The sequence below is a fragment of the Globicephala melas genome, chromosome 18 (assembly GCF_963455315.2).
Source record: "Globicephala melas chromosome 18, mGloMel1.2, whole genome shotgun sequence".
Lineage (NCBI taxonomy): Eukaryota > Metazoa > Chordata > Mammalia > Artiodactyla > Delphinidae > Globicephala > Globicephala melas.
The window spans coordinates 18,973,482-19,037,113 of NC_083331.1; the positions used below are offsets into that span (position 1 = coordinate 18,973,482).

The window sequence follows — 63,632 nt, forward strand, 5'->3', positions numbered from 1 at the left end:
GTGTGAGGGCCCTAAGGCAGGAGTGTCCTGGTGTGCTTGTGGACCACAATGGCTAGAGCAGAATGAACAAAGGGAAGTGAAGACAAAAAAGCCAGAGAAGTAATGCCAAGTCAGATGACGTTGGGCCTCAGAGCTAACAGTGTTTGGTTTTCACTCTGAGTGGGATGGCGAGCTGCTGCAGAGTTGTGGGTTATTTTGGCGCAGCACGTGGGATCTTAGTTCCCGGACCAGGGATCAAACCCGCGCCCCCTAGTGGAAGCGTGGAGTCTTAACCACTGGACCGCCAGGGAAGTCCCAGCTGCAGAGCTTTGAGCAGAGGAAAAACATGACCTAACTTGAGTTTTAAGAGGATCACTCTGACCGCCATGCTGAGAATGGTCTGCAGACATCGGGGGAGAAGCTGGGAGAACGGTGACAAGGCAATTTCAGGAAACACCGGTGAGAGATGATGGAGATGTGGACCTGCAGTTAGAAGTGGAAAGGTGAGGAGTGGAAAAGTTCTGGGCACGTTCTGGAGGCAGAACCACCTTGATTTCCTGATGGATCGGCTGCGGCGTATGAGAAACAAGGAGCAGAGTCGAGGATAACCCCAAGTTTTTTGCCTGGACAACGGAAATGAAGAAATTGCCATCAACTGAGTCGAGGGAGGCTGCAGGTGCTTTGGGTGGGACGGTGAGGGGCGTAGAACAGGAGCTCTGCTTTGCTTATGTCTTTCAGACACCCAGGTAGAGGTATCTAGGGGGAGCTGCAGTACAAGTCTGAGTTCAGAGGACAGGTCTGGGCAGGAAATAAAAGTTTGGGAGTCGGTTTACGGGTAGCATTTAAAGCCACTGGACTGAATGAGGTGATCAGAAGTGAGTGCCGAAAAAAAAAAAAAAAAAAGAAGTGAGTGCCGATAGAGATGAGGGCCTAGCAGTGGCCCGAAAACACTCTTGTGTGTAGAGGTCAGGAGGAACCGGGAGGAAGCAGCCGGAGTGATGGAGAAGAGAGACCAGGGAGGAAGCAGAAGAATGAAGAGGGTCTGGCATCTTAGAAATCAAGTGAAGAAAGCGTTATCGAGGAGAAGGGGTGATGGACTGTGTCCAGGGCTGCTGAGAGATCAAACACAGAGAGCACTGACCGTTAACATTAGGCAGCACGGAGGTCTCCGGTGACCTTGACGAGCTGAGTTTCGGTGGGGAAGTAAGGGTGAAAAGCTAACTGAAATTGACACAAGGAAGGAATGGACTTGGTAACAAAATAGTGTGAACTCTTTGCTGCACAGGGGAGCAAAGAAGGAAAGCAGTTGCTGGAGTGGGAAGCGGGGTCAAGAGAAGAATCTTTAAATAGGAAAAATAGCAGCAGGTATGATGAGCAGGATGAGTAGGGGGTGGAAAATACCACAAACTGGGTTTTGCTTAAACAGTAGAATATTTTCTCACAGTTATGGAAGCTGGAAGTCCAAGATTAAGGTGTCAGCAAGGTTGGTTTCTCCTGCAGCCTTCCCTTGGCTTGCAGACGGCCGCCTTCCCGCTGGGTCCTCACACCATCTTTCCTCTGTGCCTGCACATCCCTGGTCTCTCAGTATGTCCAAATTTCCTCTTCCTATAAGGACACCAGTCAGCTCACCCTAACAGCTTCACTTTAACTTAATTACCTCTTTAAAGGCCCTACCTTCAAATACAGTGGCATTCTGAGGTACCGGGGGATAAGGCTTTGACATATGAATCTTGAGAGCAAATAGTTTGGAGCCCATAACGACACCCTCCATCTATACAGTGCATCATAGATGATCATCTCAACACACCACTTTATTTGTACATGTTTGCTTTGACTTTCTGCCCCTGGAACACATAAGTTACACAAACTTTCCCTTTGGGTAGTTTCAGGTAGAAGGTGTTGTTTTTCTAAGACCTAGGGTTGGTATCATCCTTACTCTCCAATGCTTGCAAACTTTTTCAATCCACAGTAAAAAATATATTCTGTGTTTGACCTAGTATCCACATACATAAATATACAACCGAAAAAAGTGTCCACAAAGTAGTGATATGCACTTTGATGAAATGTTCTGTTCTATTCTGTTTTTTTAAAAACCTCTACAGAGATATCTGTTAGGTATCTCAAACAAATGATAATTCCTAGTTACATGTAAATAATAGTGTAGTAATGTAAGCACTGACTATCGATTTAACAAAAACTTGGATTTTATAGTAGAAGGACCAATTAAAGATGTTGAGAGTGGTTGCCACTAGGGTGAGGGATGTGACAGGATGTGGGAGTTGGGGAGGTGGTGACTGAAAACTCTGTTTTTGTGAGCTTTTCAGGGCTGTTTGACTTTTTAATCATGCATTATATAAAAAAGTATATACATTGATAAAAATAAAAAATGCTTTTAAAAAGACATGTAATGTATGCAGCCACCTCTGTTGACTCAGGGGCAGCCTGATTAGTTTCTTGTTCTCACTCAAACGTCCACCAAAGGTTGTAGCTGCTTTTTGCTCAAATCTCTGAACTGTGTGTTTGACGGTGCTTGTGTTTTAGACAAGAGGTGCCCAACCCATTTTCTGTACCTGAAGGCAACTCTTGCTGTAAAAAGAGGCAGGACAACCAGAGGCTAAGAGCACAGACGTTGGAGCCGGTCCCTGGGTTCAGATCCCAGCTGTGCCACTGACCAGCTGTGTGGCCTGGGGCGAGCCTCTCCACTTCTCCGCCTCCAGCTTCATTATCTGTAGCATGGAGATAATTACAGTGCTCACCTCTGGGAGCTTGCTTTGTTTTTTTAATTTATTTTTTATTTTATTTTATTTTTGTCGGCGTTGGGTCTTTTTTGCTGTGCGCGGGCTTTCTCTGACTGTGGTGAGTGGGGGCTACTCTTCGTTGCGGTGCATGGCTTCTCATTGCAGTGGCTTTTCTTGTTGCGGAGCACGGGCTCTAGGCGTGGGGGTTTCAGTAGTTGTGGCACACAGGCTCAGCAGTTGTGGCTCACGGGCTCTAGGGCGCAGGCTCAGAAGCTGTGGCGCACGGGCTTAGTTGCTCTGCAGCACGTGTGATCTTCCCAGACCAGGGCTTGAACACGTGTCCCCTGCATTGGCAGGCCGGTTCTTAACCACTGCACCACCAGGGAAGCCCCATCTCTAGGAGTTTTATGAAAAGTAAAGGAGTTCATTTTTTAAACATACTTAGAACAGCACCTTGAGGTTGCAGACATAAATATTCACAAGAAGGTGGTACTTACCCTTTTCGATTCTATAGATTGAGAAAATCTTTTGCACTCAAAGTTACCATGAATTCAGTTATCATAACAATACAAATATATAAAGTATTCATATTTAATTACAGTTGGCCCTTGAACAACACAGATTTGAACTGCGGGGGCCCACTTACACGTGGAAGTCTTCCAACAAATATAGAAACTGCATTTTCATTTTACAGATCTTTAAATTAACTAAGTGTGGGGAAAAGCTTGTGTTTGATTACAGATCACAATATATAGAATCAAAAGAACTAGGGTTTGAGTCCTGATTCTGTCCAATCTTGTTTCAGCTTTCTGCCTTGGGTGAGTCATTTAACCATTTCTTTGTTTTTGAGGCAAAGATAGCAGTACTCCGATCGGCACCCTTAACTCTCACGTTGTTCAAGGCTCAGCTGTATAATATATTATAAAATAACTCATATTTTGTTTATCACGCTTAGGTCTGCACAGTTTGCAAAAGAGTGTATCAGTAGGAAGTGCCGTTACTTATCAGTCTATAGAGACTGTTCAGTGTGCATGTGAATTTGCACAAATCTGAGGGGTATGGAGTTCACAACACACATATACTGTCCACATATTAACCCTCATTATCTGTAAAGTAGGACTTATAATTGGTCATTTTTAACTAATTAGAACCCTCCCAGAACTTTTATGTGGAAGCTACACTAATATGACCTCTCTCGCCCCACCGGAATCCTGACCCAAGACAAACCTGTAAGAGTTGAGTAAACAAAACCCACACAGGCTGCAGGAGTTTAGCCCATTGGAAACTTAACATAAGAAATTATTGACTAGAGCTACTGGGAGGCATGCTTAGAATGCAATTGTAATTAAGAAAGCTTAAATCTAATTTAGTCCATTGCCTGAGAATTGACTGTATTAAAAGAAGGGGTTAGCCCAGAGCAGAAGTGGAGGGTGGTTGTAAAATAAAAGGTGTCCACGAGTCTCTTGCACTGTCTAGGGAAGGAGGCACGCTGACTTATGAACACAAATATGCCAATCTCTTTAACGCACATATCGCTACACTATGGAGGTGCAAATCCATATGATTGCATCAATTAAGTTTTTATTTATGTTCATTTGTTCTGCCAAGTTTATCAAGCGACATTCTGGTGATAATTTATGGCTTCCTGTGTGGGTTTGTCTATGAGTATAATTGTGCTCATCGTAAGAGAATAAAGTGGCATTCTGGATTATTATTATTATTCAGCAGTTACCATGAATGAATTTATTTAGCATGAGTCCCAAGGAAATCCTCAGCTCTGGGTGTCCAGCAGGAGTCAGGTTTGGCACGTTCAGAAGGACAGAGCAGAGGACAGGACTGGAACGAGGGGACCACAGGTACTCCTGCCTCACTCCCAGCTGTTGTCTGTAGGTGACAACTTTCCAGCTCACCTTCTGTGACAGCAACTTGGGCCAGATACAGAGCTCCCACTGCCAGTGCTGTTTAACTTCGGGTTTTCCTAGTAAGGAAGGTCTCCTACTGCATTATTCTCCCCCAGAAAAGTGGGCTAAGGTACATTTTTGGTTGATTTGGAATGTGTGCTACATCAATTATTTAAACTATTTTCAACAACCATTTTCATACTATATTGATGGATTCAGTTCGCTGGTCATCTTGAGCAATGAACAAAACAGTTTGTTGGGGGATGTATGATTATAAAGATGGAGTACGAAATTGTGGAAGCAAGCCAAGTGTCCCTGACAGATGAATGGCTAAGCAAGGAGGGAGGGAAGAATGGGAAATTGTTGATGAACGGATACAGAGTTTCAGTTTTGCAAGATGAAAAGAGCTATGGGGAAGGAGGTGGTGATGGTAGCGCACAGTATGAAAGTACTTCATGCCTCTGAACTGTACACTTAAACACGGTTAACATGGTACATTTTATGCTAAGTGTATTTTACCACAATAAGAAAATAAGATGGATTTCGGTTCCTGTCCCAAAGTGCTTACTGCCTCCCTGAGAGCCCAAGCAGGAGGGTAGGAACAGTGTTATGGGAATGCAGACTAAAGAGAGGTTAATATGAGGAGACCCCGGCCTATTTTACGAAGAAACGACACAAGAGGCAGGCCATTATGTAATTCCCTCAAATGCTTGAAATCCGTTGAGCAGAAGCTTCCCATTCCAGCTGAATAACCTAAGGCTTAGGAGACCCTGACCGCGATGGAACCCCTCCCTGTTCTCGGTTTGGCTCTCGCTCCAAGGGTTAGACCCGAGAAGCCCTCGCTGCCCAGCAGATGGCGCTGGAGCCCGCAGGGCACCTCCAGGAGCACAGGGGGCGCTCCCGCCCGCCTCTCGTCCCCCGCCTCGGTGACCCTTCCTTCCGCTTGCCGAGCCTGCCTCTCCACGCCTGCGCGTAGCTGCGCGGACGCTGGGCCGTTGCGGAGAATGGCGGCGTCTTCTAGTGGCGAGAAGGAGAAGGAGCGGCCGGGCGGCGGCTCGGGAGCTGCAGGCGGTAACAGCACGCGTGAGAGGCTGCTGTCTGCGCTGGAGGATCTGGAGGTCTTGTCGAGGTGAGGCCGTCGGCCTGAGGGCCTGGCTGGGGCTGGGCAGGGAGGTCTGACTCGGGACCACCGGCCTGTCTTGGGCTTGGTGGGGAGGGCCACGCTCGGGGCTGCGGCGCACGCTCCCAAGGACAGTGCACGAGGGTCGGGACGTGGGCCTGCAACCCTCAGGGGCTCGGACGGCATATTCCCCCTTTAGAGAACATTTTAATACTGACAGTGACTCTGGAACCCCTGACTATCACAATCGTAGCGAACCTTAGAGGTCGCTGGGTGTGAGTCCCTTCGTCCACCGACATTCGACAGACATGTCAGGAACTCCCCTGGGTGCTGCGCGCTGGGAGAGGTCTTGCGGGGAAGGCTGGATGTCGACGAGAAGGAGCCCAGTGTCAAGGGGGAGAGACTTACATGTCAACAGTGACTGTGGCGCGGAGCTTGTTTTGATAGGTAGTTAGGGCAGCCTTCCTGGAGAAAGGACTGTATGGGGCGAATGAGTCCCGCAGACCTATTAGGCGGCATGTGCCTGGAACAGCATGTGCAAAGGCCTGGAACAGGAGCACGCACGACTTGGTGCTGGAATTACCAGTTTGGGGTGGCTGGAGTGCAGTGTGTGTGGCAGACGTAGGAGATGAAATTGGATGTCCTCCTCCTTATTCTGCCATTTTTCATGGTAATCTGTCAGATTGAAGCGTTCCTTAGCTCCAATGCATTCACTTGGATGTTAAAATTGTTCTGGTTCTTACTCCTAAAATGTTCCCATCCCCACTGTTATAATTAATTCTTAATGCAGCTTCCCAACAGTTTCACTTGCCTTAATGCTTCTGCATTTTATCCTTCTATATTACCTGAGAGCAGAGCTATCTTTTTAAAAAAGCTTCTGGTATTACTTTTCTGCTTTAGAATATTTGGTAGCTTCCCATTGCCCAGTGAAGTAAAGTTCAAACTCTTTAGCTTATCGTGCAGTAAAGCCATTCTCCACCCCTGTTAATCCATCTTGTTGTCCTTACTTACTGCCGCATCCCTCTGCCCTCCCATACCCTTTATTCCAGCCTCGGTGAATGCTCCCCATTCTCAAGCTGGCTAGCTTCCTCATCTTCAGTACCGTTTTTACTCCACCTCCAACTTGATGAATCATTCATTTACCCTCCAGAATCCAGTTCAAGTGTCACCTTTTCTGTAGTCAACATTCTTTGACGTTTTTGAATAAGTCATATATAGGCATACCTTGTTTTATTCCACTTTATTGCACTTTGCAGATTTTTTTTTTTTTACAGATTGAAGCTTTGTGGCAACCCTGTGTCAAGCAAGTCTGTTGGTGCCATTTTTCCAACAGCATTATTTTTAAATTAATACTGTTTTATTTTATTTTTTAAACTTTCTTTTTTTAAATTTATTTTATTATTCTTTTTTTAATTTTTATTTTATATTGGAGTAAAGTTGGTTTACAATGTTGTCTTAGTTTCAGGTGTACAGCAAAGTGATGCAGTTATACATATACATCTGTAACCAAGTCCAGGCTCCTACTGCTAACCACATGACAGGCTAATAAATCAAGAGATGAGGTGTTGGGGCAGGGAATAGAGACGTTATTCAGAAAGCCAGCAAACCGGGAGGATGCTGGACTCATGCCCCGAAGAACCATCTTGCCTGAGTTAGAATTCAGGCTTCTTTTATACTAAAAGGGGAGGGGCTAAAGTCAAAAATTTAGGTCAGCCTCCTGCGGGGATGTGTTCATTTCTTCCTCCCTGCAGTCTTTCACAGGTGGGCCTGGTCAAGATGTTTCGCATGAGCTCAGCAAAGGTGTTTTAGCTTAATGCTCATTACCCGGAGGCAGGACTCCCAGAGATGGGCCATCATGTATAATTTAAGCTTATAGGCAACGTCTCTTTAGTAATTAACTTGTAATAGAATACAAAGGTTCTTCCCTATTACAGATTTTTCTTTTTCAGATTCTTTTCCCATATAGGTTATTACATACAGAGCTCCCTGTGCTATACAGTAGGTCTTTGTTGATGATCTATTATATATAGTGGTGTGTATATGTTGATCCCAACATCCTAATTTATCCCTCCCCCCCACCTGTCCCCTTTGGTAACCCTAAGTTTGTTTTCTAAATCTGTGAGTCTGTTTTGTAAATAAGTTCATTTATATCGTTCTTTTAGATTCCACGTATAAGTGATATCATATGATATTTGTCTTTCTCTGTCTGACTGACTTCACTTAGAATGATAATCTCTAGGTCCATCCATGTTGCCGCAAATGGCATTATTTCATTCTTTTTTATGGCTGAGTAATATTTTATTGTATATATGTATCACATCTTCTTTATCCGTTCGTCTTTTAATGGACATTTAGGTTGCTTCCATGTCTTGGCTATTGTAAATAGTACTGCGATGAACATTGGGGTGCATGTATCTTTTTGAATTACGGTTTCCTCTGGATATGTGCCCAGGAGTGGGATTGTTGGATCATATGATAGGTCTATTTTTAGTTTTTTAAGAAACCTCCATACTTTTCTCCATAGTGGCTGTACCAATTTACATTCCCACCAGCAGTGTAGGAGGGTTCCCTTTTCTCCACACCCTCTCCAGCATTTATTGTTTGTAGACTTTTTGATGATGGCATTCTAACTGGTGTGAGGTGATACCTCATTGTAGTTTTGATTTGCATTTCTCTAATAATCAGCGATGTTGAGCATTTTTTCATATGACTGTTGGCCATCTGTATATGTTCTTTGCAGAAATGTCTATTTAGGTTTTCTGCCCATTTTTGGATTGGGTTGTTTTTTTGATATTGAGCTGCATGAGCTGTTTGTATATTTTGGAGATTAATCCCTTGTTGGTCGCATTGTTTGCAAATATTTTCTCCCATTCTGTGGGTTCTTTTCGTTTTGTTTAAGGTTTCCCTTGCTGTGCAAAAGCTTTCAAGTTTGATTAGGTCCCATTTGTTTATTTTTGTTTTTATTTTCATTACTATAGGAGGTGGATCAGAAAAGATCTTGCTGCTATTTATGTTAGAAAGTCTTCTGCCTATGTTTTCCTCTAAGAGTTGTATAGTATCTGGTCTTACATTTAGGTCTTTAATCCATTTTGAGGTTATTTTTGTGTGTGGTGTTAGAGAGTGTTCCAATTTCATTCATTTACATGTGGCTGTCCAGCTTTTCCAGCACCACTTATTGAAGAGACTATCTTTTCTCCATTGTATATTCTTGCCTACTTTGTTGTAATTAACTGACCATAGGTGCATGGGGTTATTTCTGGGCTTTCTATCCTGTTCCACTGATCTGTAAATGTGTCTTTGTGCCAGTACCATACTGTTTTGATTACTGTAGCTTTATAGTATAGTCTGAAGTCAGGGAGTCTGATTCCTCTGGCTCTTTTTCTTTCGCAACATTGCTTTGGCTGTTTGGAGTCTTTTGTGTTTCCATACAAATTTTAAGATTTTTTTCTTCTAAAGATCTGCAAAAAATGCCATTGGCAATTTGATAGGGATTGCATTGAATCTGTAGATTGCCTTGAGTAGTATAGTAATTTTGACAGTATTGATTCTTCCAATCCAAGAACATGGTGTATCTTTCCACCTGTGTCATCTTCCCATTTCTTTTATCAGCGTCTTATAGTTTTCAGAGTACAGGTCTTTTGTCTCCTTAGGTAGGTTTATTCCTAGGTATTTTATTCTTTTTGATGCGATGCTAAATGAGATTGTTGCCTTAATTTCTCTTTCTGATCTTTTGTTGTTAGTGTATAGAAATGCAAGAGATTTCTGTTTATTAATTTTTGTACCCTGTAGCTTTACCGAAATCATTGGTGAGCTCTAATAGTTTTCTGGTAGTGTCTTTAGGATTTTCTTTGAATAGTATGTCATCTGCGGTGACAGTTTTACTTATTTTATTTCTTTTTCTTCTCTGATTGTCATGGTTAGGGCTTCCAAAACTATGTTGAATTAAAGTGGTGAGAGTGGACATACTTGTCTTGTTCCGGATCTTAGAGGAAATGCTTTCAGCTTTTCACCTTTGAGTATGATGTTAGCTGTGGGTTTGTCATATGTCTTTATTATGTTGAGGTAGGTTCCCTCTTTGCCCACTTTCTGGAGAATTTTTATCATAAATTGGTGTTGAATTTTGTCAAAGGCTTTTTCTGCATCTATTGAGATGATCATATGGTTTTAATTCTTCAGTTAATGTGTATCACACTGATTTGTGGATATTGAAAAATCCTTGCATCCCTGGGATAAATCCCACCTGATCATGGTGTATGATCCTTTTAATGTATCCTGGATTTGGTTTGCTAGTATTTTGTTGAGGATTTTTGCATCTATGTTCATTAGTGATACTGACCTATAATTTTCTTTTTTTGTGGTATTTTTGTCTGGTTTTGGTATCAGGGTGACGGTGGCTTCATTAAATGAGTTTGGGAGTTTTACTTCCTCTGCAGTTTGTTTTGTTTTTTTGTTTTTGCGGTACGCGGGCCTCTCACTGCTGTGGCCTCTCCCGTTGCAGAGCACAGGCTCCGGATGCGCAGGCTCAGCGGCCACGGCTCACGGGCCCAGCCGCTCTGCGGCATGTGGGATCCTCCCAGTCCGGGGCACGAACCCACGTCCCCTGCATCGGCAGGCGGACCCTCAACCATTGTGCCACCAGGGAAGCCCTGCAATTTTTTGAAATAGTTTCAGAAGAATAGGTGTTAACTCTTCTCTAAATGTTTGATAGAATTCGCCTGTGTAGCCGTCTGGTCCTGGACTTCTGTTTGTTGGGAGTTTTAAAATCACAGTTTCAATTTCAGTACTTGTGATTGGTCTGTTCATATTTTCTACTTCTTCCTGGTTCAGTCTTGGGAGATTGTACCCTTCTAAGAATTTGTCCATTTCTTGTAGGTTGTTCATTTTATTGGCATATAGTTTAAGAACAGCTAATGGTTAATTGGAAAATACCTCCCTTGCTACTTTTTGAGCCAATTTTTTCCACTTGCTTGAATTCTGGGTCTTGTTCTGTTTGAAATATTCCCTTGAGCTCTTTCTTCTTTTGGGAGAATTCTCACCAGAAGCCCAAGTCTAATACTTGATTGACTTCTAGAATTTTTGCTAAGGAATCTTGATGACACTGATGAGTGTGAATTTAGTTGAGTTAAAATGATCCTTATTATTTGTTCATTTTGACTAACCACATGGTATGGATGGTGGTAATTAATTTTTCTGTAAATATGTTGACTTTGTGAAGAAGTAACACCCCCTTTGGGAAGCAATGGATGCTGCCTTTTGTTCTGAGTAGGTCTTAGTCTGAGAATTTCAAATCTTTGCCTTAGTATAACCAAAGAACTGTTACATCTCACCCTTCTACTCTGGAGTCCAGTAAATTCGTTTCTTTTCTCAGCTTTACTTGCTGTAACATAATTTGTCTGTTTTGCTGAGTAACCCTAGTATATATTTCATGTCCACCAAGTTCAGGAACTGTGTTTCTGAGCCTACCCATTCAGTATAATGGTCTTTGAGAACATCTCCTGACATTGGACAGCCCAGTAGTCAATATTGAGATCTTGCCTCTAGATTGGCTCCTGGGCTGTCTATCTATGGTGTGTTTACCTGATGCTGTCGGTACTATAGGAGTGCATATACTTGGTATTCATGTACTCTTTGCTTGAGATAGCATAGCTAAGTAATTTATCAGTTATGTTATATTTGAGACTAAATTGAAATTCTCTTGTATCTAGATTTGACCAATTTATCCCTCTCTATATTTGATTCTTGATTGTCAAGTATAGCATTTTTCGTTTGATGAAGTGTATTTATCCACTGAAATTCTGAATCATTTAAATTTTCCTCAGGAACCTCGGTGTTTCTGAAACTTTCTCCTTCAGCTTTCCCGTTGTACATGATCACCTGAAGTGCTGAGTCCTCTTTTGCTTCCTCTAAAAGAAGCTGTAGTTCTTCTGCTTCCCATGCTCCAGGAATGCCAAAAAGACTTGGATTTCTCGTTAATTTGTAGTCCTCACTGAATCTGTTGACAGATTGGTTAAAGCCTTCTTTCTTGAGGCGCTCTGCTGCCTGTGGTAATAGCCATTGTCTTAGAAGTTCGTTTTTCTTTTTCTCTGATTTTCTCATGCCGTATCTGCCACATTGTTTTATTTGTTCATCTCTAAAGAAAGACTGGGTGACAGTAAGCAAGTGAGAATTTCTCTCTTTTATAATCCTGGAAATGGTTGTTGGTGGTGATGGAAGAGATGTCACTTTGGTTTGCCACCTAAGACTGATTGGAACTCCTCCACAGAATGAGGCTGCTCCAGTGTGATTGGCTTTCCAAAAAGTCCCATTATGTGGCCAGTCACACATAGATACTTATACTGATTCTGTGATATGTGAAGTTTGTCATTATCCTATGAATGAACTTATTCTCTTTGCATTTTTTATGAAAAATGAAAAAAACCTCATTATTGTAACCTCTTGACTTTAGAAAGTAGTGGTTGTGAAATTTGGCATATATTTTTTTACTCTTACCTGATTATATAGCCTTCTAGTATATTATTGGGGTGGCCAAAAAGTTCCTTAGGTTTTTAAGTAAAAATGAAAGACACATTTTTCATTTTCACCACGAACTTCATTGAACAACGTATTCACCCTTTTGTTCCACTACCTTCTGCCATTTTTCAGGCAACTTCATAATTCCATCTTCCCAAAACTTTTTATCTTTTTGAGCAAAGAACTGTTCCAGGTGCCTTTTACAGTCTTCCAGGGAATTGAAATTCTTTTCATTAAGAGAATTTTGTAAAGACCGAAATAAATGGAAATCCGAAGGTGCAATGTCTGGTGAATAAGGTGGAGGAATCAGAACTTCCCAGCCAAGCTGTGACAGTTTCTGCCTGGCCATCAAAGAAACATGCGGTCTTGTGGTATCCTGATGGAAGATTATGCGTTTTCTGTTGACTAATTCTGGACGCTTTTCGTGCTTTCAGTTGGTCTAATTGGGAGCAGTACTTGTTGGAATTAATCGTTTGGTTTTCTGGAAGGAGCTCATAATAGAGGACTCCCTTCCAATCCCACCATATATACAACATCACCTTCTCTGGATGAAGACCGGCCTTTGGTGTGCTTGGTGGTGATTCATTTCACTTGCCTCATGATCTCCTCCGTTCCACATTATTGTACAGTATCCACTTTTCATCACCTGTCACAATTTGTTTTAAAAACGGAACATATTCGTGACGTTTCATTAGAGAATCACATGCGGAAATATGGTTAAGAAGGTTTTTTTTGCTTAACTTATGTGGAACCCAAACATCAAAGCAATTCACATAACCAAGCTGGTGCAAATGATTTTCAGCGCTAGGTTTCGATATTGTGTGTCAGCTATCTCCCGCGTGGTCTAACGTTGATTGTTCTCAATTAATGTCTCGGTTTGATTGCCATCAACTTCAACTGGTCTGCCTGACTGTGGAGCATCATCCAGCGAGAAATCTCCAGCACAGAACTTCACAAACCACTTTTGACATGTTTGATCAGTCACAGCGCCTTCTCTGTACACTGCACAAATCTTTTTTTGCATTTCAGTTGTGTTTTTACCTTTCTTGAAATAATCAAGCATAATGTGCTGAAAATGTTGCTTTTTTTCTTCCATCTTCAGTATTAAAATGGCTACACAAAAATTCACCAGGTTTGGTAAGTGCTTTTTTAAATGCACGCTGACATGACAGCTGTCACAGTACAGTCTAACAAAGTTGTTTTGAATGAAGTTAAAGACCACTAAGCGCTGCTAGAGCCATCTACGGAAAAAACCGAACGAACCTTTTGGCCAATCCAATACTTTGTAAGATGTGATAGAATCAGGTAGTCTTTGGAGGAATTTAAAAAAATAGAAACCTATAGGTAGATTGTAGTCTAAAAAGTTTTTCTTAACCTGTTTGTAACTCAGAACTCATTGTGGAACAGAAACCACATTGATAGGAGTCTTGAGGTTTCCCCACCAGCCTATTAATTGTTTACCTGGGGCTTCCCTGGTGGCGCAGTGGTTAAGAATCCGCCTGCCAATGCAGGGCATGGGTTCAAGCCCTGGTCCGGGAAGATCCTGCATGCCGCGGAGCAACTAAGCCCGTGCGCCACAACTACTGAAGTCCGTGTGCCTAGAGTCTGAGCTCCGCAACAAGAGAAGCCACCGCAATGAGAAGCCCGCGCACTGCAACTAGAGAAAGCCCGCGCACAGCAATGAAGTCCCAGTGCAGCCAAAAATAAATTTAAAAAATAAATTAATTTAAAAGAAAATTGTTTACCTGAAGTGTAGTATCACAAATAATATAGGACCTAACCCTGTATAAGTTATATTTGTGTGGAAATGTGGGAGGATTCTAATTTGGCATGCCAGGAGTACAGCTGCTTCCTTTGTAGCGCTACGGGCCTCCCACTCCCATAATGAGAGAGAGGACAGGGGGTCCTTCAGCCTCTCTTCACCCTTGGAGTGGACAGAGGTTTCCACTTTGTCCTAGACAGTTAGTGAAGAGCACTGAATCTTACAGACCTCTCCCTCCCTCCCTTAAAGTAAGCCCTTGTAAGGTTTTCTGTTGATTTATACTCCCAGATTGGCAAGAAAGGGTCATTCTGCATCTCCCACCATACCCCCAACCCCTTACCACCATCCCTTCCCCACAGAAACCAGCTTTTATTTAGGCCAGGGGTTCTCAACTCTCTTCATCTCATTAATGGGGTGCAGAAAAGGGCTAATATAACATGCTATTTTCATAAAATGTCTGTTTAATCCATTAGCAAGTCCTGTCGGCTCTGCTTCCAAAATATATCCTAAATCTGTCCATGTTTCCCCATTTCCATTACTAAATCCTAGTGGCTAGGACGTAGTCAAAGCCAGTGTCATCTTTTGCCTGAGACACTACAAAAACCACCTAACTTGATTCCCTTTCTAGCTCTCTTACAGTCTGTTCTCCAGATAGTTCAGCAGTTGTTTAAAAATGTAAATCAGGTCATGTCCTTTGCCTGTTTAAAATAATCCAGTAGCTTCTCTTTGCACTTAAGAGTGAAATACTAATCCTGTACCCTGACCTACAAGGCCCTACACAATCCAGCCCGCCCCCTCCCTCTCTCTTTCACTCCCTCCCTCCCTCCATTGTCCTTATTTTGTATCCTGCTCCCTGGTGCCTGCTGTGCTCTGGCCACATTTCCTCAAACCCGTCTTTGAGCCAGTGAGCTAGCTGGGTCTTTTACCAAGCATTCTTTCCTCCCACATCTCCTGGCTGGCTTCTCTTGTTTAATTCATGTTTTACTTCAAAGATATTCCCATAGAGAAACCTTCCCTGACCACCCAGTTTAAGTAGCCAAAACTACCTCACTGACCCTCTCTGGTTTAACACTGCTTTATTTTCTTCCTAACCCCTGTCACTCTGGTTTTACTTACATATTTTTTGTCTTCTCTATTAGAATTTAATTGCCATTGTTCACTTTACTAACCCAAGCATCTAGAAAGTGCCTGGCACGTAATAGGCACTCAAGAAACATTTGAATGAGTGAATGAAGACTTTTTATTCCCTTATCTACTTTTTTCATTAATTAGGTAATTAATTCATACATAATGGTGTATGGGAGGGAGGTTGAGTCCAATTTGCACCATCCACTAAAATAGCCTGAGGCTAGTGAGTGGAAGGTGGAACTATGAAGGTAAAAATAGCATGGCAGCCAGTGAGAAGGTACAAACCCTGGGCTGACTAGTAGTGTCAGGTAGTTAATTGTGAAGCTGTCCTCTCCTGGATAATTTCTGAATTAAGTCCCATCTATCAACAGTTTTGAAACTAATATATAGAATATTACCTGCTACACATTTTTCCCCAATCATTCTACTGTTTTTCATGTAGAAAATTAGCATATTTAACAAATGAGCATTCTAGAAATGTATGATTTATTATGTGTAAGTATCCCTCTTAGCTGATACCTGTTTGGTTAATTTAAAAATTTGCAGGTGAGAAGTTTTGTGTCACAACTACTCAGTTCTGCCATTGTAGTGGCAAAGCAGCCTCAGGCAATATGTAAATGAAGGGGAGTGGCTATCATCAAAGAAAAGTTATTTACAAAAACCACAGATGGGCTGCATTTGGCCTGTAGACCCCTTATGTAGGAGTTTTTCTTGCATAAACCACGCATAATGCATTGTCTGCATTTTCTACTTTGGTTTCTTTAAAGTGAAATGAGCACTTGGACACTCATCAAGCAGACTTAGGGCAGGCTCTTGCTGAGTTTTTATGACTTTACTTCTCCTGGTTCCATAGTTATTCTTTACAAACCTCTGTTAAGTGTTTCCAAGCTTAGGTTTTTATAGAAACAGTTTTTCCTATTCACAGTCATACTTCATTTGTATTTATATACTCAATTTATACAATTATAGTAATAGTAAAGTTTGAGTAAATGGGCCTGGTAATGAACACAGCTGAGTCTTGGTGAGAATGTACTGTGCCAGTGAGAGCTGAAGTCCACAGTCAAAGTGGCCTGTGGGGCAATAGCTCTGAGTACTCAGCTTGCTGTGGGTACTGTGAATCCAGCAAGTCAGTCAGGTGGAGATCAGGTAGAGCCTCTATTGTATTTACTTTGCAAACTTTGTTTTTGTTTTATAGAGAACTTATAGAAATGCTGGCGATTTCTAGAAACCAAAAGTTGTTACAGTCTGGAGAGGAAAACCAGGTAAGTGGTTTCTTTTTGAATTAAACACAAAAAAACCTCCCATCATTTCTACAATTTCCTATTTATATTTACTTTGTGTGAGAACAGGAAGATCAGATTCTATTAAATTATTAATTGCAGTTTTTAAATTGAGTTTTTTCCATCATTTAGGTAAGGTATAATTGACATGTAATATTGTTTTTTTGTGTGTTTTTTTTGTTTTTTTGCGGTACGCGGGCCTCTCACTGTTGTGGCCTCTCCCGTTGCGGAGCAATAGGCTCCGGATGCGCAGGCTCAGCGGCCATGGCTCACAGGCACAGCCGCTCCGCGGTATGTGGGATCTTCCTGGACCGGGGCACGAACCCGTGTCCCCTGCATCGGCAGGTGGACTCTCAACCACTGTGCCACCAGGGAAGCCCGACATGTAATATTGTATTAGTTTAAGATGTATATCATAACAATTTGATATAGGTACATAATGCAAAATGATTACCACAGTAAGTTTAGTTAACATCCATCACCTCACATGGTTAAGTTTGTTTGTTTGTTTGTTTTTTTGCCATACCACGCGGCATGTGGGATCTTAGTTCCCCAAGCAGGGATGGAACCCATGCCTCCTGCAGTGGAAGTGTGGAGTTTTAACCACTGGACCACCAGGGAAGTGCCCAGTTTTCTTTTCTTTATTTTTTTTTTCCTTAAACAAATTTTATTTATTTATCTATCTATCTATTTATTTATTTATTTTGGGCTGCATTGGGTTTTTGTTGCTGCACATGGTCTTTCTCTAGTTGTAGTGAGCAGGGGTTACTCTTTGTTGCGGTGCGCAGCCTTTTCTTGTTGTGGAGCACATGGGCTTCATTAGTTGTGGCACACGGGCTTAGTTGCTCTGCAGCATATGGGATCTTCCCAGAGCAGGGCTCGAACCTGTGTCCCCTGCATTGGCAGGCGGATTCTTAACCACTGTACCACCAGGGAAGTCCTTTCTCTTCTTATGATAAAAACTTCTAAGAAAATTGCAGGGAAAGTGGCACCTTTTCATGTACCTGTTGACCATTTGTATGTCTTTGGAAAAACGTCTGTTCAGTTCCTCTGCACATTTTTTTTTTTTTTTTTTGCGGGCCTCCCACTGTTGTGGCCTCTCCCATTGTGGAGCACAGGCTCTGGACGCGCAGGCTCAGCGGCCATGGCTCACGGGCCCAGCCGCTCCGCGGCATGTGGGATCTTCCCAGACCGGGGCACGAACCCGTGTCCCCTGCATCGGCAGGCAGACTCTCAACCATTGCGCCACCAGGGAAGCTCCTGCACATTTTTTAAGAACTTTTTGAAGTTGCTGAGATTTATTCTCGTAGCTATTTTCAAATTTACAGTACTGTATTCTTAATTATAGTCACCATGGTGTACGTTATATTTCCAGAACTTATTTATCTTATAGCCTGGAGTTTGTACCTTTTGACCACCTTTACCCATTTTGCCGCCTTCCCCCTGGCAGCCACCAATCTGAGCTCTTTTTCTATGTGTTTGGCTCTTTTTACATTCCACATATAACTGAGATCATACGGTGTTTGTCTTTTTCTGTCTGACTTATTTCCTTTAATGCAATGTTCTTAAGGTCCATCCATGTTATCCCAGATGCCAAGATTTCCTTCTTTTTTTGTGGCTGAATGATATTCCTTTGTGTGTGTGTGCATGTGTATAGATTTACATCACGTTTTCTTTATCCATTCCTCCATTCATGGACATTTAGATTACTTCCTTGTCTTGGCTATTGTGAATAATGCTACAGTGAACATACGAGTGCAGATATCTTTTCGAAAATAGTGATCTCATTTCCTTTGGATAAATACTCAGAAGTAGAATTGCTGGATCATATGGTAGTTCTAATTTTAATTTTTTAAGTAACCTCCACACTTAATGGAATGTTTTCCACAGTAGTTGCACCAATTCAGATTCTAAGGGTTCCCTTTGTCTCCACATTCTCACCAACATTTGTTATCTTTTGTCCTTCTGATTATAGCTGTTCTAGCTGGTGCAGGGTCATATCCAGTTGTGTTGATTTGCACTTCCCTGGTGATTAGTGAAGTTGAATACCTTCTCATGTATTTTTGGCCGCTTGTATATGTTTGGAGAAATGTCTGTTCAGTTCCTGGTGTCAACTAATAAAATCATCTCAAATTTTACCTTCCCTGAGAAATGAATAAACCTGCTCATTTTGGCATATTGCTAGTTCTGAAAGGTTTGTTTTATTTTGTGTGAAAGAATAGCATATAATTAGAAAAAGCAGAAAACCTTGATATTAATCTCTTCTAAAATAATCATAGGTAGGCTATTTTTAACAATGATTAGTAAACAGTACTTTGAAGGTGTTAAGACTTTATGGACTAGCCAATTCACATGTGGATTCTTTGTTTCACTGGAATGTAGTTCTTCAGTATTCTGTAGTCTGCTTTAATCACCTATTATCTGACAGGTCCTGGAGTTGTTAATTCATAGAGATGGGGAATTTCAAGAACTAATGAAATTGGCACTTAATCAGGGAAAAATCCATCATGAAATGCAAGTTTTAGAAAAAGAAGTAGAAAAAAGAGACAGTGATATTCAGCAACTACAAAAACAGCTAAAGGAAGCGGAACAGATACTGGTAAGTTGATAGAGGCTGTTTCTTAATGTAAAAAAGGATACTATTTACTCTATTTCTGAAAAATAAATCTATTACAATTTTGAAGTGGTAGAAAACTTGAATTTCCAAGTCTAAAAGTGACCCCTTGTCACTTTGGTTAGATGAAAGACCATGTCATTCCCTTTTTTTTTTAATGTTTATTTATTTTATTCGTTTATTTTATTTATTTATTTGGCTGCGTCTTGTCTTAGTTGCGGCACGCAGGATCTTTTCATTGTGGCACGCGGGCTTCTCTCTAGTTGTGGCATGTGGGCTCGAGAGTGAGTGGGCTCTGTAGTTGCAGCACGAGGGCTCTCTCATTGAGGCGCACGAGCTCAGTAGTTGCGGCACGTGGGCTTAGTTGCCCCGCGGCAACTGAGATGTGGGATCTCAGTTCCCTGACCAAGAAGAAGGCGGATTCTTTACCACTGGACCACCGGGAAGTCCCTCCCTTTTTAATTATTGTTTTCCGATAGTCTGCATTACTTTTGAGCCATATTTTCATTATTTGAAGATTTCACAAGTTTGAATTAATAGAAATGGGAAGTTTTACTTTTATCCTGTCCTAAGTTTTCATTTGTTAATAGTCTAAATCTCTACTTCAGTTTTAGAAATAATTTTTGAAATCAGTAAAAGTATATACCAATTTTATATATTGATTAAAATTTACATTTATTTAGTCTTCCATCCTAAACTAGATGGGATTTATATGTAAATAGATATAGATATATGTTAAGGACTCTAGTTTTTCCTTTCTTGTTCTTGGCTACTATTTCAAAGAGACAATTTATTTGTTATTATTTGCTCAGTTATTTCACTAAATACTAACTAATGTCATTGTTATGTGGTGGTATTGCAGGAAGACCTGAGTTTGATTCTCATATGGACCAGACATTGCTGGCTCCTCTCTAGATTAGATTTCCAAAAGACAGTGAACACAAGGACTATAAAAAGACTAAATTTTATGATTTAGATAGTGGCAACTAACAGTTATTAAGTACTAGTGCACCAGGCCCTGTACTTTGCACTTCATGTGTATTATCTCAATCTTCATCACAGTTATATGAGGTCAGTACCGTTATTCTATTTTTACAGACAAAACCATAATTTTAAATGAATACCTACCTTGCCCAAGAGGTAAAAGTTGAGAGATGGAACATAAACCTAGATCTCTCTGACTCCATACTCTTAAATGCTGTGTTACGGTGGAGGATGCATATACTAGGTTAGCTTCATTTTACCCTTTAGTTTGCCTTTGCCCAGGGGAGGGTGGGTGGAAGAGTTCATTATAATAGTCATTAAGCATGGAGGTAATGGTAATGTATAAATGAATGAGACTATCAATCCAAGAATTTATCTTGTAAACTAGAAAAAAAATTTTTTTGGTATTTTATCCTTGAACTAGATATAAGAATAGGATGCTTTGGGAGTAGTACGTGGTCTGTTTTCTGCCTGTTTATGATAGATGACATAAAGAAAAAATGGTAGTGAACAATCCAATTTACATTTTGTTTCTAACAACTAATGTGTATGGAGATTGACTCATAAATGTTTCTTTTTTTCTTGACTGTAACTGATACAAATGATACCCAAGTGGTGGTTCAGAATATTACAAATAAATTGTGGGGATTTCCAAATTTTACATATTGTTTCTATGGGATAAATGATTTTGTGAATTTAGCCAAAAACTGGGCTTGGTATAGTTTTGAATAATCCATATTTCTTTTTTTAATGTTGTTTAAATTAGGCAACAGCTGTTTACCAAGCAAAAGAAAAACTCAAGTCAATAGAAAAAGCAAGAAAAGGTTAGTACTGTGGGAACACTGAATGACTTTCTGAAAAATCCAAATTTTGGTTTCAAGAAACTGATGAGAGGATTATTGGTAATCATTTGCTGCTGTTGAAAAGTTTCCAATAAATTTTCTTATAAAGTGTCTGCTATATAGCACTATGCTGGGCATTGCTAGGGAGGTGTCACATCCTTTTCCAGGTTATAAAAAGCAATAATAGAAGTTACGGCTATTACCCAAACGTGCAATAAAGACAGTGGGTTTTTTAAATTGTTGGGAGAGGAGAACATGGGCTGGAAGCAAATGGGATTTGAGGTGGATCTTGAAAGACTGTGAAGTCAGAACTAGATAACGCTTTGGGATGTGTGCACATGTAGTGGTGCTTCGAGAGGCTCAGCATGGCTTCTCGTCCTGTCCTGCTTCTCTCTTTCAAAGGCTTCCATTGTGGATCTTTTAGATTGCATACTAAAAGTCAGAATTATAATGAAGACTTTGGTTACTTTTAATGATTTGTAGGTATGATTTACATCTAACTCGCCTCTTGTCCTATTTTAGATTAACTGCTGTTAAATGTTTGATGTGTGTTCTTCCAGATTTTTCTTAGATCTGTAATACATACGTAACAAGAACAATACAAATACATATATTCTAAAATAAAAACCAGGTTGTGCTATACATATTATTTACTAGTGTACTTTTTTAATCTAATGTATATATTTTAAGTATGAAGTGTATCTGTGATGTATGCACTGACAAACTTGTATGTTTACTAGACTGAAATGTTAACACTATCCTCTTGACTCTCTCAGGTGCTATCTCCTCTGAAGAAATAATTAAGTATGCACATAGGATTAGTGCAAGTAATGCTGTGTGTGCCCCACTGACCTGGGTCCCAGGTAAAAGTAATTCTCTTTTTACTAGATACATGTGGTTTTGAAAATTCTTAGGTGACTGTACACAAAAATAGGAAGAAAAGATTTAAATATGGCATGTATTTATCCTTAGAAACATGTTTCATATTTTCACATCTTTAGTGTCTTATAAGTGATAATATAGGCCATGGGGTTTTATCAGTTTGGTTTTCTACAAAGCTCTTGCCACTGGAAACTGTGTTTCTTTCCTTTTTTAAAAAAAAATAAGTAATTAATAAATTTTAAAAGTATAATATGTGATGATTCTAAAGCTATAGATTTATATACCTGTAAAACGCAGGCTGGCCAGAAGCTAACTTTTTTGAGCCATTAGGATTTCCACAAGGGTTCCAGCCTGAGAAAGAGACAGTCCCGACTCTTAGGGGATAAAGATGAAGCACTGGACACCCAGCAGCAGACACACAGGACTGCAGAGAGCTGGAGTAATTAGAAATAGCAGAGAAATAAACTGCCACATATATATATATATTTTTTAACTTTTATTTATTTGGTTGCATCAGGTCTTAGTTGCGACACGTGGGCTCCCTAGTCACTGCAGGCGGTCTCCTTAGTTGCGGCATGCCAACTCTTAGTTGCTGTGTGGCATGTGGGATCTAGTTCCCCGACCAGGGATTGAACCCCGGCCCCCTGCATTGGGAGCGCAGAGTCTTATCTACTGCGCCATCAGGGAAGTCCCTTGCTACATATACTGACAGCAGAGACGTCAGGTAGAGCAGCAGCCTTTTGGGAGGAATGGGAGGTAGTTATCTCAGCTCTAGTCAGTCCTGACGGTGGTATTTTGCCATACCTGAAACACTAAGGGTAGCTACGGTTTTGGAGGATAAATAATCTGGAGTTGGTGAGAAAATATTACCAAAAAATTGGTCCAAATCTGGCCAAGTTTTCATCAACCCAGAACTAAAAAGTGTGCTTTCATGATTGGAAATGAATGTTATTGGCTCCTGATACTCCACTGGAATGTTACAGGAATTAGCTTTCCTTCCAACCTCCCCGCAGCATGCGGCGTGTGGGACCTTAGTTCCTGGACCAGGGATGGAACCCGCGCCCCCTGCAGTGGAAGCGCGGAGTCTTAGCCACTGGACCGCCAGGGAAATCCCCAGGAATTAGTCTTTAAATTACGTGATCAAAGAGGTTGGTTAGGAAAAGGTTTTAATTTAGAAGACTCAAGATTATACTTTTCTTTGTCATTTGGAATGTTTGCTTAAATGAGAGACTTCTTTTCATATAGAGAATAGTGTATTATTGTGAAGATCTAGAGAAGAAATAAAAATACATGTATTTAAAATTTTAATATATTATGTCTTAATAACAATTGATAAGATGACCTTTATATTCCAAAATTGAAAATGTGGCTTGAGTTCTTCAAAGCGAACCAAGGAAAATCAATATTTCAGAGAAGGTATCAAAGCTTATTTTCATATGTGACTGAATTAAAAGCAGTCTTATTTTTTAGGGGACCCACGGAGACCATACCCAACTGATTTGGAGATGAGAAGTGGATTATTGGGCCAGATGAACAACCCTTCCACTAATGGAGTGAACGGTCATCTACCAGGGGACGCACTTGCAGCAGGCAGATTGCCAGGTAACGTTAATCAGAATAATGCTTTCAAACAAAGGTTTTTTTCAGAAATGATGAGGAAGACAGAGATCTGAACAAGTTTGAGGGTCTGGACCCAACTCATTTTAGTTGCTAGGTTCTCTACCAGTTTATCCTCTCTGCTTCCTCTAGTTTAAAGACTGTTCTAGATGGAGGCTATGAAATCAGAATAAACTGATTTTATGTGCCATTTTCCTCAGGAATTAGGCCTCATTAACTAAGCTCCAAACATAGCTTTTTAAAATGAAGTATATTTTATAAACAGGATAAGATGTATGTATGTTCAGTTTAAAGAATACCAAGTGAGCACACTTGGAAAAAACCCCAGATTAACAAAGTGACTAACAAAGCTTTTTATGGGCGTTTTAATACCTAAATAGAGTATCACTTTTTGTGAGACTCAGTTCATTCTGAACTTCAGCCTTCCTCAGATTTTGCATATAGGTTTGTACTGTTCTTATGTTTATTTTATGTTCCCCTTTTACCTTTTGTAGGTGACTTGTTTTGTTTTGATCTGGTAGAACATATTAAAAGTTTTTTAAAAGGCATAAAAAAGGGGAAAATTGCTCTTTTTTGAGCAGTTTTAATATTTTACATATTTCATGTTTTTTCGTGTATTTTTTACATCGCTAAAAACATACTGTAGATAATGCTTTTTTATGCTTAACATTTCATTGTAAGGCTGTCCCTGTGTTATTAAAAATAATTTTATAAACATCGCTGTTGTTAACTATCTAAAGTACAAACTGGGAAGTCACTGTGCATTAGTTTCCCTTGGTATCTCCTCATTTTTCTCATTGTGGTTTTACTGTGTCATAATATGCCAGTCAGGTCCAGGCAGGAGGCAGAAACCACACCAGCAAATATGAAGGAAAATGTAAAGAGCTACTGAGTAGTAACCAGGTACTAACTACTAGACAGTAAAGAGAAGTATATTTTCTAAATGCAGTAATAACAGATGCAGGGGGCAGCTACTGCATGTAGGATGAGGCAGATAGCCAAGGAAGGGACCGACTGAGACGAGGCTCCCCCCCCCCCCCATCCCAAGGCTGATATTCAGCCCGGAGTGGAAAAGGTGTAGCTCTGGCCTGTTGGATGGCAGAGAAGTTAGATGAGGTGTCACAGGCCAGAGCCGGCAAGTAGGAAATTATCCACTAGGGTCCAAGGGAGACTTGCTGGGAAGTCATCCAACTGGGATGCCACTGATGTCCTACACACCCACCAGACACCACAGGAGGGAAACGCAGGATCCCGGAAGGGAAGCCTGTTCCTCCTGTAGAGTCCTTGCAGTGCGCTCTACTGACAGAGCTTAACATTGTGGCTGCTGGCAAAGGAGAAGTGTTTTCAGGGTCCAGGGAGAAGAGTGGAATTGAAGCTTAAGAGGCAGTTTAAACTGGAATACACAGTATAGTTTACATTAGCTACTTATATATAGAGAGAATATATAGAAAGTACTATATATGACTTATTATATATGTGCATAAAATATGTATAGACATGAGACATTCGATTTGAAATTATGAACATCTTGAATAGTGACTATAGGAAAGTATGATTTAAAAAAAATAAACCAGAGTCTAAACATCACGTTACTAAAACATCACATTTTTTGATTATTGGCCAAATGTATATTTTGATTTCTAGCCTTTTAAGAAATTTTACTTCAGATTATTTGCATGAAGGAAAGTATAACTAAGAAGTAAATTAATTTTTAGTAAAGATGTTCTCATATGTGCTTCTTTCTTTTCTCCAGATGTCCTTGCCCCACAGTATCCATGGCAGTCAAATGACATAGCAATGAATATGTTACCACCAAATCACAGTAATGACTTTTTGTTGGAACCTCCAGGACATAACAAAGAAAATGAAGATGATGTAGAGGTTATGTCAACAGACTCCTCAAGCAGTAGTAGTGACTCTGATTAAAAAAGCATAAGACAAAAACATACAGAATTGAATACTATAGAATTCTGTTTCTTAAATAATTGCAAACCTGTAAAAATAGCCAGGTGATAATCGGCTATAGTGGAATTGTGCTGCCTATTAAAAATCACAGTGGACTTTCTTTTTAAAGCCAAAAAGCATGGTTTCAGTTCTAAACCACTAGGTGAATATTTAGAGAAAATCAAAATTTACTGTTGGAAAAAAAGATTATTCAGTTCATTGTTGTCTTGTTCTATTTCAGTTGTGTTGGACTTGTGCATAAGAGTTCTGGAAATAAGATTTTAGGGAAATGACCCATGTACATATCACTAATAGGCCTCCTGGAATTATTTAGAAAAGCATAAACAAAGGCAGCGGATCACTGAATGTGCATAACTCAGAATAACAGAAACCCTCATTTGAAAGTAAAGGCCGTTAGCTTCTGTCTCAGGAACAGGAGAAATTGTCTCAATTTGTACTATTTGTAATTATTGTATATTTTGTAAGTAAACTCACTTTTGTTTGTACTTTCTATGCTTTTTTTTTTTAATTTCAGCATAGGTAGGATATTTCTGTAAATCCAGTTGCATTTTGTACATACTTTAGAATTTGGAGGATGAATGAACATGAGGTAATGTATACATCTGAACTAGTAATACCAACTTTGGTAGGTTTCTTAAAGGCACACACTGCCATTCTTAGAAGAAATAAAATGAAGTAGTTTTTTAAACTAATTGAAAACTTACCATAATGTCATAACAAGCATAACAAATTGTATGAAAGGTTGTAGAATGGAAAACACTCTGGCCTTCACCTTCCCTCTTATGGCAGTTCCCAGAAGGAATCACTTTTAACTTCTGGTGGTTAACATCCATGTTTAAATAATATGCTTATACAGCTATATTTTGACTTATCAGTTTTAGACAGTATTGCACTCTTTACTTTTTCCTGATCTTTTGTGGAAAATTTAGCAAATATGGTTCAGCATAAAGGAGACACAATGAAATTAGCATTCTACCCAGAGATTATATCAATTAACATTTTGGTGTAGACTTTTATCTTAAAAAAAAATACACATTATATACATTTTGTTTGAAAAAAATAAGAATATTGTAAAAAGAAAAAGCATACCCCATATGAAGGATGTCAGACTTGTGCAAAGCACAATGGCCATGTTGGTTACATTTTAACTGTCTTGAAAGTGGTATTTCTCAAAGTCTGGCCACAAACCAAGCGTATCCAAATTACTGTGGTGGCCGTTAGAAGGCAGATTCAAGAACCTGCTTCTTACCTGCTGAATGGGAATCTGTGTGAGGCCTTCACATCCAAATCTAAGTACTGGGACCTTAAAGCCTTTAAGATCCTTGTCAGTCACTTGCCATTCACAATTCAAGAATCTTAGCACCTCTTCTCTCCAGGGGTTTTTACTTATAAACCAACAGAGACTAAGAACATAAAAAAAATAAACCCAAATGGAAAAATAGGACTAATTAATATATAGATTCCTTATGAGTTGATGGTTCAGTGGATTAGAAAACAAGTGGAAATTTCACATGTACCTCAAAGAAATCACGCTGCTGTATACATGCTCACTTGGCGTTTATCTGTACAGCTCTACAACCCCTCATCCAAAACCCTCGGGTCTAAATGTATCTCAGAACTTGGATTTTTAAAAATATTCTAGAAAGTTAATAGGACTTATATATCATATGTTATATAATACCTCCAGCAAGATCTCAAGAGCCATCTTATAAATTAAGCACATTAAACTTTCATTTTAAGGCACGTTTCACATACACGTTATTTAGCATTTTCCCCCAAAACACAGGAACTTGTCCTCATTATTCCTCACTGTTGGTAAACGGACGTTTGGATTTCAGCTTCCCCCACCTGGTTTCGGACTTTGTGCAGGTCTTTAACCTCCAAGGCAACTCTGTTTCTATTTCAGACTCTAGCTCCTCTCTCCCTACACCTATAGAAACAGTTCTCCTTTATGTCCCTCCAAATACCTGGAACAACATTTGCATTCCCTTCTCTGAGTATGCTCAGCACTACTTGTCTTATTCCAGCCCAGGACAAGGACTAGTTAAGAACTACTAGAAGGTCAATTTTTCACTCAACCAGCACACACTGGGCATTTAGTACTCCCAGTCACCACTGGCTGCTGTGTGTATAATACACACAGTCTCCAGCCTGAAGTTTACTTTCCCCGGGGAGGCAAGCAATCAACAGAACACAGCAAGGCATGTGCTGCAGTTCACAGGCACTGAACCAAGCTCAAGACTGCAAATAATCAACGGTGGTGCTCAGCCACAGTAAATACCCCGAGAATCACACCTGATCCCTGAAATGTGGACATGTTTCCTCTTCATTCATACAAACAGTGCTTATGCAAACTATGCACTATAAACGAGCACCTATTTTCAGCCATTTTTAAGAAGGCTGATTTGGGAGCATTTTATCTGCAGAATCTATTATTTCACAAATGCTTTGGGAGTGAATTCAACCCATTAGAAATTAAACCAAGTTATACAAGAAGGCAAAAGTAGATGACTTTAGAAGAACACAAGTGTCACATATCACTTAAGCCTACAGCCTCACTAATTCAAAAGCCACCACTGAAGTTAAACTGCAGCAGAAATAGTGTAAGGCGTGGTATGTGAAAGTCAGCCTGGTTGAGTCTAGAAAGCTTCACAGAGGAAGGGACCCTTGAAGTGCAGTATGAAAAATTGGTAAGGTTTTGTTGAGGCAGACTGAGGGTGGGAGTGACATTCAGTTCACAAGGAGCTGCAGACACACTGGCGAAGTACACTTGAGGAAGCACAAAGAAACACACCTGGAATGTAGTAGAGTGAAAAAGTGATGTGGATATGGTGGGAAAGTTACTATAGAGAAATTATGAAAGACCTTGCATGTCAAGGATTTTTCATACAAGCAATGGGGAACTTCTCAAGAAGTTTGGGAAGACAAGAGACACGACCAAATTTATGATTCTGAGAAGTCATTCTAGGAGTACTGTCAAAGATGAGTCAGAGGGTTAAGATGGTAAATTTTATGTTGTGTATTTTACCTCAATCAATCAGTCTGAGGGTACAGCTGCAGGAACAGGAGAGAAGATGATGAAGGACCTGGACCAGGGGAGAGGCAACCAGGACAATGTGATAAGAATGGATCCAAGAGGCATGAAAGAAACAGAATGGACAGAGACTGCTTTATGTGGGGAAAAGGAAACTAATCTGAGCAACTAAGCAGATGGTAGAGGCATTCCCTTCGAGGAATACAAGAGGAAATTCAGTTCGTAATGTATCAAGTGAGAAGGACAGAGAAAATCTCACCTAGAGATGACTGGTGTGTGATTGGTGTGTGATCTGGAGTTTAGGAAAAAGGTTTGAGCTGAAGATAATGTTGTTTGCGGAGCCATCAAACAATAGGTGGAAAGTGAATCTGTAAAGAAAAACAGAAGAATAGAGGACAGAATACCAAGGCAAATTGAATCTGGTGATAAGCTTGGTTGCTTGCTACTTAGTTCTGTTTGCCCATAAATTGTTCTTGTAAATAAAATGAGGAGTGATATAACTTAGTGCATATAAAGCTATTAAGTGACATTATGCAGAAAGCCAAATACTTAAACATTTTAAACATAAAAATGGGAAATCTAGAATGGGAATTTGGCATTAAGGAAGTGTGATAGATTCAATTTACAGTGTAAATATTATTAAGCATCTACCACAATATTTGGCACATAGTAGATGCAAATTAAATGTTTATGGGGGGCCTTAACTTACGTGTTCAATTTCTTGAGGTACATAAAATGGAAAGCTTAGTACACACCTCTCAGTCAATGCCTACTGTTATTTTTAATTTGCATTTTTCACAAGCACTACTCAAGTGCAACACTGATTTCTAAGTACAACATAAATAATTTAAAAATAAAAGAGGCAGCATCAATATATGATTGAGTTTATGTTGGAAGACTTTGTTTCCTCCCTTACAGATGACTCCCTGAGCTCTCCTTCTCCAGGATCCCTAAATGATCCTTGATGCCCCCAAGAAGAGAATATTTCATCTGAAGGAATATTTGCCTTATCTGGAAAGCTGGCAGTCCAGATAATGAAGAACTGCCTCTTCCAGGTGGATCTCAGGGAGGCCGAATTCACATGATGTTCCGCTGGGCAGACCTCTGCTCGGATGTTGTGAGGGTCAGTGTAGGAGCACTTGCCTATCTTGGGATAGAGGACACCTCGGGGCTTGATTTAGCAAATACATGAAGAGCTATTTCAGACTTGCCAGTATCCTGGCAGAGTGAGGTATAGACATTTCATGAGAATACTGCGAGTAGTAGTAGTTTTTTCAATTAAAGGCAATTCTCAAAACATTTAAGAATTAACTGCTTACTTAAAGAGCTCTAAATCCTGCTCTGGTCATTCACTCTTTTAGAGAGAAATTTACAGAGTGATTATTGGATGCCACTGAGCATGCTGGGTGCCGAGTAAGTGCAATCCCCCTCTAACATGAAACTTAGCTTTTTACTTTTTACTATAAATAAGGGCCCAGGTTGGTTTTTTTCTTTTCATTGAAATAGACCTTCATGTCTAATTTGGTGAATTTAAAACAAACAAATGGAAAACCTCACAAGCTCCTAATGAGTTTGTCTACTAAAAATTGAAAAGTAGCAGATACAGAAAAAACTCCTCAGGTTTGTGATAAGTTTCTGAAACTATAAAACACCTGCTTGGATAAGTACTGGCATAAAGACATATCTCAATGAATTCCCAATCAACCAAATTTGGGATAAAGCCATGGAGGAGTTTCACCTACAAGGCTGCCTGGGTTCTTCTTATCAAGCCACCCATGTCTATCATTTAGGGAGGAGCCAGGGACAAACAAGGATTATGTCAGTTGAGGAAGGGAGTAAAACTAATGAGCAAGCAACAGAAGGATATGGAGTAATCAAACAGGAGTAGGAAAAACTGTGAAATTCATAAGTTCAAGGAATATACACTAATTTCACTTGGGCTCCTCTCACACTCTTAAAAAAAAGTCTGTTAAAATAAAATAGAAAATGAGATTTGTAAATGGTAAACTATACAATGTGCGTATATAACTTTGAAAACATAAGCAATTAAGAAAACAACTTTAGGGACTTCCCTGGTGGTCCAGTGGTTAAGAATCCGCCTTCCAATCAGGGGACGCAGGTTCGATCCCTGGTTGGGGAACTAAGATCCCGCATGCCACAGTGAAGATCCCGTGTGCCGCTACTAAGACCTGATGCAGCCAAATAAATAAATATTAAAAAAAAAAAGAAAATAACTTTAAAAATGATCTTCATTCACTGAAGAAAGATTCTTTTGTAACACATATTACAACAGTATTTGAGTCTGTTGAAAGGGCAAAATTCAAATGTAACCAGCTTTAGGAGAAGCAAGGGATTTTACAGAAATGGGCTCATAAAGAAAAGGATGTGAGTTCATGGCCTAATCCAGCAGTTCTCAAACTTTTTGGTTTTGGATCCTGTTACACTCTTAAAAATTACTAAGGACCTAAAGACTCAACACAAAAACTATTAGAACAGATAAATGAATTCAGCAAGGTAGCAGGATACAAGATTAATATACATAAATCTGTTGCATTTCTTTACACTAACAATGAAATATCAGAAAGTGAAAAAACAATCCCTTTTAAAATCATGTAAAAAAACCCACCTAGGAATAACCCTGACTAAGGAGGTGAGAGACTTATATGTTGATAACTATAAAACACTGATAAATGAAACTGAAGATGATTCCAAAAAAAAATGGAAAGATACCCCATGCTCTTGGATTGGAAGAATATTATTAAAGTGGCCATACTACCCAAAGCAATCTACAGATTTAATGCAATCTGTATCAAATTACCCAAGCATTTTTCACAGAACCAGAACAAATAATCCTAAAATTCATATGGAACCACAAAAGACCCAGAATTGCCAAAGCAATCCTGAGGGAAAAGAACAAGCTGGAGGCATAACCTTCCCAGACTTCAGACAATACTAGAGTATCAAAACAGCGTGGTACTGGCACAGACACAGACATATGGATCAATGGAGCAGAACAGAGAGTGCAGAAATGAGCCCGCACACCTATGGTCAGTTAATCTTCCACAAAGGAGGCAAGAATGTACAACGGAGAAAAGAGTCTCCCTTCAGCAAGTGGTGTTGGAAAAGTTGGAAAGCAGCATGTAAATCAATGAAGTTAGAACACTCCCTCTCACCATACACAAAAATAAACTCAAAATGGCTTAAAGACTTAAATAAGACACGACACCATAAAACTCCTAGAAGAGGACATAGGCAAAACTCTCTGACATAAACTGTACCAATGTTTTCTTAGATTGGCTTCCCAAGGCAAAAGAAATAAAAGCAAAAATAAGCAAATGGAACCTAATCAAACTTATAAGCTTTTGCACAGCAAAGGAAACCATAAACAAAAGGACAACCTACAGACTGGGAGAAAATATTTGCAAATGATGCAACCAATGTTGGGCTTGATTTCCGAAATACACAAACAGCTCATATAGCTCAATATCAAAAAAACAACCCAATCAAAAAATGGGCAGAAGACCTAAACACACATTTCTCCAAAGAAAACATACAGATGGCCAAGAGGCACAGGACAAGATGCTCAACATCACTAATTATTAGAGAAATGCAAATCAAAACTACAATGAGGTATCACCTCACACCAGTCAGAATGGCCATCATCAAAAAGTCTACAAATAATAAATGCTGAGGAGGGTGTGGAGAAAAGGGAACCCTCTGATACTGTTGGTGGGAATGTACATTGGTGCAGCCACTATGGAGAATATGGAGGTTCCTTAAAAAACTAAAAATAGAGCTGCCATATGATCCAGCTATCCCACTTCTGGGCAGATATCCAGAAAAGATGACAATGAATTAAAAAAGATACACACACCCCCAATGTTCACAGCAGCACTATTTACAATAGCCAAGACATGGAAGCAACCTAAGTGTCCATCGACAGATGAATGGATAAAGAAGATGTGGCACATATATACAATGGAATATTACTCAACCATAAAAAGGAATGAAATAATGCCATTTGCAGCAACATGGACGGACCTAGAGATTATCATACCAAGTGAAGTCAGTCATATGGTATCACTAATATGAAGAATCTAAAAAAATGATACAAATGAACTTATTTACAAAACAGCAACAGAGACTCACAGATATAGAAAAAAAACTTATGATTACCAAAGGGGAAAGAGGGAGGGGAGGGACAAATTAGGAGTTTAGGATTAACAAATACACTAATATTAGATATAAAATAAACAACAAGGACCTACTGTATAGCACAGGGAACTATATTCAGTATCTTGTAATAACCTATAACAGAAAAGAATCTGAAAAGGAATGTGTGTGTGTGTATTAATATATATCTGAATCACTTTGCTTTATACCTGAAACACAACATTGTAAACAACTATACTTCATTTAAAAAAAAAATTACTAAGGACCCCAAAGAGTTCTTGTTTTTGTAGGATTTTATCTAGTGATAGGACCATATTAGGAATTAAAACCAAGAAATTTTAAGAATTCTTTTATTAATTTATTTACAAATAACAAAAACCCATAACTCAAAACCATTATATGTTAACATAATTTTTATAAAAAATATAGCTATTTTTCTTAAAAAAAAAAGCAAAAGAACCAGTGAGAAGAGTGGCACTGTTTTACATTTTTGTCAGTTTCTTTCACATCTAGCTTAATAAAAGAGAGCTACACTCTCATGTCTGCTTTGCATTCAGTCTGCTACAGTATCACACAACATGCAAACTCCTCTGTACACTCAGGAAAGAATGAGAATGAAAAAAGCAAATGAAGTCTTCATATGACAAAAACAGCTTTAACCCTGAGGGCCCTTGAAAGGATCTTGAGGACTTCCCCGGGCCACACTTTGAGATCCACTGCCCTAGTCTAATCGCATTTTACACATAAGGAAGCTGAATCTCAGAGAGATCAACTGAGATCCCAAATGACAGGGCCTGTTAATGACGGGATACAGATCCTGGATGGTTTGTCTCACTTCCCTTGCTTTAGGTTCTCAACTGGAAATCTGGGAAATACACCCTAAAGACCTGTCGTGTTTGCTCTAGTTGCAGGGACTGTCACAATATATTACCAAAAATTTTTTTGACTTAAATAAAACAAAAGAGGAAAATCAACAAATGTGATAAATTCTGCAACGGGCATACTGTGTTAGCACCTGAATTAGGTTCTCTATTAGAACTGAAACACTAAGACAAATTCTGCACTCTCCTCCACGCACACTGGTAATGACAAACAGCACAGTCAAACCAGAGTAATACGGAAAGCAGAATTACCACAACATCACCATTTATCACGTTTTCTGAGTCTGAAATATAATTCATGACACAATCCCCGAAAATTTTTCACGAGTACAGGCTGAAAGGGTATTGGGTATATTAAGAGACTCCAAATAAATAACTGGCAATTGTGTGGGACTTTTCAGCTAAAATGGAGCGGTTCTGAAATGAAGATATTTTTCATTCTTTTACAGGACCTTATTTTGCCTTTTATGTATGGGTTGGCCAAAAAGTTCCTTTGGTTTTTTGGGTAAAAATAAAAGACACATTTTTCATTTTCACCAAGAACTTCATTGAACAACGTATTCACCCTTTTGTTCCACTACCTTCTGCCATTTTTCAGGCAACTTCATAATTCCATCTTCCCAAAACTTTTTATCTTTTTGAGCAAAGAACTGTTCCAGGTGCCTTTTACAGTCTTCCAGGGAATTGAAATTTCTTCCATTAAGAGAATTTTGTAAAGACCGAAATAAATGGAAATCCGAAGGTGCAATGTCTGGTGAATAAGGTGGAGGAATCACAACTTCCCAGCCAAGCTGTGACAGTTTCTGCCTGGCCATCAAAGAAACATGCGGTCTTGTGGTATCCTGATGGAAGATTATATGTTTTCTGTTGACTAATTCTGGACGCTTTTCGTCGAGTGCTGCTTTCAGTTGATCTAACTGGGAGCAGTACTTGTTGGAATTAATCGTTTGGTTTTCCGGAAGGAGCTCATAATAGAGGACTCCCTTCCAATCCCACCATATACACAACATCACTTTCTTTGGATGAAGACCGGCCTTTGGTGTGGTTGGTGGCGGTTCACTTCGCTTGCTCCACGATCTCTTCCGTTCCACATTATTGTACAGTATCCATTTTTCATTGCCCATCACAATTTGTTTTAAAAATGGAACGTTTTCATTACGTTTCAGTAGAGAATCGCATGCGGAAATACGGTCAAGAAGGTTTTTCTCGCTTAACTTATGTGGAACCCAAACGTCAAAGCGATTCATATAACCAAGCTGGTGCAAATGATTTTCAACACTTGATTTGGATATTTTGAGTATATCGGCTATCTCCCGAGTGGTATAACGTCGATTGCTCTCAATTAATGTCTCGATTTGATCGCTATCAACTTCAACTGGTCTACCTGACCGTGGAGCATCGTCCAGCGAGAAATCTCCAGCACGAAACTTCGCAAACCACTTTTGACACGTTCGCTCAGTCACAGCACCTTCTCCATACACTGCGCAAATCTTTTTTTGCGTTTCAGTTGCATTTTTACCTTTCTTGAAATAATCAAGCATAATATGCCGAAAATGTTGCTTTTTTTCTTCCATCTTCTATATTAAAATGGCTATGCAAAAATTCACCAATTTTGTTAAGTGTTTTTTTAAATACACGCTGATATGACAGCTGTCACAATACAATCCAACAAAATTGTTTCGAAAGAAGTTAAACACAACTAAGCACTACTAGAGCCATCTTACGGGAAAACCAGATGAACTTTTTTTTTTGGCTAACCCATTAAAAAAAAAAATCAGGGAGTCTCCTTGTTCACCTCTAGGTGATTTCCTTTGTATCCTACCAGATGATCCAAATCTTCTCTAAATGGATCGTAGCCTTGTTCCTTTAAACAACGTAGTGGCCAGAAAAGCTGGTCTAGGGGAGGAAATTCTTCCCAAGGAACCCACTCCCAACCTAGAAAAGAAAGGTATCAAAGCAATTTCTTTAGATGAAAGGAAACAAAGGATATTTATTTTGGCAAGTTAACCTATACTAAGAAAAATTAATTAAATTTAAAAATGATGGGTTTCCCTGGTGGCGCAGTGGTTGAGAGTCCGCCTGCCGATGCAGGGGACACGGGTTCGTGCTCCGGTCCGGGAAGATCCCACATGCCGCGGAGCGGCTGGGCCCGTGAGCCATGGCCGCTGAGCCTACGCGTCCGGAGCCTGTGCTCCGCAACGGGAGAGGCCACAACAGTGAGAGGCCCGCGTACCGCAAAAAAAAAAAAAAAAAAAAAAAAAAAGATTTGCTACTAATGAAGTGCAATAGTGATGCTATGCATTAGCTTGGCTATACAAACATAATTTGCATTTAGAATGAAGATCTTAAGAAGGGAATGATGATCATTTAAAACATGCTGTTATTTGAATATGACGCCAAGTTTACAAAGGCCACATTGTGGTCAAACCCAGATTTAATGCCCCTGGAGAGAGAGAGAGAGAGAGAGAGAAGAAGGAGGGGGAGGGAGACACTCACAATGTGCTGCAAGATGCTCAATTAACTGAGTCGCAAGAGAGCTGAAGTAAAGTTTATCCTAGGGGCCCCCTAGAAAACGAAGCATCTGGATAATCCTTCTAAGTATAAACAGATGGCTAGAGGAAACTGAAGCAGGCAATCCAGATCCAGGACCTGATGAACATGGGGCAGAGGCTGCATGCTTATATTATAAAAAACGAAGACCCCCGAGTGCCTGCACCTTGGCCAGGTTATCAGCTCCCCCAGTGAACCTGGTACAATCCTGCCTCCCACTTCCTAAGGCATGAATAATTTCTATTGTACCCTAGGCCAGCTGAAGGCCTTTGCATACTTTCTGTGTGTTTCTTTGTGTGACATCGTGATATAAGAAATAGGTATTTGGTCTTTATCCCTGTTTCCTGGCAGGGTTCCTAAAATCTTTGTAATTTCCTGAGTGATAGGGATCAGAGGAGCAACTTTTGTTTCCATAATAAGCTCCTTTCAACCAATGCTGAGTTTATGCTAATGAGATGGCTGGTGGCTGAGGACCCCTGGAGAGTTTCAGGATGGGGGCTGGTGACCAGGAAGACCCAGGCGTGATCACAGGGTTGGAACTTTCAGCCCACCTCTCACCCCACACTCCACCTTAGGGATGGAGAGAGGGGCTGGAGACTGAGTTAACAGCCAATGGACATTGATTTAACCAATCACAGTAATAATAATCCCATTACATAGGAACCTCCATAAAAACTCTACACAGCTGGGTTCAGAGAGCTTCTGAGTTGAACACATCGAGGTGCTGGGAGGGTGGCACATCCAGAGAGGGCATGAAAGTCCCGTGCCCCCTCCCCAGACCTGGCCCTACCTCTTTCATTTGGCTGTTCCTGAGCTGTACCCTTTAAAACAAACTGGTAATGTAAGGAGAGTGTTTTCCTTAATTCTGTGGGACATTCTAGCAAATTACCGAAGAGGGGGTTGTGGGAGCCTCGATTTATAGCCAGGCCGTCAAAAGTACAGGAGGCCTGGACGTGAGATTGGCATTGGAAATGGGGGCAGTCTCATGGGACTGAGCTCTTTAACTTTTCGGATCCAAGTAGACAGTGTAAGAATTGAACTGAATTATAGGACACTCAACTGATGTCTGGAGAGTTGGAGAATTATTTAGTGTGAGGGTAAAAGTCCACACATTTGGTATCAGAAGTGTTGTGAGTAAAAACAGTTCAGACTTTGCTAGCTCATTTTAAAGGATTCCAAGTAGTTACCTATTTTACAAAAAATCTTATATGACTCAACGGGCCTTCGGGTAGAACATGCCCTTCTGTTCATTCAATCAAGTCAGTCTGTAAAACACTTCAGACATGACTTATTCATTCTAGCAATGTCACTTCCTTCTGCACAGAAGCCCTCCCTGACCACCCCACCTGACACAGCACCCATGCATCACTATCTTTACACAGCTTTATTTTTATTCTTACTCCTATCATTACTATCATAAAATATCTGCTAATTTGTTGCCTTTCCCCCCAGATAAAATGTAAAGTCCAGGAGGGCAGGGACTTTGTTTTAAACACCACTTTTCCTTTAGTGCTTAGAACAATGTCTGGCACACAGTACTCAGCAAGTATTTGTGAATGAAAAGATTTTCGCTGTTAGAGGAGAAATTAAACGTTTAGAGGGGTGATCCTACATGAGACCACTTGGATAAGGTTTCTTATGGCAAATAATATACTGAATAAGTTTGATATTTTACTCTTTAGTTCCTTTTATCATGCAGTTTTACGAAATCTGAAGAGAGATGATACATGCAAAGCCCTAAGAACAATGCTTAGTACACAGTAAATAACAGAATATCAGTTATTGTCATTAAAGCTTTCAGAGCACTCAATTCAACGCAGAAGGTAACAGCTAAGTGTTTTGTCAGGTTAAGCATTCTCTATAAAAGGAAGTTTTACCTCTCTTGCACAGGTGAGAAAACTGAGGAAGTCACGTTAAATGTTTTGCTTAAAAATCAGTGTGAAACAAAATTAAACACTAACAATAAAACTAACGCTTACTGAGTACTTACTGTGTTCACTAGGCCAGGCCCGTTGTATGTATTAACTCATTTTATTCTTACAACAACGCATCTGAAGTAGGTACTATTGTCACAAGTGAGAAAAGAGGCCCAGAGACCTAAATAACTTGTCCAAGGTTACAAACCTCTAAGTAGAAAAACCAGGATGCGAACCAAGTAGTCTGGCTCTAGGCCCAGCTCTCTTTCCTGTTCTGTCCTTATGTATCCAGGATTTAAGTATATTTACATTCTAACTGAAGTATAATTATATTCTAATCTAATTTTCTTCCTATGGCAATATAACGTAATCTTCCTTCAGACCATGTGCTCTCATAGAAAATGCATTATTTATAGTTCTCTTACTTTCATTTTTCTCAGGCTCTACATTCTTTGGTTCTGAATCATGAGTCACATCCACCTCTCCTTTCATTAAAATAGTGACATAATGGTAATTCTCTTCCTCAACGAAAGAATTCACAACCGAGGCAAAGCGAACATTTTTCAGGTGAAGAGCTGCTTCTTCCCAGGTTTCCCTTTGAGCACATTCTTCCCAGCTTTCACTGAAAAACAGAAACACACCACCATATTCAATTCTATTTATGCATTTGTTTTTGCCATGAAATTCCTGGCTAGAAATTCCTAGTGTAAAGCAAAAAGAGCTGTAATTGGTTCACGCTTTACAACAATAAATCAACAACCCTCCTTTGACACTCTGTTTATTCTATATCAAGTATCTGAAGACCAAAAGGACTTCATATTGAACAAAAAAATGAACTTTTAGCCAATTCAGCACTACTTCATGTGCCTGGAAGCAGCATGCAACCAGGAGGTGGTTTAATATATCAGTTAAGAGCACAGCTTTGGAGTCAACTAGACCTGGGTTTGAGTTCAAAGTCCATTATTTTCCACCTTAGACAAGTAAGAAGATAATACTACTTTCTCATGGGGTTGTGTTAGTTGTACCAAGAAGTGGACACTGTCTTTTCTGAAGGCTCAGAAGGCTCAAAACTGAGGGCAATAGGCAACAGGCATTCACGAAATATTAAAATACACTGATGTGATTAGTTCACCTTCAACGTATGATCCATAACTAGATATTGACAAAAACGCTGATATTCCAAGTTACAAAAACCTGTATATAAATTAAAACATTTCACTGCAGTTTTCATACATGAGACAAGACTAAAAATATATAATATATCTCCCTTTAGAAATTGTTCCAAATGAAATTTTATACAATCAGATAAAATATGAGTATTGAATGAAAACAAATATTATTAAAAGAAATCATTAGTGATTCAGTTTTTCTAAAAGTCATTTCATATGCACTTTAGATTAAATTTCCAAATATTTATGAAGCACTTTAGTGTGATATTCAGCAAAAAAGAATATTGTTTCTCTATCTTTTCTACCTTGAATATTTTTGTATCTCTAATTATCTAAACTACCGTCACTACCCAGTCTACATAAGAAGACAGATCTTTGGGAGGGAGGAGAGTTGTGCGTTTTCAGCCTGAAGGAACGTTCCTCTTCCTCCTGATGAGGGGCCAGCTCTGCCTTGAAACCAAGTGAGAGGCCCTCCAAGAGAATTAGTCACAAAGACTGGGTGAGACTCTCAAGAAGGAGGTACTGGTATGTTACTCCCCAGTTAAAGACTGAGCTGTGGAACCTCATAGGTCTATCCTAGTGCATCAGAGTAGAGGTGTAGGAGGGAAAGAGCTCTTGTGTTAATCTGAAATGTGTCCCGTGGTGTTTAGGGATGCACGTGAATACACAAGGTGATGCTCATTCCCACTTTAGGAATTTGGAAGGCAGGAGAGTGGCTAAAGCAGCCCACGATGGCTGAGCAGAGAAAATGGGCAGCAGTGAAAGCGTCCTTCCCAACATGTGTTTTCTTTGGGCCAAGCAGATGCTACAAGAGACTGCTGGGGGGCCCGTCACAAAGAAAATGCAGCGTGGTGTGCTAACAGCAGGAGCTGGTGGCCAGCGTCACAAAAAGTCAGTCACCTATGTCAGGGAACTGTGCAGTGTAGAAATCCTTATAGGACTTCCAACCAACCAATAAACACACCCTAAGAAAGAGAGCACGCAGACTTCCCTGGTGGCTCAGTGGTTAAGAATCCTCCTGCCAATGCAGGGGACACGGGTTGGATCCCTGGTCCGGGAAGATCCCACATGCCTCAGAGCAACTAAGCCCGTGAGCCACAACTACTGAACCTGTGCTCTAGAGCCCGCAAGCCACAACTACTGAAGCCCGCGCACCACAACGAAGAGTAGCCCTGCTTGCCGCAACTAGAGAAAACCCGCGCGCAGCAACAAAGACCCAACGCAGCCAAAAATAAATAAATTTTAAAAAAGAAAGAAAGAGAGCACGCCTGTGAATACTGCACCCAGAGGGCACATAACATAGATCACAGCAGCACCACTCAGGTAAAAGTTTTGCTCCCTCTCCTCCTTCCTCAACACACCAGAAAAAGAAACCAGAAACAGTGAGAAGAGGAGGAGGTAGAGAAAGCAAAACAATGGCCCACACCTCCTTTCCCCACTACAAAGGAAAGCTAAATGCCTGGAAGAGGATCATAATAACCAAAATACGATTTACTTTTATAATCAAGTGAAAGTGAGACAGGCTGGGACTGGGACCCTTTACTGCACTGCTTGCACCTGGACTAACATCTCCTCTCCCTGAACAACAGAATACAAATAAACTCTAAGAGACGACGAAAACTAACTGCACCCATGTACAGTTAGGGCAAACTGTGAACAAAGATACAAAAAGGCCAAAACCCAACTGCCACTTTTGAGGCACCAGGAGCAAAACCAGGGTACCACACACGACACAGGCACCCGGCACCACCAAGGGGGTGGAGAGATCACCTAAGCCACCCCTCCAGCCCAAAGCACCTATCCACTCCCACCCTCACCCCGTTTAAGGGACCAGCTCACCTGCCTCAGAGAGCGAGCAAGGGCACCTGTTATCTCTCATGCTGTAGCATGAGTCCCAATAAAGTCTTGCCTGAATTCTTTTGTCTGATGTCTTATCAATTTCTATTGATTAAAGAGTTCAAGAACCCAGGTTGGTAACAAGAGCAAAACAATTGAATTTGCAGAAAACATCATGGAGAAGCAGAGAAGGGAAAGACAAATCATATTTGAAGACAATGAAAAGAGAAAATAAAGCTACTTCCTTCCTGTTTGTTTCCCATCGATTTAGCCCACTCAGTTTACCAGTTATACAAAGATAAGTGAAAGCACACATGTGAAGAGCTTAGCATAACACCTAGCACTTAGTAAAAAGGTCATTAAAGTTCAATTTTGGCCATTATCATTCAGTATGAGTCAAGACTCCAATACTGTCTTGTGTTACTGTTAGGACAACTATCTCGAACCACTACTCTAGAAATTACACATTCTAAATAGTGCTTAGTTTGTGATCTAACGTTGGCTAATGCTCCCCCGCCCCCAAACTGACAAAGTACAATATGGTGTGCTTGTCTGGGCAATTTGATTCTTAATCTAGGCATTTTATTATTTATTAAGTGATAGCTTATCTTACTTATCTAAAAACGAGAAACTTATTGATGCTTTTAAAAATTCTGAAGACCATTTAAACAATTCCCTGTGCTAGAAGATAAGAATTCCATATTCTATAAAGATCTGAGTCTGATTAAAAGGCACTAGGATCAAGCCTCTACTTCTAACAACCACTTTATAAGAAATACGTGAATTAGAAGAATATAGTCATAATGTGAAAAATTCAAATGACCCATATTCAACATGGCATAGGAAGAAGGGGAGGGCGGGTACTGCTAGATTAAGAGACTTAAAAATGTATCAATCACATGCAACATGTGCCCTTCCTTTAATCTGAATTGGTACAAAAGAGTAAAAAGACATTTTCAAGACAACTGCAGAAAACAGTACAGACTGGGTAACAGATGCTATAAAATATTTTAAGGTTTGAAAATGGTATTGTGGTTACTTCTTTTTAAAAGCCTATTACAGATAGATACTGAATTACTTAGGGGTGGTGTAATAAGATGCCCGCTTTCCTTTAAAATAGTTTAGAAAACAAGGGGTGTGTGTGTCTGTTTGCCGGGAGGGAGGAGCAGTAAAGACGAAACAAGAACAAACTGAGTAACGGGTACATGAGGATTCACTGACTATTCTATCTTTATGTATGTTTGAAACTTTCTATACAAAAGGAAAAACAAGCTCTGTGTCTTAAACGCTTTATTCTCACTTTGAGATAGATCATCTACCAGAGCGCTTGCACCTGGACAAAGATAGAGGTTAAAAAAAATAACTGCACGCATGCGCAGTTGGGGCAATTATAAACAAGCTATAAAAAGGCCACAAACCAACTGCCATTTCGGAGCTGCTGAGAGCAAAGCAGGGTACCACGCATGATTCCCACACACACCAAGGGGGTTAGGCGGGCCACCTAAGCTGCGCCTCCTGCACAGCCCGCAGATCCATCCCTATTCTCACCCCATTTAAGGAACCAGCCCACCACCACGTCCCCTCCAGGGGAGCCGAGCAAGGGGCACCTGTGTCTTGTTCTCGCTCCCTCTTGCTACAGCACGAGCCCCCAATAAAGCTTCGCCTAAATTCCTCATCTGGCATCTTATCAATTTCTATTGATTAAAGAGTCCAAGAGTCTGGGTGAATCCACCTTCTAGCACAATCTCAGCCTTTTTTCACCCTTGTGTAGAACTTTCTTTGTCGGTCTGACACATCATCAAACCACAACATGCCAAAGCAGAGAGGGACCTTAAGGAGTACAGCATCTAACTTCCCCATTTTAAAAAGAGAAACTGAGGCCCAGAGTTTCAGTCGCCCATTCGCTTGGTTAGAGCGCAACTAAACTTACTGGAGCAGGAAACACAGAATATATCCATGTGCGTTTAAATCACCAGCAAACCGTGCAAAAGCCTTAACTGACAGAACTACATTGACCGCGGCCTATAAACACCAACTTCCGGTCTCTCAAGTGCGAGCAGTAAGAAAAACACAACTCACCAGCCAACTCCCAGCCGCGTCAGGTCTCGCGAGGAGCTGATGGCGCAGGCGCAGCTCACACGGGAAAGAGGAAATCTCTCCTTCAGCCATACCCAGCGCAGTGCCTCCTCCCGGCCCGAGAGGAGAAAAGAGGAACTCGCGAGAAACGACGCAGCGTCGGCGCGCACGCACGGACGCACGCAGGGAGCGAGGTCGTCCTTTCCGTGCACTTCCCGCTTTCCCCGTCCGCCAGGCAGCGGCTGCTTACCCGAACTCCAAGTGGCCCCCAGGAAGTTGGAATTTGCCGGCTCCAAATGACCCTTTCCTCCTCCCCAGGAGGACGCAGCGAGGATGCCTGCAGCTGGTCACCACTACTCCTACCCCGACTCCTGGGCGCCGCCCCCGCGCCTCCGCACTGGCCGTCATAGCGCGAGAGGGCCTCGCGGGCCGAGGCCGGAAGTGACGTTTGCTTTACCCCGCCCCCGGGGCCGCCGCCAATCTCCCTGAGCAGGTGAGGGACCGTAAATCACTGTGGGATCCCCCGGGCTTCCGCCGCTTTTCCTTTGTGCTTGGTGTCTCCCGCATCTACGGGTCCAAACTTGTGAAGGTTGTTTCCTCCCGAGAGGCTCTGTGGCCAGAGTTTGGCTTTAACTAATGCTGTTTACTGTTGCGCTTTCAACATTATTTATCTACTCTTAGATTCCTCCATGCACTTAACCAGCCATCTACTTTTATAAACCTCTGTGTCTTTGCACATCTTTTTTTTTTTTTAAATAAATGAGCTTCACCACAGTAAACTCATTCCACTATAGCTCAAATCAGTGTGGTACTGGAGCAAGGACAAATAGTATAGAAATATCCTGGTATGAATAACTATTAACAAATCATGGGAAGAAAAGCACTAGTCAGTTATGCTGGGACGAATTAGTTACCTATTTAGGAGGAAAAATAGACGCTGTTCCAGTTGTTTGCATGCCATGCACCAACAAAAAAATCCCAACTGAATCAGAGTTGTAATGAAAACAAACAAAACAAATGACTGGTTTCTGGTTGGAGACTTTTTAAAAAAATTAATGTAAATTAGGTTTTACTTCTAAAATAATGTGCACATAATTTTTAAAAGGCAAATGGTACAAAAACTATAAGAAGAACAACCTTACTTTCTGGTCATGCTTCCATTCACTTTTTTTTTGGTACGCGGGCCTCTCACTGTTGGGGCTTCTCCTGTTGCGGAGCACAGGCTCCGGACGCACAGGCTCAGCGGCCATGGCTCACGGGCCCAGCCGCTCCGCGGCATGTGGGATCTTCCCGGATCGGGGCACGAACCCATGTCCCCTGAATCGGCAGGCGGACTCTCAAGCACTGCGCCACCAGGGAAGCCCTGATTAAACATTTTTATAGCATTTCTCTTTCCACCCAGAAACTCAACAGTCTTCAATGTGGTGTGCACCACAAAAATACTCCATGATATTTTCCCAAATAAAAATTGGCAACATATGAAAAGGATAATACATCACGACTGAATGGGGTTATTCCCAGAAATACAAGTCTGGCTTGAAATTTGAAAACTCAATCTATGTAATTCACCATGCTAAAAGAGGGAGAAAGGAAACACATATTATCATTTTAATAGATGTAGAAAATAATTTTATAAAATTCAGTACTCATTCAAGATTAAAAAAAAGCAAACTAGAAATAAAAGGGAATTTTAACAACCTTAGGTAAGGTATCTACAAAGACCTACAGCTAACATCATATTTAACGATTGTTAGGGCTGAATCATGTCCCCCCAAAATTCACATTTTGAAATCCTGACCCTCAATACCTCAGAATATAACTGTATTTGTAGACAGGATCTTTAAAGAGGTAATTAAGTTAAAATGAGGTCATTAGGATTAATCCTAATCCAATATGACTGGTGTCCTTAAAGAACAGGAGATTAAGACACAGACACAGATACAGACAGAAGACCACGTGAAAACAGGAAGAAGACAGCCATCTGCAAGACAATGAGTGAGGCCTCAGAAAAAGCCAACCCCACTGACACCTTGATCTTAGAATTCTAGACTCTAGAGTTTGAGAAAATACATTTCTGTTGTTTAGGCCACCTAGTCTGTGGTACTCTGTTATGGCGGCCCCAGCAAACTAATACAACAGTGAATGACTAAGATTTGAGAGAAGCAAGGATAGCCACTCTCAGCACTTTTAGTCATCATATTGCTGGAGGTTCTAGTTAAAACTAGAAAATCAAGAAAAATCGCTAAAGGATAGTTAAACTGGAAAAGAAGTAGCTGACCTTATTCACAGACAATCCTAAGGAATCCACAAAAAAAAGCTACCAGAATAAGTGAGTTTAGCAAGTTCATAGGATTCAAGGTCAATATACAAAATCAATTATATTTCTATACACTAGCAATGAATAATCAGAAAATTCTAAAATTACCATGAAAAATGGAAAATATAAAATACAAGGGGCTTCATGGTGGCCCAGTGGTTAAGACTCTGCACTTCCAATGCAGGGGGCGTGGGTTCGATCCCTGGTCAGGGAACTAAGATCCCACATGCTGTATGGTGTGGCCAAGAAGTAAATAAAATAAATGAACATGCTACTAAGCAACATGTACTAGACAACAATGTGGTGTGCTCCAAGGACAAAGAACAAGATAAACTCGAAGGGCCAATATTGCCAGAACAAAGAGTTACAGGACTCCTATCACTGTCAGAATGTGACCATTGCAATGTTCCAGAGCCCTCCCAGGCAGCATGCCCTGTCCCTTTCCCATCCCATATAAGGAAGGATATTTGCCCTGTTCTTCTCACGCTCCCCACACTGAAAGTATACATACTCTGCCCAGTCAGCAGATGACTTACAGGTTCCCTGGCTATAAAAACAGACCAGAAACCCATGCTCATGGTCAACTTTCCCTGGCTACCAGGAATTCGGCCCACTGTTCTTGCAGCAACTCTTTTGAATAAACTATATCTTCCTTACATTCTGCCTTGTGTCTGGAAATTCTTTTCCAACCTGTGCTCGGACCATGATGAATAAATGTTAAAAAAATTTTTTAAAGTAAAATACTAAAAGGTAAATTTAGCAAAAGAGGTTCAAGACCTGTACACTGAAAACTATTAAACCTTACTGAGGGAAATTAAAGAAGATTTAAAGAAATGGGGAGAAATACTGTGATCATGAATCAGAAGACTCCATATTGTTAAGCTATCAATTTTCTTCAAATTGATTTGCATAAACTCAATGAAATCCTAACCATAATGCCAGAAGGCTTTTTTTTTCCAGTAGAAACTGACAGGCTGATTCTAAAATTTGTATGGAAATACAAAGGGCTAGAAAAATCAAAACAATTAAAAATTTTTGGAGGATTCATACCACCTGATTTCAGACTTAGGATAAAGCCACACTAATCAGGAGAGCATAGTACGGGTAAAAGCATAGACACATAAATCAATGGAAAAGAAGAGAGAAACCAGAAATAGACCTATGGATTTTTGGTTAATTGATTTTTGAAAAATTTTCAAAGGAAATTCAAGAGAAAAGATAGTCTTTTTTTTAACAAATGGCGCTAGAACAATGTGACATACAAATGTAAAAAAAAAAAAAAGAGCCTTGATCTATACCTGGCACCATGTATAACAATTAAAATGGATTGTAGACCTACATAAAAACAGCTGAAAGTATAAATTTTCTAGAAGAAAATATAAGAGAAAAGCTTTGTGATTTGGGGTTAGGCATAAACTTCTCAGATATGACACCAAAGGCATGATCCATAAAAGAAAAATTGTTAAGTTGGACTTCCTCAAAATTTAAAATTTACTCTCTCTGAGAGACATTGCTATGGACTGAATTGTATCTCCCCACAGACTTACACGTTGAAGGCCTACCCCCCAATATATCTGATTATGGAGCCTTTAGGAGGTAATTAGATTTAGATGAGATCATGAAGGTGGGATCCTCATGATGGGATTAGTGACTTGATAAGAAGAGACCAGAGAGCTTGATCTCTCTCTCCCCACCATGTGCGGAAACAGCCAGAAGGTGGCAGTCTGCAAGCCAGTAAGAGAGCTCTCACCAGGTGCTGAATCTGCTGACATCTTGATCTTGGACATCTCAGCCTCCAGAGCTGTGAGAAATAACTGTCTGTTGTTTAAACCACCCAGTCTACAACATTTTATTATAGCTGCTGAGCTGCTAAGACAAAATAAGAAAATGAAAAGACAAACTACAGGCATGGGAGAAAATATTTGCAAAGCATATTTCTGCTAAAGGACTTGGATCTAGAATACGTAAGGAATCCTCAAAACCCAGCAATAAAGCAAACAAGTTAATAAGTAAATAGGGGAAAGAATTGAAAATATATTTCACCAAAAAGAAATATGGGTGGCAAATAAGCACGTGAAAAGACTCGAGTCATTAAAAACTTAAACTACACTGAGGTACCGGTACACATCCATTACAATGAATAAGATTTAAAAAAACCAACAACAACAGAAAAACTGGTATTACTCAGTACTACTGTGGATACAGACTAATTAGAACTCTCATACATTGTTGGTAAGAATGCAAAATGGCACAAACACTTTGGCAAACAACTTACTATTTCATATAATGTTAAGCATATGCTTATCACACAACTCAGCAGTTCCATTCTTAGATATTTACCCAAGAGAAATGAAAACTTATCTTCATTCAAACACCTGTATGCAAATGTTACAGAGGCTTTATTTATAATCATCAAAAACTGGAAATAACTCAAATGTTCTTCAACTGGTGAATGGATAAATCTACTATAGTACGTTCATAACAATGGAAAATGACAGCAATGTAAGGAGTGAACTTCTGATACACTTAACAACATGATTGAATCTCAATTGCATTATGCTAAGTGAAAGAAATCAGATATAAAAAGCTACCAGCTGTTTGGATCCATTTGTATGACATTCTGAAGGAGGTAAAACTATGGACACAGAAAACAGGTCACTATCTGCCTGGGGCTGAGGGTATAAGGAGGTTGACCACAAAAGGACACGAGGGATTTTTTTGGGTGAAGCAACTGTTCTATGTCCCGATTGTGGTGGTGGTAACATGGCTATGTGTTTGTTAAAACTCAGAACTGTACATTAAATGGGTGAATTTTACTATATGTAATTAAATCTCAACAAATCTGAGTTAAAAAAAAAAAGAATAATGCACTGTGGACTTGAGAAAGGAAAAGTCAAGATGCCATTCAGCAGTGGTGAGATTCAAGACATCGCAGAACTAAACTGCTCTTTTAACAATACCGGAAGTTGTCATCCTTGTGGGTGGAGTTGTGTAGATGATGATGTCTCCCAGAAAGCTAGCCTTAGGCTGGAGCTGAGGGGGGAGACAGGTTCCTCCTCTCACTGGGCCTTAGAGGATTCAAGGAGCCTGAGCTCTGGGGAGGTGGGGAGTGATGTTCATGGTCACAGGCATCTCCTCTGTTAAGGAGAGTAGGCTACTCCTAAAACATAGTAGGAAGTCCGGGGCTAAAAGGAGTGGGTAGGTAAGGACATTGACATTCAGAAGTCACATTTAGTAGACAGTTTAAAGTTTTCCTTTACTACATTGTAATTCCATTTTGCTATCCTGAAACCTTCCATAAAGTCTAGTTATATGTTACAGCCTGGTCCTAACTTGCTTTGAAGGGTTGGGATGGGCCTGGGCTTACCCTCCCATGAAGAAGTGAAAAAAGAAAGGCATAGGGCCAGAGAGCTTTGAGGTCAAGGAGAATGTCTTTGATCTCACTGCCCCGTGTACTCAGAACAGTGATTAACACATGAGTACCCTATAAATGAATACTTGAACGAAAGCTTCTCTCATTATCATTTAAGCAAACTAGAAAACAACTTCTCTCAAAATCTTTATGCTGATTTATGTGAAATACAATGGTTATGAAAGGAAAAAGGCACCAAGCTGATGATGTTTAGGACTCCTACAAGAGAAACATAATCAACCCACATAGATGTTACTTATTCTAATTAGAGAATCCACACACCAAAATTCCTTTCTGCGGGACCCCCAACCGGTTGAACAGGGTATACCAGTAGTTATTGCAACATTAGAATCTGACAGAGCTTTTTATCACCACATCTCCTCCTAGTTTATCCAGATTGCCAGCTGAAGGGTAGGTCACTCAGGCCCAGGGGCCCCTCCCCTGCCCAATTCCGGGACTTTACCAGGAGAGCACCCTTCTCCTCCTGCCCATCCACATGGAAATATTGCACACTCAGCCTGGAGGGTTCCCAAACTGATTATTTTGTCAAGCTTCAGTACATCATTTTTTTTTTTCCCCACACTGCGCAGCATCTGGGATCTTAATTCCCTGATGAGAGATCAAACCCACGCCCCCTGCATTGGAAGCACAGTCTTAACCACTGGACTTCCAGGGAAGTCCCAGTTCATCCTTATTTTAATGAAAGCCTGTTTAACTTATTTTCCATACCTCTTCTATTTATTTATTATAATTGAATCAGCTTTTTACCAGAAGGTTATCTGATCTTACTTCACAATTTATACTTAGGCTGAGAATATTCCTAGCAATGAATTATGAAGTAGACCTTCCTTTATTTTCTGAAAAAAAAAATCTAATACAGTTAGGGCATAAGATGGAATGATACAGTTAAAGTAATGCTTTTTCCTCTTTCCTTCACCCGTAACTCCTACTCAGGAGCTTGATTTGGAAGAGAGAGCCCACTGTAGCTGGATCAAGTCCTTCACCCCACCCTGCCCTAGACAGCCCTGTGCTGATTGGATGTCCTTAGTTCTTATCCCACACCCTTATGTAGTATGGTATGGTATGTATTGCAGAAGAATCACAAATATAACTCATACTGCAGCTCAGACGTGCAAAAATAATGACTTTCTTTCCCTCCCTCCCTCCCTCTTTCTCTTTTCCTTCTTCCCTCCCTCCCTCCCTTTCCCCCTCTCTCTCTTCCATTTTTCTCCCCAAACCTTGCTACTAGTTAGGGTATGAGTCTGTGCAGAGTTCATTAAATGTTCAATTTAATTCAAAACAGTTCAGTCTAATAAATTTAATCAGTCTCTTTAAATCGCGTTCAGGCTGTCTTAGTGTTTTTTTGGCTGCACTCCACAGCATGTGTGGGATCTTAGTTCCCTGACCAGGGATCGAACCTAGGCCCCCTGAAGTGGAAACACAGATCCCTAACCACTGGACTGCCAGGGAAGGCCCCAGGCCGTCTTAGCTTAAACAACTGACCTCTCAGTCAGCTTTCTCTTCTTTATTTCCATGGAAGATGTCCAGATGTATGAGGTTGATGTGTGTGGTTTGTGCCATATTGTAACATTTTTGGAAGACAGTTTTCTTGAATCCATGTGGACTCAACGTGGTGCCCAGGGGTCAGGCAGGCAAGAAATCTCAAGTGTCCGCACAGAGGAACCAAGGGTGACTAACCCCCCTTCTCCCTATCTACAATTACCAAGTATGCTTTGGTTCAAGGGACTCTTCAAGGCAACCTTCTCTCAAAGCCTTAAAGGGGAAGTGTGACAAGACTGGGGCAGGACAAAAGAATCTTCCTCCACCTTCACTCACTCCTTTCCTCTCTATTTATAAGTATCCTGAAGGGACAGAAAGAGAAGGTTGCTACCTTCCATTCTTTACAATTTATGGACTAGCCCTAGTCTTTCAGATTCTTAAGGAAGAGGTAAAGGTCTGATTTACAATATGATGTAAAGCATAGTGACATACTTCATGATTCTATTTTGAATGTTGGAAACTGAATATTCCATTGGTCTATCTCTTTGCATTCCTTCTGTAACACACACTAATTTTGTCCCCATAAAATGAATGTTTCAGGTGGATATTACCTAGTGATAGATTAAAGATAGTATTAGCTAAATTCTTTGCTCTTCCTTCCATTGGGATGTGGAGTTTAATTTCCCTTCCTTTTTAGCTGGGCTAGCCTTAGCGACTTTCTTGACCAATAGAATGTAATAGAAATGATGTTCTGTGATTTCCCACGTGAGGGCGTAAGGATCCTTGAATTTTTTTTTCCCCAGGCTCTTAGACTGCTCACTGTAGAGAATGCTGGGTACCATGTGAAAAGTCTGATTACCCTGCAACAAAAAGAGGCCACTTAGAGAGAGGGAGAGAGATGCTTGGCCATCCCTAGCTTTCCCAGTCATCCCAACACAGGCAACCAAATATGTGAGTGAAGAAGCTATCTCTGACATTTTAGCCCAAGCAGACATGACGTAGAGAACTGAAGAACCCAGCTGACAATGAGAACTGTGGGACTGACTACATATTTTGAGGGACCCAGTGCTAAATGAAACTGTGGAGCCCTTTTTCAAAAATTGTTCTGAAGTTCAAGATGGTGACAACCCAAGAATTAAACCAGGCATGATTTAATGAGTACGGGACCCTTTTAGTTTTGAGTCAGCATAGGTCACACACCTGTGAAGCCAGACCTTCTCCACATATATAAGCCATATAATGGCTTCTTCTGTTTGAAGCCATTCTAGCAAATCTCTAGCCTTTTGAGCCATCCTAGTTATTATAAATCAAGAAAAATTCCCTGCTGTGCCCTGTGCAAATTCCTTACCCACAAAACCATGTACATAGTAAAATGGCTGTGGTTTTATGCCACTAAGATTTAAGGTGGTTTTTTACATAGCATTACATTAGATACACTTCCATTACAGAATGATATCTGTCTGTCCCAAATGTTAACCTTTATGTGTATTTAACTAACAAAATACAAAATATTATAAAACCAGTTTGTAGCAATCATTAAAATGTTAGGCTGTGTTACAACACTGGATGACCCTTGAAAGCGTTATGCTAAGTGCAAGAAGCTAGACACAAAAAGCCACTTGTTGTATGACCCCATTTATATGGAATATCCATAAAAGAGAGATTCATAGAGACAGAAGATAGGCTACTGGTTACCTAGGGTTGGCGAAGGTTGAAGGGAAATGGGTAGTTATTGCTAATGGGTAGTGACTGCTTTTGTGGGCCATGAAAGTGTTCTGAAATTGTTGCACAGCACAACTCTGAATATACTAAAAACTATTGAATTGTACTGTTTAAATGGATAAAATGTATAATACGTGAATTATATATCAATAAAGCTGTTACAAAAATGTTTGGCTGGGCTTCCCTGGTGGCGCAGTGGTTGAGAGTCCGCCTGCCGATGCAGGGGACACGGGCTCGTGCCCCGGTCCGGCAAGATCCCACATGCCGTGGAGCGGCAGGGCCCGTGAGCCATGGCCGCTGGGCCTGCGCGTCCGGAGCCTGTGCTCTGCAACGGGAGAGGCCACAACAGTGAGAGGCCCACGTACCACAAAAAAGAAAAAAAATGTTTGGCTGGTGGGAATTCCCTGGTGGTCCAGTGGTTAGGACTCTGCACTTTCACTGCCAAGGGCCCGGGTTCAGTCCCTGGTTGGGGAACTAAGATCCCACAAGCCACATGGCATGGCCAAAAAAAAAAAAAAAAAAAAACCTCTACTACTTTGTATTCAGACCACATGCTCTTCCAGCTTCTTTGAGTGTCACTCAAGAATCAGCTCTGTTGCATATACCCTGCTTCTGCCACTTGTACTCAATGTAGTACTGGAAGACCAAGCCAGAGCATTTAGGCAAGAAAGAAGAAACATGGCATTCCAAATAGAAGGAAGAACTAAAATTATCTCTGTTCACAGATGACAGGATCTTATATGTAGAAAACCCTAAATATTCTATAAAAAAAATGATTAGAACCAATAAATGAATTCAGAAAAGTTGTGGATACAAAATCAACGTGCAAAAATCACTTGTATATGAATACATTAAAAATGAACAATTTGAAAAGGAAATTAAGAAAATTACATTTACAATAGCATCAAAAATACTTAGCAATAAAACTTACAAAATGTTGTTGAAGGAAATTGAAGAAGACACAAATAAATGGAAAGAAATCCCGTGTTCATAGGTTGGAAGACTTAATGTGGTTAAAATGTCAATATTATCCAAAGAAATCTATAGATCCAACACAATCCTTATCAAAATGCCAATGTTGTTTTTTTGCAGAAATAGCAAAATCTATCCTAAAATTCATAAGGAATCTTAAAGGATCACAAATAGCCAAAACAACTTGTAAAAGAAGAACAAAAGTTGGAGATCTTACATTTTCTGATTGCAAAACATATAAAACTATAGTTATCAAAACACTATTGTACTGGCATAAAGACAGACATATAGACCAATGGAATAGAATAGAGAACCAAGAAATAAACCCTTGTGTGGTTAGCCACATTGTCCAGCCGTTAGCTTCTTCAGGGTCTCCCCCCTTCAGTGTTTGGCTGAGGTCACATTCTTCTCATGGTGTTCCTCAGCCAGTGACTGAGGTCACAGTTAGAGTCAGAGGTACAAGGCATTTTTACCTCATGTAGAATTTATCTAACAGGCCATTTTTGCTCCAGAGTGCCCTATTGGGTTAGCAGTCTTGTGGTCAGGTTATTGCTTGATGGTTCTCCTGCCCAATATTTCTCCCTCACTTTTTCTTAAGAAGCATCACTCTCCAATAAAGCTTTTGCACTCCTAACTCAATCTCTATATTTGCTTCCAGGGGAACCTAACAAGCACAACCTCCTTAGAGGGGCCTTCCCTGCTCGCTGGCAACTCTACATAAACTACAGCCCTTGCCCTAACCCCGTCTCTTTCTCCCATCCTACAAATTTCTGCTGTTGATACCTAATTATGTTGGTGTTCTTTATATCTCTTATCACAATTAAAAATAATAAATTCTTTGTGTATGATTTGTTGTTGCTTTCCCTCTAGCCGTGATACTGTAAGCTCTTAATGACAGAGGCTATTTACTTCTTGTTCAATACAGTGAAGGTAAACATAGTCAAGTGCCTGACATAAGCTAGGCTGGTCACTCATCAATATTTGTTACAAGCATGTTGCATGAATGAATGGCATGCATGACTTTTCAAGGTCCCTCTTCCACCCTAGAGAAGAAGTATAGCTTAGCAGAAAGAACAGGGGCTTTGGAGACAGACAGACTTGTACCCAAACTCCTTTCCTGTTCTCTCTTCCTGCGTTTTAGTTAGCTTTTGCTTCATAACAAACCACCCCCAAACTTGGTGACTTGAAACAACTATTTATTTAGCTAATGATTCTTAGGCTCACTGGATGGCCATCTCAGCTGGTCTCTACTGGGCTGTCTCATGCAGCTGTTGTCAGGTGGTGGTTTGTCTAGTGGCTAGATGATTTAGGATGGCCTCACTCACTTGTCTGGTCATTAGATTAGCAGGCTGTTAGTTGGGACAAGAGGAGCAATGAACCACATGTCGCTCATCTGGAAAGGTAGCCTGGACTTGTTCTCATGGCACGTGATTCAAGAGCAGCAAAAGGACAAGCCCCAGTGTGCAAGCACTCTTCAAGCTTGTCACATGTATTAATGTCTCATTGGCCAAAGCCAGCCACATGGCCAGCCAATCTGATTTAAGAGTGGAGAAATAGTCTCCATTCCTTAATGGGAAGATCTGCCAAGTGACATTGCAAGGTGTTGATGCAGGGAGAAGATTGTGGCCATTTTTACAATGGACCTTGGAAGAGTTAGCCAACTCCAGTTTTCTCTTAAATAAAATGAGAAAAATGAGTACCTATAATTCCTGAAAGTGTTACTGAAAGGCTTAAATGGGACACAGTAAGTAGAGGATCTAGTGTAGTATATGCCACACAGCAGGCACTCTGTGTAGCTCTGCACTGAGCTCCTAAGAATACAAATGATGTTTTTCATCTTCTCTGCATTTTTCCAGTTCTCACCATCATAGTAATTGCTCAGTAAGGGAATACATTTTGTGAGAGATTGTATTATTATTCCCAGATATCCACTGATCCCTTCCTTGTAAAATGATTATACACTTCTGCCTACTGCCATGTAGTGCATCCCTTGGAAGGAGTATAAGTCACTGCCTTATCACTAGGCTTAGCCATGTCTCTTTAACAATAACAACAACACAACAAAACCCCACAAAAACCAAAAACAAACAAAAGGAAGATTACAATATGCCAGTTCTTAGCAGAAATGTTAAGAGCCATTGTTGTTTCCCACTAACTCACGTAATATTTTCCTCTGCCATGAGAATGTCAGCTCCAGATAAAGACCATTCCTTCAGCCCGGGTCTTAAAATGAGAAGAAAAATGGAGCAGAGCCACAGCTGACCTGCAGCCCCTCACGTGTAACATGAATGAGAAATAAACTTGTTGTAAGCCATTGAGATTTTGAGGGCTGTTCGTTACTGCAGCATGATCTAGCTAAATCAAATACATATTTCTAGTTCTTAGTTGTGTTGGAATAATGGATGTATCCTTATAGGTACTTCAAGTAAGGAAAAATTCTGTTTTAATTTAAAAATTTCTCATCTAGTTTCAAACTAGTATCACTCTGAGACTATTTATAATAATAGCTATTTAGTTATTTTCCCTTGGGTAGCTTGTCATGCAGATTTCCTAAAATGTGTGTCTTTCTCCCATTAAAAGTAGCAAGATTTCTTGTGGCCTTGAATCTTCCTTCTTGTACGCTGTAGATCAATATCAATATTAACTCAGCTGGTGTTTTGCATGTTGTTTGCTTTCCTAACAACTTTCATTTTATTAAATTTACTATGTATTGATTCTTCACAATTACTGCACCACTGCTGAAATTACTAGAAATAATTCCTTTTGAAGCCTTATAATCCCTTTAGTTTGCAACTAATTTTGCCCTAAAAAAAGATATTCTGGGCTTGTGAGAAATTTAGAAGAGGCATAATATATTTCTACAGTTTTTTCTAAGAAAATCGAAGTCAGATATATACAATATAGAATACGCAGACATGAAGAAATGTACAAAGAGGAAAAACAAGTCTACCAGCCAGAGATAACTACTGTTAACATTTACGCTGTGTCTCTCTCCAGTCCCTCTCCTAAGATACTACTGGAAAATTAATAAGCATCTTATGTATCTACTGCTCCTTCTAACTTTATATAAAACATAGGATAAAATCAATATGGGCTTGAATTTCCATCTTTGAATTTAGATGAGTACTAGTTACACCCTCTTCTAATAGAGACAACGCTCTCTCTTTTTCTCTCTCCCCCATTTTAGTTACTGCTCAGCCTCTACTGTAGTACTTGAGAACTCATCTGGGGAGGAGGCATCCTGGGGTACAGTCCATTTCTGGAACAATGACTTTAGAAGTCAGGGGACAAAGGCACTTTGCAAAGCTTCTCTTGAGGGCATTGACTTTCAATCTCCTTTGTGCTCTATATCCACACCTTATTTCTAACTATGGAGGTTTAAAGTATTGCTGCTTTGCTCACCCATTTCCCTTCCAAACTACAACTCTAGTAATAGGAAGTTCATTCCCACTTTTAACTAATGTTATTTCAGGAACTTGCTCTCTGCTAGAGATAGTGCTGGGCCCTGGGGCGACAATGGTTAACAAGCCGCAACTTGTCCATCCAGCTTTCAATCTAGAGATAAAACCTTAGAGTTTTCTCTTAAATGACTGAATGACTATTTATTCTACTGCACCCTTGGCTAATCCATAATCAGCCTTTCTCTGCCATTCCTTCCATCTCCTTGCCTTCACTGAAATCTGACTCTTCCTTAGGTCGGCACTTTCTCAGCCAAGGTCACAGCCAGTCTGGAGGGTGCATTCGGCAAATCTGAAAGACATGCCTTTGGGCTGATACAGTCCACTGGGGCACAGCTTAGGGAATGATTCTTCTAATGTGTCCCTTTCACTAGATTGAATGTTGACTGTTGATGCCCTTATACCCACTGTCCTCAGGAACCAGCATTAGGTTTTGTGTCTGCCTTCTTTCCACTGCTTCTTCCAGACCATTACTCCCTCACTCTCCTGCAAAAAAATCTCCTTTCCTATGGGTCATGTGTTGTCCCATCTGTCTTCAGGTCCCTGTCATATGCCCACCTTGGGGTTACACTCTATCATTCAATGAAGACGTTTATGCTTAACTCAGCCTTCTCTACCAAGTGTACCATCACCCTGCACTGATGACCCTCCAAGATGCTGAATTCCTCATTTCCAATGGCCTTTCTCCACTTCTGCCACCCACTCCCACAGCCATACCCCGAATTTTGTAACCATTTGAAACTGTCCAGAATAACGAATTTAAGCATTGATAAATGTGTAATGACCTGTAATTGTGTCCTTCCCTCCTCACCAGCCTAGTCAGGCTCCAACACTGGGGAGACGAAACCTGGGAGTGGGCAGGGTGTGGGCTGAGGTCTGGGGCTTATGCTAATGGTTGACGGCGGAGCAAAAGTGATGCTAAAAAAGCACCACTCTTTTATCACTTTATTGATGGGTCGTGGCTCTCACTGCCTTGCTTTCATGCTGCTTCCTCTAATATATTTTCATCATGTCTTAATATCTGATATTGTTGAAGAGGTTCTATGTTTGGAGGATGTGTTCAGGGATAGCCCCCCATCCTGCCGTCTTCCAGCTGTGCTCTTGTCCGTCCTTCCAGCCTACTGTTCAATCACCCTCACTATAGTTGTTCTTCCATCTCCTTGGCAACTCCAGTCCACTGACACCCCTCCCCTTTTTCCAATTAATCAGGCTTCTCCTCTTGGATTCTGTGGTCCTTTATTCTTACCAATTATCCTAAACTCCCTTGACCCACTGGCACTTCCTCATCTCAATTTGGCAAATCCCCAACCCTGAATGAAACCAACTGTATGCTTTCTCTGTGGTTTCTGGGGAAAATTACACAATAGGCAGACTGTTGTTAGTATATAGTCACCATCACCTATCTCAGATGGGTTCTTCTTAACACACCCCAACCATTCTGCTGCATTTCTCAGTTGACTTGCTTTCCTGCAGTCCATGATGAAAGCTTCAAACCCTCTCCAGACTCTTTCAGATGTCTGACTTTCTCCTCTTCTGCCTTATTTCCAGTAGACAACTTTGACTCCTCTCCCTCAGAGAAAATCCAAGCTTTTGGACAGGACCTCATTCAATTTTCTGGTACAAAACCTGCCACCCCCCTACTTCTGTGTCCACTCTCTCAGTGTTCCCTCTTGTGGCTTTAGAAGACGCCAGTCCCTCCCCGAGGGGTGTAAGATCCTCCTTATGCTCTCCAGAAGCGTGCTCTGTTATTTAATCCTTTTCTCTCCTGTATATTATTTAACCTCTTTCACTCACCTGAATTGTTCCCATCCAGTCTAAATATACTCAGATCTATTCCATCTAAAACCAAACAAACAAATACAAACAAAATAAAAGAGATAAATAGTCTAGATCATGGTCATTTTTAAAAAAAATTTATTTATTTATTTTTGGCTGCGTTGGGTCTTCGTTGCCACGTGTGGGCTTTTTCTAGTTGTGGCGAGCAGTGTCTACTCTTTGTTGCGGCGTGCGGGCTTCTCATTGCAGTGGCTTCTCTTGTTGCAGATCACGGGCTCTAGGCGCATGGGCTTTAGTAGTTGTGGCTCGCGGGCTCTAGAGTGCAGGCTCAGTAGTTGTGACGCATGGGCTTAGTTGCTCGCAGCATGTGGGATCTTCCCGGGCCAGGGCTCGAACCCGTGTCCCCAGCATTGGCAGGCAGATTCTTAACCACTGCGCCACCAGGGAAGTCCCAATCATGGTCCTTTTTAACTACTCTCATTAAACTGTGCTCCTTATTTCAAAGCACACATTTTAAATTTCTTTATTTTTTATTTTTTGGCTGCGCGGTGCAGCATGCGGGATCTTACTTCCCTGACCAGGGATCAAACCCGTGACCCCTGCACTGGAAGCATGGAGTCTTAACCATTGGACCGCCAGGGAAGTCCTAAAACATACATTTTAGTTTCAGTTATTTATTCGTTACTATGGGTATTTAGCTCATGCCTCCTCCTCCACATGAGAGGTAACGCTGTGCTGATTTTTTGCTTGCCATTGTTTCCCCAGGTGCCCAGATCCACAGCTTCTAGAACAGACATTCAATCAATAGATATTTTGTGTTGAACTCCTTCATCCATTCAACATGTAATTTTTGACCAGCTGCCAGGCACTGAATTAAGCACCAAAGATAAAAGTATAGACCTTGCCTCAGAGAGCTCAAGTCCAGTGAGAAAAAAAGATCAAACACTTCAGTGATTTCGATATAATGCTATATGTGCTATGAAAAGACATATACAGTACAGGGGCTTCAGCCTCAGCCTGGGTGGGAGTGGGGAGTGAGAAAGGGCAGGTAGAAGCAATTGGGAAAGTGTTCCAAGAAGCGTTGCCCATTGTAGAGTCCTAAAAGCCAACTAGGAGGCAGTTGCCCACTGAGAGATGAGTAAGACAAGGAGCAGCATGTACACCGGCCCAGTGCCACGGCCTTTAATTGCAATATACTTTTTTTTTTTTTTTTCTGCGATACGTGGGCCTCTCACTGTTGTGGCCTCTCCTGTTGCGGAGCACAGGCTCCGGACGCGCAGGCTTAGCGGCCGTGGCTCACGGGCCCAGCCGCTCCGCGGCATGTGGGACCCTCCCGGACCAAGGCACGAACCCGTGTCCCCTGCATCGGCAGGCAGACTCTCAACCACTGCGCCACAAGGGAAGCCCTTTTTTTGTTTATTTTAAATTGATCTTGCCCTTGAAGGGCTTGGTTTTTTGCTGTTATTGTTTTGTGGTTTTGCTTTTTGGTTTTTTGGCCACGGGGCTTGAGGGATCTTAGTTCTCCGACCAGGGACTGAACCCGCACCCTCGGCAGTGAAAGTGGCGTGGAGTCCTAACCACTGAACCACCAGGGAATTCCCAAGTCTAGTTGATCTTTAACTGGTAACATTAGAATAGCTTCTCTCCAGGCCAGACAGTTAAATCTTCAGCTTGCCATCTTTCAACATTTATTAAAACCTCAAATGAGAGATAAATGATGTTCTAGGTCAAGAGATTAAAAGACCTACATTCAGTTCACCTCCTAATCCAGACTCCAAAATACATCCCTGCACTGGCCTGGGTATTTGGATTATCGTTGTATTATTCTCCCCACCTCCCCAACCTCTGTTTATTTTTGTTCTGTTTTTTTATTTTTTGTTTCTTTGTTTTAATATTTATTTATTATTTGGTTGCACTGGATCTTAGTTGCAGCAGGAGGGCTCCTTAGTTGCGGCATGCATGTGGGATCTAGTTCCCTGACCAGGGATCGAACCTGGGCCCCCTGCACTGGGAGTGTGGAGTCCTATCTGCTGTGCCACCAAGGAAGTCCCTACTTTTGTTCTGTTTTGTTTTTGTTTTTTAAGTTGAATTGACCTATGAATTGAGGACTATAAGAAACAGCTCTGGGGCTTCCCTGGTGGCGCAGTGGTTGGGAGTCTGCCTGCCGATGCAGGGGACACGGGTTCGTGCCCCGGTCCGGGAAGATCCCACATGCCGCGGAGCGGCTGGGCCCGTGAGCCATGGCCGCTGGGCCTGTGCGTCCGGAGCCTGTGCAGAGGCCACAGCAGTGAGAGGCCCACGTACCGCAAATAAAAAAAAAAAAAGCAATAACCAAAAACCCTCCACCAAATTCATAGAAAAAGAAATCAGATCTGTGATTATCAGAGGTGAGGACTGGGGTGGAATAGGGGTAGGGGGAATTGGAGGAAGGTAGTTGAACAAACTTCCAGTTAAAGATAAATAAATACTAAGGATGTAGTATACAATATGATGACTATAGTTAACACTGCTGTATGATGTATAGGAAAGACATTAAGAGAGTAGATCTTAAGAGTTCTCATCACAAGGAGAATTTTTTTTTTATTGTATCTATATGAGATGATGATGTTAGCTAGACCTATTGTATCATTTCACAATATATGTAAATCAAACCATCATGCTGTACACTTAAACTTATACAGTTCCTTCTAGGCAGAAGGAACGACAATTGTCAAAAGCTCAAGGCAGCAACATGCCTGATGTATTCCAAGAAGAGCACAGAGGCCAGTGTGCTTGGGGTGGAAAAAACAAGAGAGAGTAACAGGAGATACAATCTTATTGGTTATCAGGTCTAGACCCATGGCTTTGCAGGACATTTTGAAGAACTTTGGCTTTTACCCTAAGATTCAGAGAAGTGGCACGATCTAACTTATGTTTTAAAGGACCATTTTGGCTGCTGGGAGCAAGGGTGTAGCTGGGATGCCAGTTAGGAAGCTGTTGCAATAATGCAAGTGAGAGTTAATAGTGGCTTGGACAGCAGTGTTATTAATGGAAGGATTGAGAAGTGGTTGGGTTCTAGATATATTTCGAAGGTGGAGGCAACAGAATTTGCTGATGGTTTGGATATGCAAGAAAGTGTGGGATGTGAGCAACTGGAAAAGTATACTTGATATTAAGTTTCAAGAGGAGCAGGCTTGGGAAGGAAACTCAGGAGTTAAGTTTTGGACACAGTAAGTGTGAAATGTCTGTTGTACACAGAAGTGGAGATGCTGAATGGGTGCTGAATAGGTGCTGAATATATGAGTTTAGACTCTGGGGCAAGAAAGAGCTGGCTTGGAGAGGGAGATGTGGGCATCATGATCATATTGATTATATTTAAAACTAAGCGGCTGAATGAGATCACCAAGGGCATGAGTGCATTTGGAAAAAGGGAATGGTACAAAACCTGAGTTTTGGTCAGAGAGATGTGGAGAAACCAACAAAGGAAACTAAGGAGATGCCAGAGAAATGGGAGGGAAACCAGTGGAACGTAGTATTCCAGAGACCTAGGGTACAGAGTGTTTCAAAGAGATTGAACAAATACTGCAGATAACCTGGTAAAGAGTACTGAGAAGTGACCCTTTGATTTAGCGATGTGGAGGTCAGAGGTGATCGTGATAAATGCAGTTTCAATGAAATGTAGAGGTGTGGGGAGGATCACCTTTGTGGGTACTAAAATCATGAAGAATTATCATTGGATGAGAGTGGGGAGGGGAACAGTGAACCAGGAACTAAAATCGTGAAGAAATAAGAGTGCATTAATCAGGGTAAAACACGGCTGTTATAACGGTGAAGGGGCTTAAACAATAAAAAAGTTTGTTTTTCTCATTTAATAGTCCCGATGTGAAACGTCTAGGCTGGTGGGGTACCTCTGATGTCTGGGGGGTCATCTAGGGATACAGATTGATTACAAGCAGTTGTTCTGTCAGGTTCTAGAGCATCGTCATGGTCAAAGAGAAGAGCATTGAGTGGTCTGCTGAGATGTCTTCTGTTTACCATTTACCATCTTCATGGAGGCAATTTCTGCGATGTATCAATATTTTATTCCCTTTGGAGAAAATCTCCCAAACTTCAAGCCCACTCATGGGCCAGTTTCTGCAGTTCCCGATCCTGTCTCATATGTGAAGATTCCTGTTAAATTCAGCACGAGGCGTGGATTGGGGATGTGGATGAACAGAGGACAGGCTACAGACATATTAAGGAGGAAAAAGAGAAGCAGATCTTTGTTCCAGGGTAGAGCAGAGAGGAAATGTGGTATTGTGGGAAAAACTCTGCACTTGGAGTCAGAAAGTCTAGATCTGAATGCTAACTCCATCACTTACTAGCTAAGATGACAAGTTGTCATTTCTGTTAACTCAAAGGATGCTTCCCTATGTGTGTGAAAAACAATACCAGCTTCACCTAACACCTCAAGAGGGCCTTGTGAAGGTCAAATGAGGTAAGGCATGAGAAATTATGTTGTAAGTTCCTACATAAACACAAATTCTTATTTTGTCATTATCATTTATGGCTTGACTAATTTATTTCCTTCTGCAGCCGTTAAGTCTAACAGATCCATGAGGCCAAAACTATTTTCATAATAATACAAAGATTTGTTTGGTTTGTTTTTACCTTGTGCTGATATCTGCAGTGTTGATCAAAAGCTATGGTGGTTAAAACTTTTAGAACTTAGTAAGAATCAAGGTATTGGCACAAAACCATAACGATAGTCATTAGTCTTTTAATTCTTCACCATGACACACATGTTATTATTTAAAAAAGAAAGCACAAGCCTTGAGAACATCCTTGATGAAGCAGTAGAAACTACTAATTTCGTTAAAACTCAACCCACGAGTACATGTCTTTTTAATATTCTGTGTGATGAAATGGGATGTGTTCATGAAGTGCTTTTTGCTGCAGCGGGAGAATGATGGTTGTCTTGAGGAAAAGCAATTGTGGGAATGGGGCTGTGAGCTGAACTAGCAGCTTTTTTTTGTGGCTCATCAGTTTTACTTCAAGGAAGGAGTGATAGACAAACAGCGATTTTCAGATTTGGGTATTTAGTACATATTGTCTCAAAAATGAATGAAGTGAACCTGTCACTTCAAGGTAAACAACTGATACTCTTTGTTGTTAAAATCCTACAATTCAAGCTTTCAAATTAGAATTTTGGAAAACTTCTTATCTGCCACCCTGAGCTGGACAGCTTCCCAATATTTAAAGGCTTTTCTGATGAAATAAGTGGTGATATGAACAAATGTCATTGTAAAAATATTTCATATGAATACGTCAATATTTGCAAATGCTACATAGCTCAGTGAACAAATACTTTTTCAAATGATCAATACATACTGGTACAAAGTCATGCATGGGTAAAGATTCTTTCAACATTTACAATAGATCAGTGGATTTCAAAATGACAGGCTGAAAAGTTTGTTGATACAGTTTCAGATTGTACGTTGCAGCACATCTTTAAGAAACTACCACTTGTTGAGTTTCAGTACAGTGTCAAAGACAAGTA

The 63,632-nt window shown here is 40.7% G+C and overlaps 2 protein-coding genes across 8 annotated transcripts; one reads left to right on the forward strand and one right to left on the reverse strand.

Annotated features, from left to right (window-relative positions):
* Window positions 1-1,447: 1,447 nt before the first annotated feature.
* On the reverse strand, window positions 1,448-43,383 carry NUDT15 (nudix hydrolase 15). Of its 7 annotated transcripts, none has more exons than XR_009559695.1 (5): window positions 43,208-43,383; window positions 38,302-38,498; window positions 30,429-30,545; window positions 28,616-28,724; window positions 16,556-25,275 (listed from the first exon to the last, which is right to left on the reverse strand). XR_009559695.1 is itself a non-coding variant. In XM_030882298.2 (3 exons), exons 1-3 carry the CDS (start codon window positions 43,363-43,365, stop codon window positions 35,185-35,187), a joined length of 516 nt encoding a protein of 171 aa, XP_030738158.1. In that variant the 5' UTR covers window positions 43,366-43,383; the 3' UTR covers window positions 32,971-35,184. The 7 variants fall into 7 exon arrangements, 1 of the variants encoding a protein (XP_030738158.1); XR_009559698.2 differs by adding an exon at window positions 28,351-28,408 and having other exon boundaries at window positions 25,186-25,275; window positions 28,616-30,545; XR_009559696.1 differs by adding an exon at window positions 26,572-26,725 and having other exon boundaries at window positions 25,190-25,275; window positions 28,616-30,545.
* On the forward strand, window positions 5,581-25,807 carry MED4 (mediator complex subunit 4). The gene is made up of 7 exons (XM_030882292.2): window positions 5,581-5,747; window positions 16,334-16,400; window positions 18,847-19,017; window positions 20,783-20,840; window positions 21,635-21,721; window positions 23,211-23,342; window positions 25,111-25,807. The coding sequence occupies exons 1-7, from the start codon at window positions 5,623-5,625 to the stop codon at window positions 25,281-25,283; spliced, it is 813 nt and encodes a 270-aa protein (XP_030738152.1). The 5' UTR covers window positions 5,581-5,622; the 3' UTR covers window positions 25,284-25,807.
* Window positions 43,384-63,632: the final 20,249 nt, after the last annotated feature.

Coding starts and splice junctions, on each gene's coding strand:
- MED4 (XM_030882292.2), top strand. CDS start 5,623: ATGGCGGCGTCTTCTAGTGGCGAGAAGGAGAAGGAGCGGCCGGGCGGC. Junction 5,748..16,333: donor GATCTGGAGGTCTTGTCGAG/GTGAGGCCGTCG, acceptor TTTGTTTTATAG/AGAACTTATAGAAATGCTGG. Junction 21,722..23,210: donor CCCACTGACCTGGGTCCCAG/GTAAAAGTAATT, acceptor CTTATTTTTTAG/GGGACCCACGGAGACCATAC.
- NUDT15 (XM_030882298.2), bottom strand. CDS start 43,365: ATGACGGCCAGTGCGGAGGCGCGGGGGCGGCGCCCAGGAGTCGGGGTA. Junction 38,499..43,207: donor GGGGGCCACTTGGAGTTCGG/GTAAGCAGCCGC, acceptor TCTGTTTTTCAG/TGAAAGCTGGGAAGAATGTG. Junction 35,346..38,301: donor AGAGCCTGAGAAAAATGAAA/GTAAGAGAACTA, acceptor TTTCTTTTCTAG/GTTGGGAGTGGGTTCCTTGG.